The 71,680-nt window shown below is 47.5% G+C and overlaps 2 protein-coding genes and 1 pseudogene across 3 annotated transcripts; 1 reads left to right on the top strand and 2 right to left on the bottom strand.

Moving 5' to 3' along the window:
• Positions 1–25,206: 25,206 nt before the first annotated feature.
• On the bottom strand, positions 25,207–25,602 carry LOC149407946 (ABC transporter B family member 19 pseudogene; annotated as a pseudogene).
• A 3,571-nt stretch (positions 25,603–29,173) lies between these two features.
• On the top strand, positions 29,174–31,363 carry AFP3 (ABI five binding protein 3). Of its 2 annotated transcripts, none has more exons than XM_089616131.1 (2): positions 29,174–30,259; positions 30,882–31,363. In XM_089616131.1, the coding sequence occupies exons 1-2, from the start codon at positions 29,650–29,652 to the stop codon at positions 31,247–31,249; spliced, it is 978 nt and encodes a 325-aa protein (XP_089472257.1). In that variant the 5' UTR covers positions 29,174–29,649; the 3' UTR covers positions 31,250–31,363. The 2 variants fall into 2 exon arrangements, with proteins under 2 accessions (XP_089472257.1, XP_089472258.1); XM_089616132.1 differs by having other exon boundaries at positions 29,360–30,259; positions 30,885–31,363.
• A 1,488-nt stretch (positions 31,364–32,851) lies between these two features.
• Positions 32,852–36,796, bottom strand: RPK2 (receptor-like protein kinase 2). Its single transcript, XM_089616130.1, has one exon. The coding sequence runs from the start codon at positions 36,458–36,460 to the stop codon at positions 33,038–33,040; it is 3,423 nt and encodes a 1,140-aa protein (XP_089472256.1). The 5' UTR covers positions 36,461–36,796; the 3' UTR covers positions 32,852–33,037.
• Between the last annotated feature and the right edge of the window lie 34,884 nt (positions 36,797–71,680).

Raw genomic sequence — 71,680 nt, 5'->3', positions numbered from 1 at the left:
TCGGAAAAGGTTGCTCGGGGAAGGGCTTTGGTGAGAATGTCGGCGAGCTGATGACCTGACGAAATGTATTCCATATCGATTATTTTTTCTTCAATCTTTTCACTGATGAAGTATCGGTCGATCTCGATATGTTTTGTTCTGTCATGCTATGCTGAGAGCAACTTGATTATCACAAAAGAGCTTGATTGGACCTTCGGTGATGATCTTGAGGTCGTCGAGAACTCTCTTCAGCCAGATGCCTTCACATACTCCACTTGCTAAGGACCTGAGCTCGGCTTCAGCACTACTTCTTGAGACAACAGACTGCTTCTTGCTTCTCCAGGTAACAAGATTTCCCCAGACGTATGTGCACATGCCTGATGTTGATCGTCTGTCTGGAACATATCCAGCCCAGTCTGCATCTGTGAATACTTTGACACCTCGACTTCGTCTTTTCTTGAAGGAGAGACCAGTACCTGGGGCAGATTTGAGGTATTGGAGAATCCTCATGACTGCGTCCATGTGAGTTTCTGAGGGATTACTCATGAATCGACTTACCATACTCACTGCGAATCCAATATCTGGTCTCGTGTGAGTTAGGTAGATGAGTTTTCCTACGAGTTGCTGAAATCTTTCTTTGTCGGTGGCGGCCTCGTTGGTGCGAGCTAGAAGTTTCACATTCGCATCCATCGGAGTGTCAACTGGTTTGCAGCCAAGCATGCCAGTTTCTTTGAGGAGATCCAACGTGTACTTGCGCTGGGAAACAGAGATGCCCTTTTCTGATCGAGCTACCTCCATGCCGAGGAAGTATCGTAGGCTGCCGAGGTCCTTGACTTCGAACTCAGATGACAAAGTTTGCTTCAGCCTCCTGATCTCTTCCAGGTCGTCTCCGGTGATGACTATATCGTCCACATACACACTAAGAATGGTGTGCTTGCCTTGTGTGGAGATTTTTGAGAAGAGTGTTGGATCAGCTTGACTCTGCTCGTAGTCACAACGTTTGAGCACGTTGGTGAATTTTCCGAACCATGCTCGAGGGGACTGTTTTAGTCCATATAGTGACTTCTTGAGTTTGCAGACTTTGTTGGCTCCTTGATCTTTGTCAAATCCTGGTGGGAGTTGCATGTAGACTTCCTCTTCCAGTTCGCCGTTTAGAAAACATTCTTCACATCGAGCTGGATGAGAGGCCAATCTAAGTTGGCTGCTAGTGAAAGGAGGATTCTGATGGTATTGAACTTTGCAACTGGAGCGAATGTTTCTTGATAGTCAATGCCATACGCCTGCGTGTACCCTTTTGCGACAAGTCGGGCTTTATATCTCTCCACTGTCCCATCTGGATTGTGTTTGATGGTGAAGAGCCATCTACATCCAACAGTTCGCTTGCCTGGTGGTAGCTCGACGATATCCCACGTATCATTCTTTTCGAGGGCTTGGATCTCAGCATGACTTGCGTCTCACCACTCGGAACTTTGAAGGGCTTCCTCGATGGAGTTCGGCACTTTTCCTTCATCTAACTTCGCCACATAGGCTTGGTAGCTCGTAGATATAGTACACATAATCTGCCATACTGTATTGAGCACACGACCGAGGAGGTTTTCTCAATGCAATGGGTAAGTCTGGAGATTCGATGTTACCTTGTTCAATAGTGTCGTGGTTCAGGTTCGGAGAGACATCTTGGTCGCGAGCTTGTACCGGACTCTGGGTGATATTCAGTTCGCATGGAGAGGGTTCAGAGGCTTGCGAGCTGGGAATTTCTTGAACAGGTGAGCTAGGAATTTCTGGAACAGGTGAGGTCGTATTTTGAGGCGAGCTGGGCGAGCTGGGAATTTCTGAGACAGGTGAGGTCGGATTTTGAGGCGAGCTGAATTCTGGGTTTATGATGAGCCAATTTGGGAAGTCATTTTCGTCATTCTCCCCCTGACGAGCTGAATTGGCGAAGTAAGGACTGAACTCATGAAAAGATACATCCATTGAGACTATGAATTTTTGTGATCGGGGTTCATAGCATTTGTAGCCTTTCTGGGTTGCTGAATAGCCAAGGAAGATGCATTTGAGCGATTTTGGTTCAAGTTTACCTTGGCCATAAGAATGGCTGAAGACTGAACAGCCGAACACTTTCGCAGGTAGGGTTGAGATGAGTCGACAGTGAGGGTATGTCTCTAGAAGGACTTGAGATGGGATTTTATAGCCAAGGACACGAGATGGCATTCTGTTTATGAGGTAGGTGGCTGTGAGGACAGCTTCTCCCAAAAATGAGATGGGACGTTTGAGGAGAACATGATGGCTCGGGCGACCTCAAGAATGTGTCGATTTTTCCGCTCGGCTACCCCATTTTGTTGCGGGGTATGAACGCACGAGCTAGAGTGAATTATGCCATGTGTTTTGAAGAAATCGCCGAGCTCAGAATTAAAGTAATCTCGAGCGTTGTCACTGTGGATAATTTGAATGGATGTGTCGAACTGTGTTTGGATCATTTTGTGAAAGGTTTTGAATAGATTGGATGTTTCAGATTTTTGTTTCATCATGTATATCCAACTGAGTCTAGTGTGGTCGTCAACAAAGAGAAGGAACCATCGAACTCCAGTGATATTGGGAACTTTTGAGGGCCCCCATATATCACTGTGAATTGTGGCAAAAGGGCGAGATGATTTGTACGAGGTGGGGTGATACGAGCTTCGAGAATGTTTGGCGAACTCACACATGTCACACTGAATGGAATTGATATTTTTATTGATAAACAAGGAAGGAAACATTCGTTTGAGATACATGAAATTTGGATGCCCTAGTCTAAGGTGATTGAGCATGATCTCTTTGTACTGGGGTGAATGTTGGGCGAGCTGACACATGGCGGGCTGATCCGGCTTGATGACATAGAGCCCGGTGCTTAGCTCGGCATTACCAATCTGTCTCCCCGTGACCTGTTCCTGAAACACACATGAACTTCCATCAAAAATAGTTCGGCACTTAGAGTCTTGGTTGATCTTATGCACAGATAAGAGATTGCGTTGTAGTTGAGGCACAAAGAACACCGAGTCTAGCCTCATGGACTTCGTCAAGACAACGGTACCAATACCAGTGACTTGAGTTTTGGCTCCGTTGGCGATGGTGACTGATATGCTTTTATTGCAAGCGGAGTAAGTTGTGAATAGATTTCTATTACCAGTCATGTGATCAGTGGCACCGAAGTCGACAATCCATGCTGTGGGATTCTCTGAGCTTACATTGAGGGCTCTAGGAGAGTTACCTAGAGGGCCAATGCCCGAGTGTTCTCCACTGAGTTGGACTTGTTGAAGAAGCTTCTGGAGAATAGCGAGCTGGTCGTTGCTGAAGGGAGAGGAGTCTGAGGTCGAGGTCGAGGCAGCGGACGAGCTGGATACTAAGTTTCCGACTGAGTTAGGATCCTTAGTATCTTGGGTAGACTTCGAGCTCGGTGGTTTCCCATGCAGTTTCCAGCAGGTTTCTCGGAGGTGTCCAGGTCGTCTGCAATGATCGCAGTAGGGGCGAGGTTTGCGAGGTTTCTCTGTTGAGACGCGGGCTGCAAGAATTTCGTCTCCATGTGTGGTGAGGGCGGACGAGTCTGAGGATGAGCCCGGAAGTGAGCTCGATTTGATAACTCCCAGCATGAGTTTCCTCCTGCTTTCCTCGTGTCTGGCCGCGGAGAAGGCTTCACGGAGAGATGGTAGTGGTTTTGTACTAAGTATCCGACCTCTAACCTCATCAAGGTCTTGGTTGAGGCCGGATAGTAGTTTAAACACACGTTTGGTCTCCACTATCCTGCGGTAGATTTTTGAGTCTTCGGAGCTGGTCCACTGGTGCTGTTCGTAGAGGTTGATCTTTTGCCACAGATGTGTGAGCGAGCTGAAGAATTGAGTAACAGACATCTCTCCTTGACGTAGGTCGTGGAGAGTGTTCTCAGTTTCAAACAGCTCGGACATATCTTCTGAGTTGGAGAAGATTTCTCTAGCTGCTTGCCAGATTTCTGCTGCCGTTCGGTAAAGGAGGAAGGTTTCTCCGATTTCGGGGAGCATAGAGTTTATGAGCCAGGACATCACCATGCTGTTTTCGGCCTTCCAACTCTTGAACGTCGGATCTTCGATCACAGGAGATGTGGCCACGCCTGTGAGGTAGTCATCTTTACCTCGTCCCGATATGAACATGAGCACAGATTGGGACTACTGTAGGAAGTTGTGGCCATTGAGTTTGTGGCTCGTGATATGTTGGGAGAAGGATTCAGATTGCGACTGAGTGGGCGTGGTCTGAGTGGTGTTCATGATGGTTGATTTTCCCTGCTCTGATACCATGTTGAAGTTTAGAGAGAGAAGATAAAGAAAGAGAGAATCGGAGAAGAGAGAGAGTGTTCCGAGATTTTGAATATTTCTTGTGTTTAATATTAATTTGTATCACCTATTTATACATAAGGTGGGTACAAGAGAGAGTGTAATAAATACATGTGTAAAAACTACTTCTAGGAAAAAGAGAATAATAAATATACACAGAGAGCAAGACATCGGAAATTACATGAGAAATAAATGCGACGATTTCCCATGAGGAATGAATTCCAAGGAGAGGACTTCCGAGGCAAGCTCGACGCGGAAGGGCGAGCTGACGAGCTCGACGCGGAAGGGCGAGCTGATGAGTTCGACGCGGAAGGGCGAGCTGACGAGCTCGATTTCAACATAAGGTGTTGCGCTACTTTCCACTGAAAGATCGACTTAAGCGATTGTACGCGAGTCGGCACACAGCTCTAGAGATGCAGTGGCACGAGAATGAACGCATTAAGGAGGATGGTGTACTGCGACATCCTGCAGACGGAGCAACATGGAAGGAGATCGACCGAAAATATCTCATGTTTGCGGCAGAAGTGAGGAACGTCCGGCTTGGACTTGCCGTCGATGATTTCAACCAATTTGGTGACATGAGTTTATCATACAGTATGTGGTCGGTAGTCTTGACTGCGTACAATTTACCGCCGTGGTTGTGCATGAAAACATCGTACTTGATGTTAACATTACTTATACCAGGTCGTAGTGCACCGAGAACAGACATGGACGTTTTCTTACAACCGCTGATTGATGAGCTGAAGGAATTGTGGGAAACTGGTGTTGTGTTGAGAGATGGTTCGACCGGTGAGCTATTCAGGTTGTTTTCCGTACTTCTATGGACGGTGAATGATTTTCCAGCGAGAAGCAGTTTGTCGGGATGGAGTGGTCAAGGGTACCTTGCTTGTCCGACGTGTAACAACGACACACCATCTTTCAAGGCTCGAAACAAGATTGTTTACTGCGATCATCGTCGATTCTTGCCGTTGTTACACCCGATGAGGAAGAGCAAACTGTACAAGGTACGAAATGAGAAACGACCACCACCAGTGAGAAAATCAGCGAGCGACATACTTCGACAATTGTGATTAGTGGGAGATGCAACCCCGGGGAAGCACCCTGACTTCGGCGGGAAGAAACGAAAGCGCGATGCGAGTGAGCTGAATTGGACAATGAAAAGTATTTTCTTCGAGTTGCCGTATTGGTCGAGTCTTACACTGAAGCATAACCTCGATGTAATGCATATAGAAAAGAATGTATGCGACAATCTTCTGGGTACCTTGCTGAACATCGAGAAGAAGGCGAAAGACACAAATAAGGCGCGGTTGACTTTGGCAGACTGGACCATAAGGCACGAGCTTCATTTGTACCAAGACTTGCAGAGTTTCAGCGCCAGCAGAAGAGCGTTTCACGTCGAGGAGGGGGAAAATGAGCGGTGGGACGACAAAGCAAACGTCGCGACTAGTGTTTTATTAGATATTTTGTGTATAGTAGATTATTAGTTACATATTTCTCGATAACCGAAAACGTACGTAACCGGATTTTATATATTTGTTGATTTGGATAATATAATTTGATTTTTATTTGATTTTTCATTTTAGAATTTCATAAACAAAAAACCATAAAAAATTAATAATTAACGACGAAAAAAATTTAAAAAAAATAATAATAATTAGCGACGAAAAAGTCGTTGCTAATTATTAAAACACTGGAGGTATTAGCGACTACTTTTCCGTTGCTAATTCGCGCGGGAAAATTTCCCGCGCGAATTAGCGACGGAAAAGTCGTCGCTAATTATCTTTCACAAAATTAAAAAAACTTTTCGTTACAACATTTAGGGACGAAATTATCGTCGCTAATCTCGTCGGTAAATATTTAGCGACGAAGAAATCGTCGCTAAATATATTTAGGCACGGACATTTAGCGCTAAAATCGTCGCTAAATATATTTAGCGATGATTAATGGGTTATTACCGACGAAAAAAATCGTCGGTAATTGTTGTATTTGTTGTAGTGAATTAGTGTGTGGGTACTTTTAAACACTACGACTCAAGAACAAGTCTCAAAGTCGAAGCGCTAAACTCACTAGGTCAAATGAGGACCTAAGTGCCAAAACAAAAACGAAAAGAACTTAGAGAGAGAAGGAGAGAGGGGCGGCCAAGCTAGAGAGAGAAGCTCTCAATCTCTAAAACTTGGGATGAATGAAATGTGAAGAATAATGCCCCTATTTATAGGTGAGGCTTTACCTTCAATAAGGTAGTTTCCTCTTTTATAGAATATCACATATTCACGAGCAAATATTGCCTTATTCCTTCATGAGTCACACGGCCAAGGGAGCCTTCTAGAAGGCTTGGGTTTGTTTCCTCTTTTGTTCCCTTGCCTTGCCTTGACTCTACATGGCCGATTCCCTTATTTCCCTTAGAGGAGATTTATTTCCTCTTTTTCTTTTGGCAAGTATCTTCATACATTTATGCACACAATATTTTCTCTTTTCCTTTGGGTAGTGGGCGCCCAACACCTTCTAGAAAGGGCTTCTAGAAGCTTTTCCATTTGTTCATGACAACATGAAAAATGCCCATTAAGAATTTTCAATAAAATTCTTATGAAATGAAATTATTCCACAAGGCCCAGTGATCATGTCATGGCCGAGTATTATTGAGCCATCAAATGACCTTGTAAAAAAATTATTGACATTCATTTCATCCTATGTCCAAAAAGACAAAATTACCCTTTTGGCAATTTTCATAAAATTCGTCTCGTTCTTGTTTTGACTTAGTTTCTAGTTTAACTATTCCTACTCGATGTGATTTGTGACAGTGACCTCATGGATCCAAATGAACAAAGCTTGAGCTAAACAATTGGACTCAAAAGTTCACAAACCTTTTCCAAGTTTAGCTTAATGTCAACTGACTCCACTAAAGAGTTGACACTGAAAATCTCTAGGTTCAAATGAATTTATTTTCTACTCAAGAATTCAACCAAATTATGATGAGCGGATCCACAGAATATTATCAGTGTTTACCCTCCATGAATATCATCAGTTAGTCAGGATTTACGAAATTACCATTTTACCCTTCTAGTTGTTATTTCCTCAACTCCTTTGTCGCTTGTGAATAAGTTAGAAACAATGTATTGACGAGGAGCTAACAAGTCACATTGTTTCATCCAAAAGAGTCAGGACTCAATTTGGACACTGGCCAGTTCATTTATTAACACTCGAAGGAACAAAGCATGAGGTGATATACATTGCATTTCAGCAATCTTGTACATGAATTTCATATCTATGAGAACTTCACAAAGTTACTCATGACATTCTCACAACTTAGTACTTCACCAATAGGCCCTGTTCGGAATCACATAGTGAGTCCGAACTCTGGCTTTCCCAAATGAGATTACGTAAGTTGTGAAATGGCATGTCTCATTTCAGGATTAAGGTAAGCACGATGCAATTCATACGTAGTGACTTCGAGACATAAGAGGTTAAATGGTTTGTTCTTATTTTGTCTCTAGAAGTGCACTGGTCAATTCAGTACCTTCGGAAGATACCTAGAAGAACTATAGAGTCTCCAACTCTCAATGCCCTATAACCAGACATCATAGATTCTTCTAACAATCGTACTGAGGTCAATAGTCCTTTGACCCTTAGATTGCGAATATATCGTTTTATGCAAACTACGAAGAGTTTGTTCATGCAAATCTATATTTGTCTCTTCGTAAGTTGTTAAGTTTGTTTATGGACTAAAGACTAATGTTTTATCATAAAGCTTCAAACAGACGAGGAAGAATGAATGAACATTTCAACTTTTTATTAATGAATAAGCAATTACAAGTAAGAGTCTTCATGAGACTTTATTACATCAAATGTACAAAATAAAGACTACAACTCTTCTTGTGGGCACCATTGACAACAAACTCCCACTTGACTCAAAGAAGATGTGTGTAGTCCTTCATGCCTAATCCATCTCGATGTTGGTCGAAGACCTTGTTCGCTAGAGCCTTGGTGAATGGATCTGCTAGGGTGTCCACCGTTGAGATCTTCTTCACTTCCACGTCTTTCTTGTTGTCAATGGTGCCCACAAGAAGAGTTGTAATCTTTATTTTGAACATTTGATGTAATAAAGTCTCATGAAGACTCTTGCTTGTAATTGCCTATTCATTCATTAATAAAGTTGAAACGTTCATTCAATCTTCCTTGTCTGAAGCTTTATGATAAAACCATAGTCTTTTAGTCCATAAACAAACTAAACAACTTACGAAGAGACAAATGTAGATTTGCATGAACAAACTCTTCGTAGTTTGCTTAAAACGATATATTCGCAATCTAAGGGTCAAAGGACTATTGACCTCAATATGATTGTTAGAAGAATCTATGATGTCTGGTTATGAGGCATTGAGAGTTTGGGACTCTATAGTTCTTCTGGGTATCTTCCGAAGATACTGAATTGACCAGTGCACTTCTAGAGACAATATAAGAACAAACCATTTAACCTCTTATGTCTCGAAGTCACTATGTATGAATTGCATCATGCTTACCTTAATCCTGAAATGAGACATGTCATTTCACACCTTAGTATTCTCATTTGAGAAAGTCAAATTTCGGACTCACTATGTGATTCCGAACAAGGCCTATTGGTGAGGTACTAAGTTGTGAGTCTGTCATGAGTAACTTTGTGAAGTTCTCATAGATATGGAATTCATGTACAAGATTGCTGAAATGCAATGTATGTCACCTCATGCTTTGTTCCTTGGAGTGTGAATAAATGAACTGGCCAGTGTCCAAATTGAGTCCTGACTCTTTTGGATGAAACAATGTGACTTGTTAGCTCCTCGTCAATACATTGTTTCTAACTTATTCACAAGCGACAAAGGAGTTGAGGAAATAACAGCTAGAAGGGTAAAATGGTAATTTAGTAAATCCCGACTAGCTGATGACATTCATGAAGGGTAGCATAGATAATATTCAGTGGATCCGCTCATTATAATTAGGTCGAATTCGTGAGTAGAAAACAAATTCATTTGAACCGAGAGATTTTCAGTGTCAGCTCTTTAGTGGAGTCAGCTGGCATTAAGCTAAACTTGGAAAATGTTTGTGAACTTTTGAGTCCAAGTGTTTAGCTAAAGCTTTGTTCATTTGGGTCCATGAGGTCACTGTCACGAATCACATCGATAGGAATAGTTAAACTGGAAGCTAAGTCAAAACAAGAACGAAAATAGTCAAAAGGGTATTTTTGTCTTTTGAGACAAAGGATGAAATGAATGTCAATGAATTTTTTGACAAGTTCATTTGATGACTTAATGTCACTCGGCCATAATATGATTAATTGGGCCTTGTGAATTAATTTCATTTCATAAGAATTTTATTGAAAATTCTTAATGGGCCTTTTTCATGTTGTCATGAACAAAATGGAAAAGCTTCTAGAAGCCCTTTCTAGATGGTGTAGGCGCCCATATTACCCAAGAGGAAAGAGAGTTTATTTTGTGCATAAATGTATTAAGATACTTGCCAAAAGAAAAAGAGGAAACAAATTTCCCCTAAGGGGAAAGCATGGTAGGCGCCCAAAAGGATCAAGAGAGAAGCAAATAAAAGAGGAAACAAATCCAAGGACTTACTTGCTTAGTCTTGGCCGTGTGACTCTTTGAAGGAAAAGGGAAATTGGCTCATGAATATGTGATATTCTATAGAAGAGGAAACTACCTTATTGAAGGTGAGACCTCCCCTATAAATAGGAGCCTCATTCCACACTTTTCATTCATCCAAAGTTTTAGAGATTGAGAGCTTCTCTCTCTAGACTTGGCCGCCCCTTCCTCTCTCTCTCTAGTTTATATTTTCGATTTTTCTTGTCTTGGCACCTAGGTCCTCACTCGACCTAGTGTTTAGCTCTGCGACTTCGAGACTCGTTCTTAAGTCGTAGTGTTTAAAAGTGCCCACTCACTAATTCCTTCTTTTCGAGTGATTTAGTGATAGAAACTTTCGTGGTTGCTCGAGGTGCCGAGGAAAGAAAGAGAGACGTGCTGCGAGGGGAGACGAGCGTTGCAACTTTCCAAAAGCTTCTACAAGGTTCAAGCTTCAAGAAAGGTTAGTAACTTTAATAGCTCATATTAGTTTTTATTTACATGCACATGCTCTTGTCTAGGTTAGTAAAAACTAGTTTTACTTAAAAAGAAAATTTTTAAAATTCCGCCGCTTAACGAAGCGTTAAACTTTTTCTTAAACCCTAGATCGATTCCAACATTTCTAAGCCATACAGCCTCTTTGAATGCTTCACAAGCAGCCACATATTCTGCTTCCATTGTGGAGTCAGCAATGCAAGATTGCTTAATACTCCTCCACACAACAGCTCCACCATTAAGGATGAACACAGATCCCGAAGTGGATTTCCTGGAATCCTTATCCGCTTGAAAATCGGAGTCGGTATATCCCGTCATAGTCAGGTCAGTACCTGAGTATGTAAGCATCAAGTTCCTAGTTCTTCGAAGATACTTAAGAACATGCTTAACAGCAATCCAGTGCTCGGGTCCAGGGTTAGATTGGAAACGACTAACTATGCCAACGGCGAAACAGATGTCAGGTCTAGTGCAAAGCATAGCATACATGAGGCTTCCTACGGCAGATGTCAGGTCTGGTCCTTAGAGAGTGAGACTCCATGCCTAAAGGGTGTATGGCCTTTCTTGGAGTCTTGCATCGAGAAGCGATCCATCACCTTATCAATATAAGATGCTTGAGAGAGCGACAGGGTCCGGTTTTTCCTATCTCGAAAGATTTGGATCCCCAGAATGTACGCGGCTTCCCCTAGATCCTTCATGTCGAATTGCTTTGCTAGCCAGACCTTCACCTCGGATAACTTACCCACGTCATTACCTATGAGTAATATATCATCGACATACAGTACCAGAAACACAACTTTGCCTTCGTGTATTAACTTGTAAACACAAGGCTCATCTATTGACTGTTCAAAGCCGAAGCTTTTCAAAGTTTCATTGAATCTAATATTCCATGACCTAGATGCTTGCTTTAGTCCATAAATGGACTTAAGTAACTCACAAACCTTGGTCTCTTTACCTTTTTCCACGAAACCGTCTGGTTGAGCCATGTAAATGCGCTCGTCAAGATTGCCATTCAGGAAGGCTGTCTTGACATCCATTTGCCAGATCTCATAGTCGAGAGCTACAGCTATGGATAGGAGTATGCGGATGGACTTAAGCATCGTGACTGGCGAGAAGGTTTCTTCATAGTCAATCCCTTCTTGTTGGGTATAACCCTTAGCCACAAGTCGTGCTTTGAACGTCTCGACGTTCCGATCCGGACCCCTTTTCTTCTTGTATATCCACTTACACCCTACGGGTTTAATCCCTTCAGGAAGGTCTACAAGTTTCCAGAATTTGTTGATATACATCGAGTGCATTTTAACTTTCATGGCGTCAAGCCAAAGGTTTGATTCAGAACAAGCCATTGCTTGGCTATAGGAAACAGGATCATCCATGTCAGAGACGGCTACGAGAGAGTCTCTATAGGACATGTACGTCGAAGTACTACTTGAAGAGATTCTGATGATTTTGGTTGTATTTCAGTTGGGGTAAGAACAGTTCTTAGAGATGAGGTACAAGCTTCCTCACCCAACTTTTCTTCAAGCACAATTTTGCTTCTAGGTTTTGCATCCTTCATAAATTCCTCCTCAAGGAAACGAACATTCGTGCTAACGAAAGTCTTATCGTCCTCGGGACTATAGAATGTGAAACCTTTTGTTTCCTTTGGATATCCAACAAACAGACACAATTCTGACCTACTAGCCAACTTGCTAGTCTTTTGCCTCAGCACGTGTGCGGGACAACCTCAAATTTTGATGCGGCCAAGATTTACTTTACGGCCAGTCCATCGTTCATAAGGAGTACCAGGAACCGTTTTGGACGGAACTTGGTTCAGAATGTAAGCGGTTGTTTCGAGGGCATATCCCCAAAACGAAAGAGGGAGTGATGAGTAACTCATCATTGATCTAACCATCTCCATGAGTTCGGTTTCTTCTCTATGACACTCTGTTTTGTTGAGGTGTGCCAGGTGCGGTAAGCTGAGAAGCAATACCTTCTTCTTTAAGAAAGTCATCGAACTCTCCAGACATATACTCACCACCTCGATCAGATCAAAGGGTTTTGATCACTTTACCAGTTTGCTTTTCCACTAAAGCCCTAAAGACCTTAAATACGTTAAAGGTCTCGGATTTGTGTTTGAGCAAATAGACAAAACCATATCGCGAGTAATCATCGGTGAAGGTAACGAAGTATTCGTATCCTCCACGTGCCTGTTGGTTGAGCGGACCACATACATCAGAAAGTACTAGTTCCAGCAACTCAGTGGCTCTTTGACCCTTATCGGAGAAAGCTCGGTTAGTCATTTTTCCTTCTATGCATGATTCACAAGTAGGTAGTGAACCTATTGAAGAGGCTTGGAGTGGACCGTCCCTCACAAGTCTCTTAATCCTATCTAGGCTGACGTGACCAAGTCTTAAGTGCAATAGGTATGTTGATTTTGTTAGATCAGAGGATTCAGAAGGTTTGATCCTCTTTGGCTCCCTAACTAGATCATTATCTATTTCAGTGTCTAAAAGAGAAGGTTGAGTGGGATAAATGTAAAAAAGAGCATTCTTCATACATGCATCAGTGACAAAAGAATTATCAGGAAACGAAATACGAATTCCATTCTTAATGAACTTTAAACAATAATCTTGCTCAAGAAGACGAGCAACGGATATTAAGTTCTTCCCAAAGGTAGGAACAAAATAAACATTATTCAAGTTTAAAGTGCGGTCTTCAAAAGACAGCGTCATGGATCCCACAGCCTTCGCAGACACCAGGCTCCCATTACCCCATTTGAAACAGAACTTGCCTTCCTCTAAGCTTTTGGTTTTCTTGAAACCAGTCAAGGAACAACAAATATGGTTAGTAGCAGCGGAGTCAAGAATCCACGTACAATACTATGCTCCTTTGCTTTGAGATAGGCAGGACAGTTCCTTTTATCGGCCTTGTGAGGTCTCTTCTCAGTTCCAGAGGCGGAGGCCTTTTACTCAGTAGCATGTGCCTCTCCTTGAATCCTCTTTCTCTTAGTGAGACCTACAGCAGTGTGAAGTTCCTTCATAAGCTTGGTAACAGTGTACTCTAGCTTGATTATGGAGTAGTTCATCTTGGAGGTATCAAGAGATGTGGGGAGAGTTTCTAAGATCATATCTATGACATTATTCTCATCAATCTCAGATCCTAGGATTTCCATCTTATTCAGGTAACTAATGATCATCATCATACGGTCCCTGACAGGAGTCCTAGCCTTCATGCGACAGTTCATAAACTGTCGGACTGCTTGTTGCCTTGCTTGACGCCTTTGCCCTCCAAACATCTCAAGGAGATTGTAGAGCATGTCGGCGGCAGTCCTGATGTCACGATGTTGTTGTTGCAACATATTGTTCATAGATGCTAAGATATAGCACCTCACAATCTCATCGGATCGAAGCCAAGCCGCTAAGGCGTCTTTGTCCTCTTGAGTCGAATCATCATTCGTTTGAGGAGGACACGGGGTGGTGAGTACCCATTTGTGCTTGTTAATGGTAAGGATGATATTGAGGTTACGTTTCGAATCTACGTTCGTTTTCGGGTTTGTTCGAGGAAAGGATGATTGAGAGATGGTTGAGAGACATGTTGCTTAATTAAGTTGAAACAAGTTTATGATTAGTCTTTGATTTAGGATTTAAGTTTTATTTAAGACTTTATAAAATCCAAAGGTGTTATAAACCAAACGATAATTTACTCCCTCAAGAGAAGGCCGCAAAAAATCTCCATTTATAAGTTAATGACACATCATTAATGCTTAGCCAAGATGTCAATACACCAATTTTGACTAGCCACCTTTTAAATTGGTTTGATCACTCACATCCTTTCGCAGAGCCTCAAGGGAGAATTACTAGGGATTGAGCCTAAGTGTGCAACCAACCACTTAGTCCAAAAGGTCAACTTTGAAAAATAATTCCCCAAGGGGAGGCCTTGTCATCATCGTCTCACTCTCGAACGTAGCTCATTGAGCAATGATCGAAGCAAAAACGCCTTGGAGTACTCCCATTTAAGAGAGGGTTGCAAGAGCGGCTCTTAGTCCCACGTTAATTGCTTCTTTCATTATTGTTGGGGATCGTGGGTTACAAACAATGAATATAACCCTCCCACTTAGTTTCTGGAGTTGGTACATCGACTCTTATAAGTTCGGAAACAGATTTTCTAGTTAAATAGCGATAGAGCGGACAACTAGAAAAGAATCCTAGATATTCATGTTCAGAGCAGTGTTAGTGCATAAAGGCACAAGGTACATACTCGATCTTTTCCTATTATCTATTCGGAAAAGTGCCTGAGGAAAGTGTGAACTTCAACTCACTCGAACACTTGAAAGATTGAGATTACACATCTTTTTATTTTTCGGCTTTGTCTACGAAGAGACCTCCCACTCAAATTTTCAAGAGCATATAGATTTTGAACATATGTGATATAGATATAGTTTTGAAAACATTTTGAAAACTAATTTGATTTGGATGACAAAATATTTTCAAGTTTGAAAATGAAAACGGTTTTTCAAAATTCAAACTAGTTTTGTAAAAAATTCAATTTCAATTAAACTTTCAAAAATCAAAACATTTTAATCTTACACATCATGTTTATAATCTTATGAAAAACATTTTTTCTTAAGAAATTTTTCTCATTAGAGTTCTATAACTCATGGTAGTGGGGCTGAAAATCCGGAAGTGGGGCTGAAAATCCGGAATTCTAAAAAACTGGACTTTCGAAACAGCCACGCACCTCGGAGTAAAATCGCAATAACTGGCGGCTCCGATGTCCTTTTGACCCAAAACTGGTGGCATCGGAAAGAGGACAGACAGACCTTTAATTTGATTGAAGAATAATTTAATTTCGAATTCGGAACAGAGAGTTATGCCACTTTTGTTTTACTCCAGCTCGAAGAAAAAGAAATAATTAAAGTTCGGTCTTTTAAAGTGCGAAAAAAGAATCAAGTGTAACGGAACGTTTTAGGAAATTGTTAAAGCTTTTATTTCTGTTTTATTAGCAAGGTAATAACATGGTATAAAAGAAATAACAACAAACATAAAATGATTCAAGTAAATAAAAGAAACTAGTAAGACAAGAAAACTAGTCACAAAATTACTCGATATTTTCTCAAACTTAAAAACACGTTTTTAATATAAAAAAATTAAAAACTTTTAGAACTGATTCTAATGTGTTTTAATATCATCCCATACTCATAGAAAATCAACATGATTTTTAATTTAAAGGCAAGAGCAATAAATTAAAAAAAAATCTAAGAAAACAATTCTAACTTGTCACAAAATTAGTAAACTTTCGAAAACGATTTTCCAGCTCATAATTTTAAAAACATGTACATGCATATCTTTGACCATAGCTCTGATACCATATGTTGGAATTGATCTAGGGTTTAAGAAAAAGTTTAACGCTTCGGCAAGAGGCGGAATTTTAAAAAATTTCTTTTGACAAGTAAAACGATTTTACTAACCTAGACAAAGAGCAAGCACATGTAAATAAAAACTAATATGAGCATAAAAGATTACTAACCTTTTAGAAGCTTGAACGTTGAGAAGCTTTTGGAAAAGGTTGCAACGTTTGTCTCCCCTCGCAGCACGTCTCTCTTCCTTCCTCGGCAACTCGAGCAACCACGAAAGTTTCTATCACTAAATCACTCGAGAGAAAAAGGAATTAGTGTGTGTGCACTTTTAAACACTACGACTTAAGAGCGAGTCTTGAAGTCGAAGAGCTAAACACTAGTTCAAATGAGGACCTAGGTGCCAAAACAATAAAACGAAATTGAATAGAGAGAGAGAGAAGAGGGGCGGCCAAGTCTAGAGAGAGAAGCTCTCAATCTCTGAAACTTTGGATGATTCAAATGTGAATTAAGGCTCCTATTTATAGGAGAGGTCTCACCTTCAATAAGGTAGTTTCCTCTTCTATAGAATATCACATATTCATGAGCAAATATTGCCTTATTCTCTCACAAGTCACACGGCCAAGGGAGCGTTCTAGAAGGCTTGGATTTGTTTCCTTTTTTGTTCCCTTGCCTTGGTTGACTTGTCTTGGCCAATTCCCTTCATGCATGTGTGGGAAATTTGTTTCCTCTTTTTATTTTGGCAAGTATCATGATACATATATGCACAAAATATTCTCTCTTTCTTTGGGTATGTTGGGCGCCCAAGGTCATCTAGAAAAGGCTTCTAGAGGCTTTTCCATTTGTTCATGACAACATGAAAAAGGCCAATTAAGAATTTTCAATAAAATTCTTATGAAATGAAATTAATCCACAAGGCCCAATAAATCTAATTTTGGCCGAGTGACATTAAGTCATCAAATGACCTTGTCAAAAAATTTATTGACATTCATTTCGTGCTATGTCTCAAAAGACAAAAATACCCCTTTTGACAATTTTCATAAAACTTGTCTCGTTCTTGTTTTGACTTAGCTTCTAGTTTAACTATTCCTACTTGATGTGATTCGTGACAGTGACCTCATGGATCCAAATGAACAAAGGTTGAGCTAAACACTTGGACTCAAAAGTTCACAAACATTTTTCCAAGTTTAGCTTAATGTCAACTGAATCCACTAAAGAGTTGACACTGAAAATCTCTCGGTTCAAATGAATTTATTTTCTACTCAAGAATTCAACCTAATTCTAATGAGCGGATCCACAGAATATTATCAGTGTTTACCCTTCATGAATATCATCAGCTAGTCGGGAATTACAAAATTACCATTTTACCCTTCTAGCTGTTATTTCCTCAACTCCTTTGTCGCTTGTGAATAAGTTAGAAACAATGTATTGACGAGGAGCTAACAAGTCACATTGTTTCGTCCAAAAGAGTCAGGACTCAATTTGGACACTGGCCAGTTCATTTATTCACACTCCAAGGAACAAAGCATGAGGTGATATACATTGCATTTCAGCAATCTTGTACATGAATTCCATATCTATGAGAACTTCACAAAGTTATTCATGACATTCTCACAAATTAGTACTTCACCAATAGGCCCTGTTCAGAATCACATAGTGAGTCCGAACTCTGACTTTCTCAAATGAGAATACGTAAGCTGTGAAATGGCATGTCTCATTTCAGGATTAAGGTAAGCACGATGCAATTCATACGTAGTGACTTCGAGACATAAGAGGTTAAATGGTTTGTTCTTATCTTGTCTCTAGAAGTGCACTGGTCAATTCAGTACCTTCGGAAGATACCTAGAAGAACTATAGAGTCTCCAACTCTCAATGCCTCATAACCAGACATCATAGATTCTTCTAACAATCGTACTGAGGTCAATAGTCCTTTGACCCTTAGATTGCGAATATATCGTTTTATGCAAACTACGAAGAGTTTGTTCATGCAAATCTACATTTGTCTCTTCGTAAGTTGTTAAGTTTGTTTATGGACTAAAGACTAATGTTTTATCATAAAGCTTCAAACAGACGAGGAAGAATGAATGAACGTTTCAACTTTTTATTAATGAATAAGCAATTACAAGAAAGAGTCTTCATGAGACTTTATTACATCAAATGTACAAAATAAAGACTACAACTCTTCTTGTCGGCACCATTGATAACAAGAAGAACTATAGAGTCTCCAACTCTCAATGCCCCATAACAAGACATCATAGATTCTCCTAACAATCGTACTGAGGTCAATAGTCCTTTGACCCTTAGATAGCGAATATATCGTTTTAAGAAAACTACGAAGAGTTTTTTTCATGCAAATATACATTTGTCTCTTCGTAAGTTGTTAAGTTTGTTTATGGACTAAAGACTAAGGTTTTATCATAAAGCTTCAAACAGACAAGGAAGAATGAATGAACACTTCAACTTTTATTAATGGATAAGAAATTACAAGCAAGAGTCTTCGTGAGACTTTATTACATCAAATGTACAAAATAAAGACTACAACTATTCTTGTGGGCACTATTGACAACAATAAACATATACTAACTCTTGGTCAACATCGTACTCGCATTTGTTAGCAGCTTTAATGGCATTGTGCCCGTACAATTCCATACATAGCTTCTTCTCGTATATGTCCATATGCGCATGCTTCAACTCGTTCAAAGGCAAGCCATGGGCCAGAAATTCAGTTGTTTTCATGGCAAACATGCCACAATCTCCACTAGCACAACGATTATAAGCTTTGTGAGGGGAATGGTTACATAAAATTTTTGTCGATATAAGGAAATAAATTACCCGTTCACTTCTTGTGACATGAACCCCTCATGGACTACTTTGAAAGGTTCGAAGTTGGGGTATTGTTTCGGGAGACCGTCATAAACTCTTTTGCACAAGATCAGGTGGATCAGCCCCGCCATTTTATGGATCATTGGATAAACGTACTCAACGTCGCACCGCAAATAGTCGTACACCATGAGGGTCTTTCCCATAATAGAAACCACGACAAGAAGCCAATGACTCCGATTTGTCATTGACCCATGGCAGTAAGGCTTCTTTGTTGGGTTTATTACCACTACTCCACATAGCTTGGTTCAGTCTTAAGTGCCCATGTCCTCAAGTGCATCCATTTTGTATGAACAACTTCGAATGTTTAGTGGTGAACCGATGCGCAAGACCCTCTGATGAAACTTTTATTATGGAGGTAATAGAAGGCTAAGTTTAAGTTCTGAAACAATATATATATATATATATACATATATATATATATACATATATATATGTATATATATATGTATATATATATATAGAGAGAGAACTGTCAAAATGGTTATAGAATAAGTTGTCCCTAAATCCCTGTAAATTAGTGACATGTTTGTCACTAGATCCCCAAAAATTAGCGACAAATCCCGAAAATTAGCGACAGATTTGTCACTAATTTTCATGAATTAGTGACATGTTTGAATGATTCGTGACATTTTTGTCACTAATTTCCATGATTTTTGATACTGCAAAGTAAATATGGACATGTTTGTTACTAATTGCAATGATTTAGTCCCAAACATGTCACTATTTACTTTGTTGTAGTGACCAACACGTAACTAATTCCTGGACTAACAAACATTCATTATTAAAAATTATCAAACGACATACATCTCAACCTAGCCAGTTCATTGGGGTTCACAGCTAGTACAACCATGTCTTTGAATGTGTGGTTACTACATGAAAATTTAATCTCCGATGTTGACTATCATTTTTCTTATCGTAAATGAATTCTTTTATCCTATTTTACACAGTAAAAATAATATAAAGTAATGCGAACTCAATAGAAGATAGCGTATCAAACATACAAAATCATACCTACTTCTTAATGCATTGCTTCATCCAAATCAATTGTTGAGAAAATAAGGTGGAAACAAATACACACAATCGCTCTAATATCAATTGTTGGGGATGTTGGAATTGATCTAGGATTAAGAAAATATTTAACGCTTCGAGCAAGCGGCGGAAAATAAAAATTTGGTGTTAAAAATTCCGACGTTTGGCGGCAAAGACATTTAGCGACGACAATATCGTCGCTAATTATTTTTTGTCGTCGCTAAGTTCGCGGGAAACTATTTAGCGACGATTTTACCGTCGCTATATTTTTATCATTTCATTTAGCAACGATATTATCGTCGCTAATGATTTTCGAATTTTGACAAATTTTGAAGAGGGAAAAATCCCTCCAATACTATTAAATCAAAAAGAATTAGCAACGATATTACCGTCGCTAAATATTTATGTAATCAATTAGCGACAAGAAATTCGTCGCTAATGATTTTCGAATTTTGACGAAAATTGAAGAGGGAAAAATCCCTCCAGGTATATTAAATCGAGAAGAATTAGCGACGATAATATCGTCGCTACCTATTTATGAAACCAATTAGCAACGAGAATAGCGTCACTAAATGCCTGGTAAAATTTAAGAGCCATTTATTTTGGCAACTCAGGCAAAACAAGTTTTCTACTTGGAAGATAATTTGAATTGTCCTGATTGGCGAATCGTCGAAGAGTGTAATCATCGAAATGTGTGGGATCTTCCTGATATTGACCTCATTCTTGGTCAATCTTCGTCATCAGTTCAGTTGTCGGTGGAACCGTCAAATTTGGATTCACTGTCGACGCGTCATCAGTCTGCGATACCAGAGCCCGTGAGCAATGAAGGACTGAACTTGGAAAATATTGAAGAAGAAGAGTCCAACGATGATGAAGAAGCTGACGACGATGATTTGATGGAAGAAGATGATTTGTCAGACGATGATGATTGATAGTATATAACGTTTTTCATGTAACTACTAAATTAACATATTTAAATTATTACGAATGCATAACTAAATAAAGTTTGTTTTGAATTTCAGATGGCTACGGCTACAGGAGTTGGAGGTAGCGGAGGCAGGGATGACTACTTAGCGCGTCTCCCGAATTATTGCGAGTCGGCGCCCGTACGCGATGGCGGCGAAGAAGAAGACGGGGAGATCGAACTGGCCGTCTGTGGGCCGACGCTCAGGATTTGATCTGAGCGTGCACGGCGCCCCGGGGTGAAGGAAGTCGTTATTTATAACAAGGAGTTTTAGTCTTTCTTGCAGCCAGAGCGAGAGATGGATCCGGATCTCGCGACGTTCACGAACACGCTCGGGTTGGTCGTCCGAGACAAGATCTCGCCTACGGTCCCAAGGTGGATGCATGCGAACGTGGGGCCAACGAAGGAGGCCGAGATCCGAGAAACGATTCGAGACAAGTACGACATTCGAGTCGATGGTGACACAACCGGGAAAAGAAGGCAATTGTCGATGCGGCAATCATTCGAGACGCGAAGACCCGTCATCGCGATTGGAGGCATACCTTGCGGTCATGGTTCGACATTGACTGCAAGAGCAGCGTACAGGTGGCGCGGTCGATGAAACCGAGGACCGTTAAGCTCGACACCGAATGGGAGACGCTTATACAACGATATACGAGCGATGACTTTAAGGTAATCAAATCATTTACGTTAAATATGTGTTTACTCTTTTCTGTTATTCGTCGATTTCGAGAGGACCACGACCGAGCCGTCTGGCAAGAGACGAAACTATCTAAAGCGCACCCACTATTGAGGATCGCGACTACGCAACGACGTGTCACTGCCGCTCGGCGACACAGCCGGCCGGACGCCCACGCGCTGGACCGACCGGACATGGCCGAGCAGGGGACCGTCCGAACACAATCAGACGGCATGTCAAGGGACCGACTGGACAGAGCCGGACATCGTGTCAAGGGACCGATCAGACACGGCTGGTCGGCCATAGCCGTCTGGCCACACAAAGGACTAGCCGTACGCCTTCGCGCTGGACCAGTCGGACACGACCGGACGGCTTGACAAGAGACAGTTCGGACACGGCCGGATGGCTGAACAAAGGACCGGCAAGACACGACCGGTCGGCCTAGAATAGGACCGGCCGGTCATGTCCAGACGGTCAAACTAGTGACCCAACCGGCCAGCTTCCTCGCTCCACATACATGACACTTCGTCTATAAATAGAGACCCAGCTTTAATTCCAAGGTAGTCCAAATTTGAGCTCTAAAACACTGTCGAATCTCTGAGTCACTCGTTTCACTCATCTTTGACCTCTAAACCCCTAAACACCTTTCTTCCACCTTAATCCCCCTAATGTTGAGCGTCGCATAGGTAAATAGAGCAACACCTCTGTTCCCCCCTTTGTAGTTCACATGTCCTTCTCTTTTCAGGATATTCGGAGGATGTGGAAGGCCATCTACAACTAAGGACGACCTTGGGACACTGAGTTCAGGATGCTCAAGCCCGAACGCGAATACTTGGTCCGGCCTTGGGTCGAACCATTCGGAGCTTCTAAATCATTGTTCGGAGGGGACTTCCCGACTTGACAGGTTGTTCCCTCTACCCCACTTTCTTTCTGCTTCTTTAGCATAACTCTCGATAGATGAGTAACTTGCCCACTATCTCCCGGCCGGCCGAGCGACTAGCTTGAGGTACGGCTTGAGAAGCTTGGCACACCGGGTAGGGTATCAATCGACCTTGTGACAATGAGATTAAGCCCCTCGATCCGGCCAATGACGCCAACAACGCCATTAGAGAAGACACGGCCTGGAGACTCGCCGAGCTCCTTGATCGGCCGGGGGTGGACGACACGCTCATCGCCGACCTCCTTGGTTTCAATCTTGAGGATGACTTCAACCACAACGAGACGGACCTCGACTACGTGGAAGAGTCAAAGATCAGTGAGGTCGACCTCAGCCAGTCATGCACCCGGTCCGAAAGGTCGAGAGACAGCGTGGGCGTTCCGACTCAAAATCAACAGAGAGCAACCCCGTCGGCACGTCAAAACTCACGACATTCTCGAGGGCGGGCCCCTCGATTTTGAGGGAAAGTCAGACACGACGTGCCACTAGAGATAGAGGCGACAACGATGATGCCGGAGTCGATAGTCGAGAAACCCGCCGAATGGCCCGGTCGAGGGAGGCGCCTCCCCGCCAAGCGCACAACGGAGACCTGAGAGAGCACCTAACTGCTCAAAGGAACTCCCGAGGCGAGGACCTACGACAGAGGCTGAACTCGCAGAGAGGAGCACTAGGTCACTTAGTATGTGACATGTAACTGAAGCTTCAAGAGCTTGGAGTTTTAGTGACACATTTGTGACTAAAACTTGCAAATCTTTGAAGTCTGTTACAGAATTTAAGAGCCAAGAAATAACTATTTATGTAACTTCTAAATTTGTATTTCACTAGAATTTTCAATAACCACGAACAAATCTTTTACCTAAAAAACCATTATGAATATGGGTTTGAGATGGAAAAGTAACAGATTTGTAACAAAAAATCTTACCGTTGTGGGGTTTCTTTGGTGAGGCTCCATCATATGCGCCATAACATCACCATCAGAGCTTGATTCTTCACTCTGGGGTTTAGGACGTTTTTCAGGTGGTGGCTTTGAGGATGTACCCTTGTGCTTGGACCTAGCCTTTGTTTGAACCTTCTTTGTCGCATGGGGTGGCTTGTTCGGTGAAGATCTTGTAACCGGCGTGCTGAAGATTCTACCAATTGTGATTTCTTCTGGTTTTTAGGTTTTGCATGTTTTGGGGGAGGGCGAGTCTTCATCATTTCTGAGAAATGGAGACTCATACGGTGAAAATAAAGATCTCCGCATGCGAGATTGATGGCGTGGTGGACGGTTTAATGAGTTTAACAGAAATGAAAATGGAAATTGTTGGGCGTTTGGTATATTCTGAGAAATCGGGAAAATGAAATGAATTTTTGTTTGGGTTGTTCACTAGTGGTTTGTGGTGCTTTCATGATAGAAGGAATGCTAAAATCCGTCTGCGGGAATGTAGAGAAGAAGAGAAGAGAGAGAAATGGAGAAATGGGGAAGAGAAAATTGAAGTGAATGAAGGAAGTGATACTTGAGTGGGAGGGAAGGGGTGAGAATAGATTTCAATGAGGAAAATTTAAATGAAAAGAAAAAAAAGAAAAGATTAGGAAGTTAGGGGCATTTAGGTAATTGTACAGAAGAGGGAATGAGATGGTCTTAATTTGGTAAATATTTGAAAATAGTAAGAAAATAGAAATGTTGCTCAAAACACTCTTAGTTTGGACAATTTCTCAATATTTAACTACCCGAGATCTCCAATAGCGTCCAGAACTTCAAAAATCGTTTCATAATCGATATATATTATCGATCCAAGCACGTGGATTTGCGAAAGGAGATTAATATTAAACATCATAAGACTAAAAAAAAATATTTATCTCAAATTTTAAGTCAAGTGCATACTAAAAACCTCAAGGTCACCTATGAAGTTTGGTATATGATTGAAGAGCCTTACTCAGTTCTTTGGTAAGCATGGCACCACACATGCTATTCACCTTCTCTTTTTGTTCCGAAGCCTATATAATAGTAATATCAAGGTAAGAAAGGGCATGACAAATATTTTTTCCAAAAACCGAATCTCTAAATATATTATGATTACTTAATAGTTTGGGTAGGGAAACAACCTCTGACATAGGAAAAACTCTTCATATTATTGATCGGAGCTATATCAAATTTAGTCTATATATGCCTGATAATTTATCGTCAAAATGCTTACGAGTTACGACGATAACGGCATACCGATATTATAAATTTAAAAGCCTGAATACTTTTTGAAGAAGTACTCAAAATTCAACATAAAATAAAAGAAATATTGTACAAAATAGTCAAACTTATTGATTAACAAAATAGTTAAAGTTTCAACTTTTTTTTAGCGAAGTAGTCAAATTTACGTTTTCAAAAAAATTTTGACAGCCAAAATTAAACTTTTTGACGATTATTATAAGCAGTTTATCAATTTCAAAAAAATTCAATCTCGGATTTAATTTTTTTTTTTAACCAACTTACTGCATGTGAAATTTGTTGTAACTAGCCAAGTTTGTCATTCTTATTGGGGGAATAGCCCAAGTTTCATTTTATTAAGCAAATAACCCATATTTTATGCTCATACCATAATGTCCTAGGCAAATTCGCGAATTGGTTAATTTAATTAACCTACTGGAGTGAGTTAGGTTAATTAATTAACTTATTGGTTGAATATTAGTTTAGGTTAATTAAATTAACCGATTCGCGAATTTACAAAGTGCATCTCCTCAATCCCCTCCATCGCCGCCGATTTCCTCTCCGCCGCCGATTCCTCTGAATTCGGAATTAGGTTAATTAATTGAATGCTTTGAATATCAATTGACTTAAGTTATGATTTTTGTAATTTTTTGTGAATTTCAAATCATTCACGAATCAGTTAATTAATTAACCTAACTCACTCCAGTAGGTTAATTAAATTAACCGATTCGCGAATTTACAAAGTGCCTCTCCTCAATCCCCTCCATCGCCGCCGATTTCCTCTCCGCCGCCGATTCATCTCCCCCCACCGATTTTCGAGTCAATCTGAGCCTCTTGAAGAACGCACTCGGACTCGGCGTGTAGCGCGCTCGTCGCCTCGTCCAACAGCAATATCGCTGGGTCCTTCAGAACCGCCCGCGCAATCGCGATCCTCTGCTTCTGCCCGCCGGAGAATTGGACCCCCCGCTCCCCCACCGGAGTCCGGTACCCCTCCGACAACCCGCTCACGAACCCGTGCACATTCGCCGACCTCGCCGCCGCCTCGACCTGGGCCTCGGAGGCGTTCTCTTTCCCGTACGCGATGTTCTCGAAGATGCTCGCGGCGAACAGCGCCGGCTCTTGCTGGACCAGCCCGATCCTCCGCCGCAGGGTGCAGAGGTTCAGGCGCCGGATGTCTTTTCCGTCGATCATCGCCTTCTCTGCGCCGCCAAGCAGCAGATCGCCTTCGTCTTGTTCCTCGGTGCCCGCCAAGGCCCGCGGCGGGACCTGCACGCTGGCGGACTCCGACCCGGCCCACGCCGTGGTCCACCGCGCCCGGTTCCTCCGGCGTACTTGAAGCGGTACAGGACTCCGCAGGCGAGGAAGCAGCTGATCGGCGGAGATTGGTCTCGTGGTGGCGTGAAATGGATGAGGACAAGGACCAGACAAGTGCGAGGGTAATTTGGGTAGTCAATTATTAATTTGGCTATTCCCTTAATTTATTCAAACTTGGGCTATTCTACTAATATTAGTGGGTTGATTGGGCTAATATGCTCATTCTCCCTTTGACTATTTCACTAAATTAAGACAAACATTAACTATTTTGCAAATTCATAACTTTAAATTGGCTATTTAACTACATCACCAAAACTAAAAAAAAAAAAAGGTAAAGTAAGTATTGGAATAAACTAGGATTCATTTTTGGGAAAATAACTATAATATCCATTCTGTTTTATCGAAATGCGTGATTTATATCATTACTTTTAAGAAATATCATATATATTTCTTCATTTTTATATAAAACACGTGTATCTCCTCTAAAAATATGATATATGTCAAATACCACCATTTTTGTTTTTTTTTATACAAAAAACAATTTTGAACTATCCAAAATACTCTTAATGAAATAACGTTTTATTTTTTTTTTATTTTATATATAAAAAAAACTTAAATTAAAAACTTTCTTTATAAAAAGTTAAGGATTTTTTTTAATAAGAGAAGCTTTGATTTTCTTATAAAATAGTAAATAGATATTTATTCTATTAAGTTATTTTGGGAATTCAAATTATTATTTTTTTTTTGTTAAAAAAACGAAAATGGTGGTATTTGCAATATAATGTATTTTTAGGAGAGATATATATCTTTAATATTAAACTGAAGAGATATGTATGATATTTACGAAGACGGTGTAAATCTAGCATTTCAATTAAATAAAGGAGAAATTGTTGATATTTTTTCAACATTTTTTTTTTATAATTATACTCTTCAAAAATTATTTTACATTTTCCTTTTATTCCCTCATTAATTAAAAATGAGAATTCATATTAAAAAAAAAAAAGAAACAAAAAACAGAATCCGAAGAATGAATTTTATATTTAAGCACAAGTTTAAAAAAATGAATGTGTGAATGAAAGTACTAAGATAAAAAAAAAATATACAAAATAACAATAAGCGTTTTTCCAGTATAAAATAATTAATTAAAAAAGAGATATAAAACAAAACAAACTGAAATATTAAAACAATAAGTTAAATCCCATCTAAAATATTTGACGGAGTTGTAAATTTTAGATAAAAAAAAGGCCAGTTAGGTATCTAATCTAAATTGACCACCTCTTTTAAAATTATAGCCCAACTATTACTTAAATTAGGTAACTAGTCCAATCCACTACCAAACAATATTATATTCATATCTTACCCCTCATCAAATACACACCAAATTTTTCAGATCCGACTCTAACTCCTTCAATCGTCCGATATTGCCTCTGAACTCTCCGTCAATTTCGAATCCCTCAATCCTTCGATATTGCGTCCGACCTCCTTTTCCGCCACCAATTTTCTGATTTTGCCACTTCCGAAACCGACGAAGCGTCTCCGTTCTCATACTTGGAAAAAATGGTAAGTAAATATTATTTCCAATTCGATTAACCCATAGAACACCATAATCGAAACCCTTCCCCGCATCTCCGATCAATTCTCTGTTAGATTAACTATGAAATATGCTTTTTCGAATGGTAAATAATATTTACTATCGGATGGTCCGATAGTATTTACTATCGGACCATCCGATAGTAAATATTATTTACCATTCGAAAAAGCAAAATACTTGTCTCCGATTCGACGAACGATTCCATGATTCAAATCTGATGATGAATAATTGGAAAAAAAAATTGGAATTAACAACCAAATAAGAACGAAGTTTTAAGAAACCAAAGAACCTAAACACCTACACTAGACAAACATAAACTAAGAAAGATTAAATGACTAACCTAAACGAACAGATAATATAAGAACAATATAAGAACATCTACGAAATCGATGATCCTACTATTCCAAATGAGTTGTCGAATATCCTGGTTGCAAATCGTAGGATAATTTTAATGGTAAATAATATTTACAGTCGGGCCATCCGATAGTAAATATTATTTACAGTTATGCCGTCATTTTCACAAGATAAAAATGATACCCCGAGAACAAAAATGACAAGAATTGACGAAGTTCAAGACCTAACTATCGACGTGTTAAAATCATTGTCATGCAAACCATCGACAAAGTTCAAGATCAAACTATCGGCGAAGACAAGAATCTTTAAACCATCGGCGAACTTCATGATTGAGACTATCGGCACAAAACCATCGGCGTTAGACCATCGGCGAGCTTCATGGCCGAGACTATCGGCATAAAACTATCGACGAGCTTCATGGCCTAGACTATCGGCGAGCTTTATGGCCGAGACTATCGGCGTGAAACTATTGGCATGAGACTATCGGCGTGGAACTATCGGCGAGCCTCTAAATCCAAGGCACAAAAAAATAACTATCGGCCATCCTTTGTCTCTGCCAAACCATCGGCCAAACCAAGTCTCAAGGTAAAAATTGCCTCCAAGGCCCATGTGCCTCAAGCTCAAAAGCTATAAATACCACCCCTCTACTCACTCACAAGGGAAGTTTTCTCAAACTTAAAAAACCTCTACTTCACTCCCGATCCACTATATTTTCCTCTCTCGACACTCGAGACGAGATAAGCCCCCCACCTCGACTAATGTTGAGCGTCGGAGCGCGCGCCAGGGGAAACCCCTTCGCGTCCCTCTAGTTCACGTTTCTTGTCTTTTCAGGCTAAGAACACGAAGAACACGAAGATTGCGAAGAACACGACGAACTCGAATGACTCGAAGAACACGAAGAACGTGAAGAACTCGGCGAATCTAAAAATCGCGAAGAACCCGAAGAACACGAGGAACTCGACGGACTCGTTGAACCCGAAGAACGCGAAGGTGAACTAATCACGGAGTGACAGAAAACCGAAAACCTCTTTCCGGCGAGGCAAAGACTACGAGACGAGAAGATTTAACCACACCCAACCTACGTGAGGTCATAGGGTCTGGCCCTAGACCGAACCACGGACGGTTCTAAGTGTTGACCCAAAAACGGCGTTAACATTTACCATTCGAAAAAACAAAATACATGTCTCCGATTTTGCGAACGATCTCATGATTCAAATCTGATGATGAATAACTGGAAAAAATCTAGAATTAACAAACAAATAAGAACGAAGTTTTATGAAACCAAAGGCAATTTTGGAAGTATGAGAAATATGAGCTATTTCCCTAAATAAATAGATAGTTTGACTATAATTTAAAAGTCCCCTCTATATAGGCTAGTTGTTTATAAATCTAAAAAAAAACCGTCTAGAAAACACCCATATTTTAAACCCTATCAAAGGAAATTTTGTTTTCCTACACACAAATTAGCATTTACTATATGATTATTAGTATGTGTACGTAAAAGAATAAAATTTATCACAAGGGCTATATTGTAGAACTCCTCAAGGTCAAGGCTTAGAGAAAAAAGTATAATTTTGTAAGAGGTCCCGTGGGCGTACGGACTCTTCATGCCCTCCACGTGTCATACCTAAACTTGTTGACGAAGGACGTTTCAGTCATTTACATCCCGCGATGACAACAGATACAGAGCTAACGGAAGATTTTTTTTTTTTTTTTTTTCTTTTTTCCTGCAATTGTTTTTTAGAAATCCAATTCTTGATATATTCTCTTCTTTTCGGTGGCCGATCTCTTTTTTTTTTTCCTTCAATTTGTTTCGTTTCCTTTTTCTCTCTTCATAAGTTTAAATGTATAATTTCGTAGTTCTGGATTATCTCTTTTTTCTTTTTAGGAACCAACTCATTTCCATTAATTCTCTGATTATCTCTCTGTTTCTTTCTCACTCTCGCCCCTGAAAATTCACAAATCTCTTGAAACCTACAATGGCACAATCAAAGCCAAACAGAACATTCTCAACAGATCTATTGGCTTCGTTTTCCTCGGCGAAACGCCACGTCATTGAACCGATGAACGACGGCGAAGAGATCGAGCTCAGCCTCGGGCTCTCGCTCAACGGTAGGTTCGGAACCGATCCTAGAGCCACCATCACCACAAACGACAAAAACAGCCTCTTTTGCAATCAGTCTTCTCTTAAACGGTCGTCTTCAATCTCCGACTTCAAGTCGACCAAGAGGGGCCACGTGGCCGAAGAGCCTCCAGAGAGCCGACTTGGCCGGACTTGTTCTCTTCCGGCCGAGGCGGAGGACGAGTGGCGGCGGAGGAAGGAGATTCAGAGCCTTCGCCGATTGGAGGCCAAAAGGAAACGATCGGAGAAGCAAAGGAATAATAATAATAATAATAATAATAATAATAAAGTTGCTAGGTTGATGGTTGAAGTTGAACTACCGGTCGTTTGCTCTGTTTCAAACGGAGGCGGCGATCGTAGAGATGTCGTTTTGCGTTCACAGATGTCGTTTCAGGGCTCGGTTGGTTCACACGGCAGTGGGTGTGGGTCGTCTGGGTTATCTGAATCGGATAGTCTCGTCGCTCAAGGTAATTATTTTATTTATAATTATTGCCGTTATTACTATTTAGTATTTGTACGAAGTTTTAGGTTGTGCCGCGTCGGATTAAATCAAACGTTTAACATGAAATTAGTTTTTAGATGACGCGGAACAATTGACCCAAATATATAATCAAGTCAATATGTATGGGTCTTGATTCATGAGTCTTGATCTTAGATTCGTTTCTCAAATTGTGTTTGGCCTTTCAACTTTTTCAGCGAATGGGAAGTGATTACATTGATAAAATATATTATATGTGAGGGAAAGCTTAATTCAAAGAATGGGGCTTTTCTTGATCATGCTTCATGAATGTCCACTGTATTTATTAAATAATAATTAAAACGTGCACTGTTTATTTAGGTACTAGATGTTCATTCATATTTTAAATATAAAAATAATTTATTATTACGAAATTTATAACATCACTATATTTCTTTTTCTTTTGCATCACAAGTTAGTCAACTATTTCAAATTAAGTCTATAATTTGTAATATTTATTTTCCAAATTATTAGTTAGCTTAAGATTGTTGATGATTTGTGAGGAATAATATATTGTAAGAATTGAATGCTAAGCTTTAGATGTTAGATTAAGATTTGTAAATTTGTAAAAGCAGGGGAGCGAAAATGTGCAGCGGAAATGAGAAGCCCGACGAGCGTCCACTCGCCCCCGGACGTTGCCTCTGGGGAGGCTCGTGGCAACCCCAAAAGGGCGGTGGCACTGACCAAGACGGGGTCGAGGGAAATAATGGCTCAGACAGTGCTTGAGGTGATGCCATGTGTCTCAACCACGGGGCCCGGCCCCGAGGGAAAGAGGATCGAGGGCTTTCTGTACGGATACAGGAAGGGCGAGGAGGTCAAGATCGTCTGTGTCTGCCACGGAAGCTTTCTTTCTCCGGCAGAGTTTGTCAAACACGCCGGCGGTGCTGATGTGGACTACCCTCTTAAGCACATCGTCGTTAATCCAACTCCGTTTTTGTAATACTTGAAAACTAATAATTTTTTTTACTACTATTAATTATTATTTAAATATTTTAATATCTACAGGCTTGGACAAGACATGAAGGGATTTTTTTTCAATGAGTTCCTTTTTCTTTGTTTTGTCGTCAGATTCATGTGCTTTTCTCGCTAAATTGAGGAAGGATTTGGGCACTTTGTATCTCCTGTAATATTTGGGTGCATTGAAGCCTATTTGTTGTTGGAAGGTTTGTATTTGATGATTATAGTAAAAATGCAAGCAAAGTCAAGTCATTAACCTTTTAGCTTTAGTTTGGTCACCTATTTCTAGCTTTTACCATGCACTGATTGAGGAACTAAATCAAAGATTTACTTGATTCTTAACGGAGTTTCAAGTTTCAACCAACTTAGGTTTGTGAATGTTGCGAGGAAGTTAATTTTTAAATGTATAATGCACTCATATTGGAAATAAGTGTGGAAAAGTGTCAAAGAGCAGGCTACAGTCTTAATTAATTATGGGAAAATCGATCGCATTAAGAAAATATTTATTTATACTTGCACCCTTTACAAGTAATTTAAAGAGTGAAGATGTACTGTAATTTAATTCGAATGAACTGGATTTTGATGTATGACCCCTTCTTTTCGTAAATATGCATGACCCCTTCTTTTTATTTTTTATTTTTTATTTTTTATTTTTGTTTTAAAACTAGCCGGAAAAATAAAGGGAAAATAATACATTTATACCCTGTGTTTTAGTGAAAAGTCGAGTTTAACCCTCGGTTTTCAAAAATGTCGAGTTCATACCCTCTGTTTAATTAAAATGACGAAATTATACTTTCTGTTTAACTAAAATGACAAAATTATACCCTGAAATAGACAACAGTGTCACGAATATTCTTTTTATTGACTTTCATTGACGTTGACTATAATATTTATATATAAACATCAATTATCTTTATTCATTCGCGTCATATATGTAATTTATTTAAAAACTAAAAAATAAACAACAGTCTCTTAATCGTGAAGAACACAGAAAGAGGCAAAGGGGTAAACATCGATAGTTGATAGTCATCAAAATCGCATATTCTAATAGAGAATCCAGGATTTATAGTTACAATTCGAACACGGAATGAAGTCATTTCTTAGGAGGTATGAGTTTTATTGTTTAATTTCAATTTAAGGTTATTTTTATTTCAAAATTGAGAATTTGAAAGTTACGACACTGATTTAGATTTGATTTGGTTTTTTCTTATATTTAATATCAATGAAAGAGATATTTGTGAAGCGTCAAATTCATTTCAGGGTATAATTTCGTTATTTTAGTTAAACAGAGAGTATGAACTCGACATTTTTGAAAATCGAGGGTTAAACTCGACATTTCACTAAAACACAAGGTATAAATATGTTATTATAAAGGGGTTACCACTCTAAACCATACAACAAACAAACACAAAGACAACAGTAAACTACGCAACTCTTTTTAAGGTTTTTGTTTATTTTGCAACAAGCTAAAACTGATGATATACACGTATAAATATCTGCAGACTCGTCAGCAGACTGAGAACCCAAATCGCCTAAAACAACTTCCAAGAGCCAAAAAAAAAAAAAAAAAAAAAAAAAAAAAAAATTTAGGGGCCATAGAGTCACTATATTACAAATTGTACAACAAACAAGTGGTAATTCAGATCTCAAGCAAAGCTCAGTTATATATGAAAGCAGACCGCGTCATGATAATAACCGTTAAGTAACTAACTAACTGACTAACTAGTTTGATGTTAAAAAAATAAAATAAAATAAAAAAAAGATTTGTGGCTTAGCAAGAAGGCGGTTGAAGCTGCTTGAGCTGCCTTACAACCTGTCTCATGGTGGGCCTGGTAGAGAGGGAGTCGACGGTGCAGACGACAGCGAGGTGGAGCAGGGCGACGAGGTCGTCGTGCGGGCCCGCGTCCCAGAGGCCGGCCGTGAAAAACTCGCGGGCCCGGCCCTGCTTGAGCAGCATGCATGCCCATTGCACGATGTTGAAGCCGTTCCCGTAGGGAGAGAACGAGGGATCGAGCGCCTTCTTGTCAGAGACGAGTTCGAGCAGGACGACCCCATAGCTGTAGACGTCGGCCTTGTCGGAGACGCGGCACGTCATGGCATACTCGGGGGCCACATACCCGAACGTCCCCGCGACTCCCGTCGTCGCGTGGGTCTCCGACGTCCCCAGCAGCCGTGCCAGCCCGAAGTCGGAGAGATGCGCGTTGAAGTCGTCGTCGAGGAGGATGTTGCTGGGCTTGACGTCGCGGTGGAGGACTCGGGGCACGCACTGGTCGTGGAGGTACGCGAGTGCCCGCGCGATGTCCAGCGCGATCTTGTGTAGGACCCGCCAGTCGCGCGTGGAGCGATCCTGTATGAAGCGCTCCAGGTTCCCCCCCGGGAGGTAGTTGTAGATCAGGAACATCTCGGTCTCGCTCGCGTGGTACCCGATCAAGGTCACCAGGTTTGGATGGTGGAGCCGCCCCAGAGTCTTGATCTCCGCGTGGAATTGCTGGACTCCTTGGAAACGGCCGACAGAAAGCCGTTTTATCGCGACCGTCGTTCCGGGAGAGACCTCGGCTTTGTAGGTCGCCCCGAAGCCTCCGTTCCCGATGCAGTTGCTCGCGTTGAAGCTCCCCGTGGCTCTGACCACCGACTCGAATGTCAGGGACACTCCGATGTCCGTGAACACCGTGACCTCCTTCTTCCCCGACCCCACCACCTTCGACTTTGAGTTCCATTTCCGCGTGTAGAAGAAGAGCACTACCAGGAGGAGGAGGACCGACACGATCGCCGATGCTGACGTCACCGACGCGATCTCTATTGAGTTCAGTCTTCCGGTTGAGGCTCTGGCCGCCGGTGCTCCAGTGGGGGACGCGGAGTACGGCCGGGGCTCGCCGGAGTTGGAGGGAGACTCCGTGAGGGTGAACATCCGGCAGGACTGTATGAGAGGGTTTCCAATCGCGGAGTTGCATTTGATTACGTCGTCGTTGAGTGGGAGAGGCCCAGATAGGTTGTTGAAGGAGACGTTAAAGGTGGAGAGAGCTTCGACTCCGGCGAGTCCCGAGGGAATTTGGCCGGAGAGTTTGTTGTTGTGGAGGAGGAGGACGGTGAGGTTGCCGAGCTGGACGAGGGATTTCGGGATCGGGCCGGTGAGGGAGTTCGAAGAGAGATCGAGCGATCGGAGAGACCGGAGTTCGCCCAGGCTCGTTGGGATTGAGCCGGTGAGGTTGTTCCCGGATAGAGAGAGGTACTTCATCTCTTCTATGTGGCCGAGGCTCATCGGAATCTGGCCCTGCAACGAGTTCCGACTCAGGTTGAGGGAGACGAGAGAGGCGAGATCGTCGCCGCCAATGGTCGGAGGAATAAGGCCCGAGATTTGGTTCCCGGAGATGTCCAGAACCCGAAGAGAACCGCACATTTTTCCAACTCTGTCGGGGATCGGACCAGATATCCAGTTGTAGCTGATATTTACGATCAGACCACCCAAAACTCTGCACGTGTCGAACAGATGACCAGGGAATTCGTCAGAGAGCTTGTTTTCTCCAGCGAGGAACGCGTACACCAATCCCTCCCCAACCACCGTCTTCATAGCCGGCAAGTTTCCGGTGAAGTTGTTCTTCCCGAAGTTGTGAATCACTAGAAGTTCCCCATCTTTTACACCGAGCTGCAACGAGTTTTCATCTCGAGCTTTATGCGTGAAAAATTCTCGGTACTGCGACAGGAAATCATTGGAGACCGCCGCGGAAAAGAGATCGCACGTAGAATTATAAAACTCGACAATGGGGCCAGAAAAGGCGTTTCCACTGACATCGAACACGTTCATACAGTGGACCGGAAGACCCCGAACAAGCCCACCCGAGAGCCTGTTCGACCCAATATCGAGGAACCACAGCTTCTTGCAAGCAGCGAGCGAGCTGGGAATTTCTCCGGCGAAGTAGTTCTGACCCAAATTGAGCATCTCCAGATTCGCGCAGGAGCCCCAACTCCGGGGAAGCTTTCCCTCCAATGTCGCCCTCGGGGCCCACAGTATCTTCAGCTGGGGGAGCGCCACAACTTCTTCTGGCAACGCTCCCTGGAAGAAATTGAAATCATCGTAACCGGAACTCAGTTGATCAGACAAAGGGCTATCTCCGGTGAGATTCATGATTGGGAGTGGATTATGAAGGTTTGAGAGAACGAGGACCAACAATCTAGAGCAGTTTCCGAGCTGGGTCGGGACTGGACCGCTGAGCATGTTCCTCGACACGTCGAGGATCTCGAGCTTCTTGAGCCTCCCGATTTCCTCGGGGAGGCTCTCTTCCAACATATTCGAGTACAGAATCAGGGTTCTAAGCTCGCCGCAGTTACCAAGGCTGCTCGGAATTCCCCGGACCAAGAAATTTCCCGACAAGTCCAAGTGCTCGAGAGAATGACAATCCTTGCCAATTTCAAACGGAATCTCGCCTGCGAGCCAGTTGTATGACAGGTGGACGGCTCTGAGCCGTCCGATGAACGCCGGGACCGTCCCGTTCACTCGATTCGCCGCCAAGTTCAGGATCTCCAGAACCTTACAGTCGGAGAACGAACTAGGTATTTCTCCCTCAATCTTGTTGAACCCGAGATTGAGGACTCTCAAGCTCTTACCGAACCGCCCACGCGCCGGAAGCTTTCCAGTCACGGAGTTTCCCTCTAGATCGACGACTTCTAGTTTATCCGACCCCCAAATTTCGCGGGGGATTTCTCCGGTGAAGCCATTGAAAGGCAAAGACAATACCCTAAGTTCGGTGAGCTTCGCAATGGAAGGCGAAAGATTTCCCACCAATTTCCCATTCACACCCAAACAAGTCCTCCTGCTGATTCCGAGCCCGTAAAGCGGGAACTCGTCGGAGTTGAAACACAAAGATGGTTTGTTCGGATTGAAGTTACCTCGGTTATTCCCATTTCCGGTGACGTTGATGGCAACGACGCGTGACTTCGAGTCGCAAAAGATTCCAAACCACGAGCAGTGATTTCCGACCGAGTTCCAACTAGAGAGAAGACCAGCTGAGTCAGAGACCGAGTCCCTGAACTGAAGAAGCGCCGATTTCTCCGACTCGGCAGAGACGGAGACGGAGACAAAGAGCAAGATGAACAGAAAGAGGTTTAGTTTCAGGACGAGCGACGAAGAAGCCGAGTAGCGGAAGAATCCGTACCATTTGATCACCGAAGAGTGCGAAGAAGAAGAAGAAGAACCCATGCCCCGAAACTCTGAAAAAGGGCTTTCAAGCCCTAGAGCAAAATTGATCTACAAACCCCTCTCCCCTCCCGGTATTTCTAGCCGTTGAAGAGAGCCAATTATAGGTCTTCGGTCAAAACCCTAACCCTAATTTCGTAGTGCAGGTAAAGAGCAAGAGAGACTCAGACTCCACTGTGCTCTACCAAAAAGACGCTATTCTCTCTCTCTCTCTCTCTCTGTTTTTTTTCACTTTATTTCCTTCTTAGATTTTCCACACACTTGCTTCACTCTTGTTCTTCTTCGTCTTTCTGCTAAATTACTCACTAAATTTGCTCCTATTTTTTTAAATGATTAAAAAATGTTATAATTTCGCGGGTGGGGTTTTGTTGTTTTGTGATGTAAAAGGTAGAATGTGGGGTCCACTGAACATCTGAGCCCACTTTGTCGGTCGTTAAAACAAATGCATCAAATCAAAACGCCCCGGCGAATAAAATTTAACGGCTGTTGTGTTGTTGTTAGGCCACTGTTTTTTTTCCCTCTCTTTTGGCATGGATGACTAAAAAAGATTCCTAAAATGTGTTATTTTGTTCAACGTCGGAATTTTGTTTCCTTCTAACTTTTTCATGTGTGTGTAAACGTGCTCACACATAAAGAATCCACGTGGGCTGTATTTTTCTATTATTTGAGCCTAAGCACACACTTCCATCGACAAAAAAAAAAAACCCTAAAAAAGCTCTCGAGCGCCAAATTCGCCATTTGATTTTCGTCGTTGCTCCAGCGCGGAAACTGTCACGCCCCGAAAACGAGACGTGAACTAGACGAAGATAAGCGATATTAAACATACTTTATTAAACACTAAACGAGTAACTAAACATCCCACAGTGCATACTCAGTCATTCACTTTACAGATCCAAAGATAAACAAAACAAAATGCGTAAAATAAAACTAACATTCATAAGCAAAAGCTTATATACAGATCTGCTAGATAACGAAACTGAAACTTCAAAAAAACTTGACGACGTAAAACTCCGAGGTCGTTCTAACACTTCTTCTCGTTTCCTGATTATAAGAAAAATTTGAGGAAATAGGGGTGAGCCTGAGGCTCAGTAGGTGCTATAGTAATGGTTTGAGTAAAAAGATTTTTGAAAATAATACTTAGCTTTATAATAATACTACTTGTTGTCGGTCGTTTTCGGAAAATCCGAGACACCGAGGAGGCACGTCGTTCAAAGGGCCGATGGTCAGGCCGGAGGTCCTCAAAAGCGGCAAGCCTTCAGATCCTCGCCCCAAACTCTTGACTCCTCGAGTCGAGCGGAGTCCCTTGAGTCGAGACTTGAGTCGGCTCCTCGAGTCGAGCCTCGCTCCTCGAGTTGAGCCTCGAATCAGTTTCCTCGAGTCGAGCCTCGCTCCTTGAGTTGAGCCTCGAGTTGGTCTCCTCGAGTCGAGCTTCGCTCCTCGAGTCGAGCCTCGAATCGGTCTCCTCGAGTCGAGCATCGATTCGAGTCTTATCCGTCGAACGAACATTTGTCATAGACCCAAAATACCAAGCCCACAATACCAAAATATCAAGCCCACCATAGATCAACGGGCCCGGAAGCGAGACGATCGCGAAGAGCCCCCGAAGAAGAAGTCCAGCGCGCGACGCGCATTGGGCAGCGCTGCCCGCGCGCCGCGCCCGGCCGAGGCCGCGCCGCGCGTTGAGCGGCGCAGACCGTGCGCCGCCGATTGAGCGCCGCGCGCCGCGCCCTGTGCGCCGCCACTTCCTGTGCGCCCCCTCTTGACAAGGAGCGCGTTCCTAGTCCCACATAGACGCCGAAGGACCTCCTTGGGGTCCTCAAACACCTATATAAACCCCCTCCCATTGAGGGGAAAGTCATCTCTTCATCTCCTATCGACACGCTCGATTTCTTACTCTTCTCTGCTTCTCTTGATGCCATTTTTGGCCTGAAGCAGTCTCTCTACTCTCTCTCTCGTTCTCAGAGGTTCCGAAGCACTCACGGGAACTTCCCGGACGTCGCTCCCTCTGACCGAACGTTCTCCGGTGCTCAAGCACGCCCCTAGGGTTCTCGACTAGAGTTCCCCTCGCGCGTCTAACACGCTAGACGCGTACGCGATCTCCGAGGTTCTGAGACGCTGCCGAGGACCCCTCGCGCCCCGTCTCCTTCGTCGAGCACGCTTCTCCACCGAGGTTCCACGCCTCATACTGCGTCACATACACCTGAACTACGTTCTGACCTGATCCCACGAACGGGTACGTAGGCAGCCGACACCCAAGGCACGGTCATTCCTCCTCCTCACCCCCTACCTCTCCCGAGAGGCGGGTTGATCGGAGAAAACCTAGTTCAAGACTATCGAGTTCACACTCTTGGCCCGGGTGCTATCACTTGGTCCGGCCTTGGATCGAACCGCCCGAGGTTTTAAATAGTTGTTCATTTTCGTGCGACAACATTTTGGCGCTAGAAGGAGGGGACTTCCCGACCTATTCAGCCCGAAATCCCTTCTGTTCATCTTCTTCTTTTCTTCTGCAAACTCAACTTTCTCGAACTTGAGAAACGATGAGTAGCCAACCACCCGTACGTTCTGAGGGCGTGAACAACCCCAAAAACGTCACTGGGACCAAGAAATACTTCTTGCGCTCCCGAGCGCATGGTGACGAAGAGTCGCTCCACGAAGAGAGCTCGACCCGCTCACCATATCCATCTCCTGATAGCAGGGACAACCGCATCATGGAGTTAGAGGAGAGTATCCGCCGACTGAAGGCGAGGAACGCAAGGTACCACAGCCGACTGGCTGCGAAGCAACCTGTGCGTGACACGGTAATCCCCAACGGGGATCCTGAGAACCTCAACGAGGAAAGCCGCGACCGCGACCCTGATTACGAGGGTACTGGTGAGTCGGAGGATATCGAGACTTCTCTCACGAAGGACGGGGGACTCCCCGCCGTGTTTGAAGCCGGTCCGTCGAATCCCTTACCCCGAACAGGCGATGCGCCGGCAGCTTCTCAAGAGGGGAATTCTCGACGTTCAGCTCTCGACCGACTAGGTCCGAGGGAGAATGTTGCGGAAAGTCAGGGCACGCGGAGAGCGCGCCGTCGCAGACGAAGCCTGCGCCTCCGTACGACCAGCCCTGACCTCAGGGACCGCCTCACTGCTCAACGCATTGGGCGTGGCAATGATCTGAGAGAGCGACTAAGCTCTAGACCCAATATCCCGCTGGCAGCCCCAACTAACGGGAACCGCCGCGCAGGGCAAGGGTCTAACGAGAGGCTGCAAGTGACTCCTCCCGAACAAGGGGTTACTCCAACGACCGGTCTCGATGTGGTCACTATGATCCACAACCTTCGAAATGAGGTACGAGATCTCCGAGAATACGGAATAGGTGGAAGCGCCTATGGGGTCGTTGAGGAGAATTCATCACCTTTCACGGCTCAGATACTGGCTGAGGTTTGTACGGGGAATTTCAAGCTCCCGAACGTCACTCCCTATGATGGGAAAGCAGATCCTGCTTACCACATCCAGCACTATGAAACCTGGATGACGATGCAGGGTGTTTCTCCTGGCGCCATGTGCCAAGCTTTTAGTTTGACTCTCGCCGGACCCGGTTTTGAATGGTTCAAGAACTTAAGGCCATGAAGCATCCACTCGTTCAAAGACCTGAAGGACATGTTCCTAGCACGGTTCGCTACATCTATGGTCCAAAAGAAGACCAAGATGTACCTATGGTCAATCAGGCAAGAGAGTGGCGAGTCTCTTAGACGATACCTCGCCCGATTCACTGAAGAGTCAAACAAGGTCGACCGTTTTGACGACGGTGACGCAATTGCCGCTATCATAGAAGGCTTGCGCACAAGTGACTTCCTCAAGTCTGTCGTCGGCCGTGTCCCTTCTACCATGGCCGAGTTAATGACTCGAGCTAAGACCTTCATGGGAGTCGAAGATTACCTCGACGGCCGCAAGAGCACTAATCAAAGCTCTCGTCGTCGAGAAGAACCTAGCCACGAGCAGAACGAACCTCGTAAAAGGCGAAACAAGGGGAACCAGGTTTCTAGTAACCAACCCCCTGTACCCCAGAAGCCGCGACTTGCGGAAAACTTCAAAGGGTACTCGTCGTTCACGCCGCTGAACACGGCACCGGAATGGATTCTGGCTCTGGCACGTGACAAGTTCACGCCCCCGGCTCCAATGAAAAAGGATCCTGCAACTCGCGATCGATCCAGATATTGTGAGTTCCATCGGGAATACGGTCATTTGACCTCGGAATGCTACAATCTTAAAAGACAAATCGAGGCTTTGATCCAACGGGGTGAGCTGGAGGAGTTCGTGTTACGCATGATTAGCGCTGCGGGCCCCACCACGAACAGACAACAGTCTGGTCAGGGAGGAGGAACAGCCGCTGCTGCCGACCGAACCACGGCTGCTGCCAACGCCAATCCACAACTCCACGTGGTAACCACCATATTGGGAGGTCCACAAGATGGAGATTCAGCCCGACAACGGAAGAAATTCCTTAGGGCCGTGACTCAGGAAGACGCTGCTATGCACGTCAACTTCACATATGAAGAACCTCCATCCGTGCCTCACGAGACGATGTATTTCACCAATGAGGAGGCCAAGCGAGTTGTGCATCCGCACAACGACGCGATCGTGCTCAAAGTCCAAGTGGCTAATAACCTGGTGAAAAGGGTTCTCATCGATAACGGCAGCGCTGCCGACATAATTTTCAAGTCCACCCTAGAGCGCATGAAGCTCGGGGGGCTGCGCCCGACTCTGACCCAAACACCTTTGTTTGGGTTCACAGGGGAAAAGGTTATGACCGAGGGCATCATTGACCTGCCGGTCACCTTTGGGACCCCGGGAGGAATTGAGGCCGTTCACATGGTCCCATTTCTAGTGGTTGACCAGGAGTCGCCCTATAACTTAATCATTGGGCGACCCACGTTGAACCGGCTAAGGGCAATCACTTCCACGTATCACCTACTGGTGAAATTCCCCACTGAAGAGGGAATTGGCATTATGGCTGGAGACCAATCCCAAGCCAGAATATGCTACGTGCAAGGAGTTGATGGCAAATCCGCGGGAAAAGCGGTCAACACAATCTTCCAACTGGAAGACGATTACCCATGCAACCCAAGGGATGCAAGGAAGTTCGGAGAACTTGACCCCCGGGATGAAATCGAAAGACTCAAGGTGGAAACCTCCGATGATCTTGTGCCAATCGTACTGGACGAATCTAAGCCTGATCAGGTTGTAAAGGTCGGCACCCGACTTCCACTCGCCATCAAAACTCAGTGTTATCGGCCCGGCTCCGATCGCGGCCGATCAAAGGCGAATCAACGGAAAACGCGCTTCGGCAGCTCGCCCCGGCCATTGGCCGGCCCTAGAGCCAGCCTCGGCCAATGGCCGGCCCAAATGGCCTCGGCCATTGGCCGGCCCTAGAGCCAGCCTCGGCCAATGGCCGGCCTAAATAGCCTCGGCCAATGGCCGGCCCAAATAGCCTCGGCCATTGGCCGGCCCTAGAGCCAGCCTCGGCCAATGGCCGGCCCAAATAGCCTCGGCCATTGGCCGGCTCTAGAGCCAGCCTCGGCCAATGGCCGGCCCAAATAGCCTCGGCCATTGGCCGGCCCTAGAGCCAGCCTCAGCCAATGGCCGGCCCAAATAGCCTCGGCCATTGGCCGGCCCTAATGCCAACCTCGGCCAACGACCGGCTCAATTAGCCTCGGCCATTGGCCGGCCTTAATGCCAGCCTCGGCCAATGACCGGCTCAAATAGCCTCGGCCATTGGCCGGCCCTAGTGCCAGCTTTTGTCGCACGAAAATGAACAACTATTGAAAACCTCGGGCGGTTCGATCCAAGGCCGGACCAAGTGATTGCACCCGGGCCAAGAGTGTGAACTTGCTAGTCTCGAGCTAGGGTTTTCTACGATCAACCCGCCTCTCGGGAGAGGTAGGGGGTGAGGAGGAGGAGTGACCGTGCCTTGGTTGTCGGCTGCCTACGTACCCGTGCGTGGGATCAGGTCAGAACGTAGTTCAAGTGTCAAAGACGCAGTATGAGGCGCGGGGCCTTGATGGAGAAGCGTGCTCGACGAAGGAGATGGGGCGCGAGGAGTCCTCGGCAGCGTCTCAGAACTTTGGAGATCGCGTACGCGTCTAGCGTGTTAGACGCGCGAGGGAAACTCTAGTCGAGAACCCTAGGGGCGTGCTCGAGCACCGGAGAACGTTCGGTCAAAGGGAGCGACGTCCGGGAAGTCCCCGTGAGTGCTTCGGAACCTTTGAGAACGGGGGAGAGAGAAGAGAGTCTGCTTCAGGCCAAATATGGCATCCAGAGAAGCAGAGAAGAGTAAGAAATCGAGCGTGTCGATAGGAGATGGAGAGAATTTATTGAATTGAATAGGATTCAATGGGATGACTTTCCCCTCAATGGGAGGGGGTTTATGTAGGTGTTTGGGGGCCTTAGAAGGTCCCTTTTTTCATCCATGTGGGACTAGGATCGCGCGTGCCATCAAGTGGAGGCGCACGGCGCGCGCGGTGCACAAAGCGCGGCGCACAACGCGCGGCGCAGGGGGACGCGGCGCGCGGGTCACCAGGCGCGGCGCAGGATGCACGGCGCATGGAACGCGCGGCGCGGGCACGTCCTGGTGCGGCGCGCGCCTGCCCGGCGCGGCGCCCTGCCTGCTGCACGGTTGGCCGGCGTAGCGTGCTGTGCACGCGGTGAACGGCTCGTCTTGCCGGGCTCTTGCGGGTCTTCGAATACCATTCTTCCCACGTGAAATATGAAGGTTTCCACTTGACGAGAGTGACTCGACTCGAGGAGCGAAGCTCGACTCGAGGAGACTGACTCAAGGCTCGACTCGAGGAGCGAAGCTCGACTCGAGGAGACTGACTCAAGGCTCGACTCGAGGAGCGAAGCTCGACTCGAGGAGACTGACTCAAGGCTCGACTCGAGGAGCGAAGCTCGACTCGAGGAGACCGACTCAAGGCTCGACTCGAGGAGACCGACTCGAGGCTCGACTCGAGGAGTGAAGCTCGACTCAAGGAGTCAAGAGTTTGGGCGAGGGCTTGAAGACTTGCCGCTCTCCAGGACCTCCGCCCTGACCATCGGCCCTTTGAGCGACGTGCCTTCTTGGCGTCTCGGATTTTCCGAAAACGACCGACAACATTAGCCCCCCAAGTTCGTCGCTCGGGAGGTGTCCCGGCAATGAACTTTTTGTTCTTCTAGTTGGGTGTTTGAGGAAAATATTTCCCGTGTCTTGTGACCCCGAGGAAAAATCTTTTCCTCTTCTTCTTTTTTTTTTAGGGGGCCGCGCGGCGCGCGCCCTGGACGGCGCGGCGCGCGGTCTGTGCAGCGCGACCAGCGCGGCGCGCGGCATTCTCGCGCGGCGCGCCCCGTGCGCGGGGCTGGTTCGCCTTGCGCGGGAGAACTCCGACTTTTTGGAGTTTTTTCTCCGATTTTGCTCCTTGTGGGAGTAGGATTTCGACTCCTACCCCCCTAGAAGTCTATAAATAGGCCTCCCCCCTTCTCTTTATTCCTCACTTTATTTTTTTTTCTCTCTTTTCCACGCCTGTTTTCTCTTTTACGCTTGCATTATGGGTGTCCCTCCCCTTTTCTCAGCTGAGAGTCCCGAGATTGATTTCTCTCTCTTGTTTCAGGGTTCTGAACACGCAGAGGATGATCTCTTCGCGGGATTAAGGGAAGTTCCTCTGCACGTGGAAGAAAATCCAAGCGGAGTAGAGCAGTGGCTGGAGGAAGGCGAGCTGGGTGCGACCGTGCCCGCTGCTCAGCCTCATGAAGAGTGCGCGCCAACTGGGCGCGATACAGGTGGGGAGTTTGATCATCCCGCGTCCGAGGAACCTGCCCCTCGCCTCGTGATCAACTTAGTCGGCGAGGGGGTTCGTGACAAAGCCCACCTCGACGTGCCGCAGTCCGACTTGGACTCTCAAGGCGTGCCGGGAGATGTTACGGACGTAGATGCGGTGACTCTGCTAGAGTCGGTTCTCGACGAGATAGACTGCGTGGATGACTTTGGTCCCGTGTCCGAAGATCCCGGAGGTGAGTCAGAGACATGTCCGGGGGCCGAAGGCCTCGCATCGGAGCGTCCCGAGGCACCGTCGGCGGCTGCCGCGGTTGTGTCGGAGGGCAGGGGTCCTTCCGTGGAGCCAGGGGGTTCTCATCCCGAGACCCCTGACGCAGAGGCGTTAGTATCGGCGAGGTCGCTTGCTAGGACGGAGTGGTATCCCGAGGAGGGCCTTGCTGCTCCCGAGGACTTCGATTGTTCGGGGGTCGATGCTTCGAGCTCGCTCACCTACCGGACATTTGTCGGTCTCCGGGAGGCATTCGCCATTCCGTCGTCCGTGGCGCTTCTCCGTCCCTTACAGGGCGACCGCCCTTTCCGGCCTCGTCGTGGATTTGCCGCAGTTTCAATTGCAAGTCTCAACTGCGGGTTGCGGCTGCCATTTCAACCCATCGTTCAGTAGCTTCTCACCCGTTTGGGGGTGCACGCATGTCAGATGAGTCCGGCATTCTACCGCATAGTGGCGATGTGCCACATGGAGTGGCATTGCCAGACTGAGCGGGTAATGACCGTGAGAGATTTTCGCAATCTCATCGCGGTCTTCCCTGCGCCCGGGCAACCCAGTTTCTTTGTCGCCCGCGATCGCCGGAACACTAAGCTGATCATCGATTCAGAGAAGTATAATCGACGACCATGGGTGTGGGTCTCGGCGGAGGCTTTTGGCGATGCGCCGCTTCGGTTCGGCCCCTTGGCCGAGTTTTCTGCTAACTCGGGGGCCGATGACCTCGACTTTGTGAAGGAGATCCGGGGAATGTCGGAGGCTCGGAAAGCCGTCGAACGATTTCGTTCCCCTGAGCTGATGGCTTCCACCGGGTGGTTCCCGCCATTTCCACCTAGCCAGCGGACCGCGAGTGCCCCTAGCGCCGCATCATCTCTCTCGAGTGGCGATCTGCAAGGTATGTCGATGTTTCACACTTCTTGCTCTTGTTTTTAGCTTAGGTTTTTGACTTTTGTTGCTTTTGTAGTCTCTTCAGCTAGGGCGAGGGCTCGAGCACGCCTAGCGAAGGCTTCTCGGGACCCGAAGTCGTTGGCGGCGGTCCGTTGTCGGATTGCTCCTCGGAACGGTCGGGAGAAACCCGATACCGATCATCGGACGAGGAGCGGTCCTCGCGCTTCTTTGAAGCGACCCTCCTCCTCGGCTTTACCAGACACGTCTTCGGACTCCAAGCGCGTAAACTCGATGGTCGACGTGGAGGCTGCGGAGGTTAGGGGGGAATGTTCCCTGGGCCTTGCTCAATCTTCGATGAAGATGTGGAAGAGCGTCGTGGCCAGCAGCGACGTGGAGTTCTTTTGTCACGGCGTTTCCGATGCACAGAGAGTAAGTTTCCCTTGCCTCGTTTGTGATGAACCTATCTTTTGCTAAATTATCTTTTTGCCTTCTCAGGTGCTTGCTCGAGCGACCCGGGGCGAGAAGATCCTTCACGACCTCATCAGGCGGATGAGCCGTGCCCAGGAAGAGCTTGCTCAAGCGAAGTCTCAGCTGGCCCACGCCGAGCAAGGTTCTCACTCAAAGGCGGAGTTTGCGAGTCTCCGCGAGCAGCTTCAGGAGGCTCGCGTGGAATTGGGAGTTACCCGCGGCAAGTGCGACCGTGCTCAGGCGGCGGTGGCGAAGATGGCTGAGGAGCTAACGACGGAACGTCAAGCCCTCGAAGTGGCGACTCGATCGACGGAGGTCTTCCGGAGCGAAGCGCGGGAACTTCGACGTCACTTGGAATCGCGCACGGAAGAAGTTGGCATTCTTCAGGGCCAGCTTACATCGAGCGAGGCTGCCCGCGTTCGTGCGGAGCGTAAGCGCGACTCCTTGGCGGAGGAGGTGGCTCGGGTCACCGAGGAGAAAGCCGCGGCGGAACAGCTTGCGTCCGACCTTCAAGACGACTTTGATGTCGGAGTCGAGGAGGCAAGACATGCGGCGGCGGTGGAGTGTCGGGACGCCACAGCTACCGAGAATGTTTCTCGGGGGGTCACCTTCCACTTCTTTGACTCGCTGTTCCCATCGCTCGACGGGGCCGATCCTGTAGGCGACGATCCTGCCGAGTGACCTTTTCCTTTCTTTATTTTTCTCGCGCAAGTGTTTAGCGCATGCTTTTTAGGTTTTTCCCTTCAGCGCACCTGTTTTAGCGCTTGCTTACTAGGATTTTTCCTTTTAGCGCACTTGTTTTAGCGCATGCTTTCTAGGATTTGAGGCGGTTGCCCCTTTCTTTTATGAGACATTATTCATTTATTCTTATGAATGTTTTCGCACATCCATCTTTTATGGCATGCTTAGATGGTCAATTGTTTGTGTCAATGGTTTTGCCCATCCTTTTACCTCAACAGGATACCTTTTCAAACGTGCCAGTCACTTGGATGGTTTGCGTTCTTAAGTATTTTCAACTGCGAGTCAGCCATGCTACGTAGGCGCCTTACGTGTGCCGGATTGTGCCAAGTGGACGTATCAGGCCGTGCCAGGTAGGCGTTTTAAGCGCGCCATGCAGGCGTCTTAGGTTGCGCCATGTAGGCGTCTTAAGTTGCGCCATGTAGGCGTCTTAAGTTGCGCCGTGTAGGCATCTTGCGTGCGCCATGTAGGCATCTTAGGTTGCGCCATGTAGGCGTCTTACGGGTTGCGCCTTTACGCGTCTTACGTACGCCATGTACGCGTCTTAAGTTGCGCCATGTAGGCGTCTTACCGGTTGCGCCTTTACGTGTCTTACGTGCGCCATGTAGGCGTGTTAAGTGCGCCATGTAGGCGTCTTAGGTTGCGCCATGTAGGCGTCTTACGGGTTGCGCCTTTACGCGTCTTACGTGCGCCATGTAGGCGTCTTAGGTGCGCCATGTAGGCGTCTTAGGTTGCGCCATGTAGGCGTCTTACGGGTTGCGCCTTTACGCGTCTTACGTGCGCCATGTAGGCATCTTAAGTGCGCCATGTAGGCGTCTTAGGTTGCGCCATGTAGGCGTCTTACGGGTTGCGCCTTTACGCGTCTTACGTGCGCCATGTAGGCATCTTAAGTGCGCCATGTAGGCGTCTTAGGTTGCGCCATGTAGGCGTCTTACGGGTTGCGCCTTTACGCGTCTTACGTGTGCCATGTAGGCGTCTTAAGTGCGCCATGTAGGCGTCTTAAGTTGCGCCCTGTAGGCGTCTTACGGGTTGCGCCTTTACGCGTCTTACGTGCGCCATGTAGGCGTCTTAGGTTGCGCCATGTAGGCGTCTTAAGTTGCGCCATGTAGGCGTCTTGTGTGCGCAATGTAGGCGTCTTAACTGCGCCATGTAGGCGTCTTAGGTTGCGCCATGTAGGCGTCTTACGGTTTGCGCCTTTACGCGTCTTACGTGCGCCATGTAGGCGTCTTAGGTGCGCCATGTAGGCGTCTTAGGTTGCGCCATGTAGGCATCTTACGGGTTGCGCCTTTACGCGTCTTACGTGTGCCATGTAGGCGTCTTAAGTGCGCCATGTAGGCATCTTAGGTTGCGCCATGTAGGCGTCTTACGGGTTGCGCCTTTACGCGTCTTACGTGCGCCATGTAGGCGTCTTAAGTGCGCCATGTAGGCGTCTTATGTTGCGCCCTGTAGGCGTCTTACGGGTTGCGCCTTTACGCGTCTTACGTGCGCCATGTAGGCGTCTTAGGTTGCGCCATGTAGGCGTCTTAAGTTGCGCCATGTAGGCGTCTTGCGTGCGCCATGTAGGCGTCTTAAGTGCGCCATGTAGGCGTCTTAGGTTGCGCCATGTAGGCGTCTTAGGTTGCGCCATGTAGGCGTCTTACGGGTTGCGCCTTTACGCGTCTTACGTGCGCCATGTAGGCGTCTTAAGTGCGCCATGTAGGCGTCTTACGTGCGCCATGTAGGCGTCTTAAGTGCGCCATGTAGGCGTCTTAGGTTGCGCCATGTAGGCGTCTTACGGGTTGCGCCTTTACGCGTCTTACGGGTTGCGCCTTTACGCGTCTTACGTGCGCCATGTACGCGTCTTAAGTGCGCCATGTAGGCGTCTTAGGTTGCGCCATGTAGGCGTCTTACGGGTTGCGCCTTTACGCGTCTTTCGTGCGCCATGTAGGCGTCTTAGGTTGCGCCATGTAGGCGTCTTACGTTGCGCCATGTAGGCATCTTAAGTGCGCCATGTAGGCGTCTTAGGTTGCGCCATGTAGGCGTCTTACGGGTTGCGCCATGTAGGCGTCTTATAGGTTTTTTGGTGGAGCGTGTTTTTTTAAGAGTTTCCTTACCATAGCTAGCCCCCCCAAGTTTTTGGGTTATAAGTTAATTGTCGATAACCAGAAAACTTGCAAAAAAAAAAAAACGGAATTTGGAACGGAAAAACTCGAGTTTGATTACTTTTGCGAAAATTTGCGAGAAAATTGAAATCCTAAAACATTGGCTCGTAGGCCTTATTGAAAATGGGAAATAAAAGCGATAAAAATGCAGGGGACGCTAGCTACTGGTAGTACTGCCTCAAGTGCTCCGCGTTCCACGGGTGGCGAATCGGAGTTCCGTCTGTGTGCTCGATGTAGTATGTCCCGTCGTGAATGACTTTGCGGACTCTGTAAGGGCCTTCCCAGTTCGGGCCTAGGACGCCGGCGCCTTGGACTTGTGTGTTCTGGAACACTCGTCTGAGGACGAGGCTTCCGACGGCAAAGGTTCGCCTTTTGATGTTGGAGTTGTAGTATCTTTCGACCTTGCGCTTCTGTGCGGCGAGGCGTCTGAATGCTTCCGCTCTCTTTTCATCGATCAGGTCCAACTCAAGGCGCATGGCCTCGCCGTTGTCCGCTTCGTCGAATGTATCGATTCGGAACGTGGGTATCTCGGTTTCAATTGGAACCACGGCCTCGACCCCATATGCAAGGGAGAATGGCGTCTCACCGGTGGCGTTTCGCGCGGTTGTCCTATATGCCCATAGGACGAATGGCAATTCCTCGGCCCAGGCGCCTTTCTTGTCTTCGAGCTTCTTTTTCAGGTTGCTTTTGATAGTCTTGTTGACTGCCTCGACTTGGCCGTTGGCCTGAGGAAGACGCGGCGAGGAGAAGGTCTTGCTGATCTTCAATTGATCGCAGATATCTCTTACTCGCGCGTTGTCAAATTGTGCCCCGTTGTCGGTCACAATCGAGGCAGGGATACCGTGCCTGCATATGATGCTTTTCCAGATGAAGTTTGTCGTGTTTGCTTCAATTATTCTGGCAAGCGGCTCGGCCTCTACCCACTTAGTGAAGTAGTCGATGGCGATAATGGCGTACTCGTATTGCCTTGGCGCTCTAGGGAGCTTACCAATGATGTCCACGCCCCACTTAGCAAAGGGACGTGGGACAACGATGCTGCTTAATGGGGTCGGGGGCTGTCGCGGAATTTCCGCGAAGTGTTGGCATTTATCGCAATGCCTTGCCCATTCGCAAGCATCTCGCTTCATGGTAGGCCAGAAATAGCCTTGCTTAAGCGCTTTGAGCGCAAGGGAAGTTCCAGCGGCGTGGTTCCCGCAGAAGCCCTCATGGATTTCGCGGAGGACCTTGGTCGACTCAACGCTATCGAGGCACCGGAGCAGCGGCGTCGAGTAACCGCGCTTATAGAGTATGCCCTCACGGAGCGTGTATTTGGATGCTAAGGCCCTCAGTTTATCGGCTTCCTTGCGGTCTTCGGGGAGTTCCCCTCTTCGCAAAAACTCGACAATTGAGTCCATCCAAGTGGGCTGAGATGCCACCTCTACGATCCCGACTTCGTCTCGGGAGACGGATGGCCGTGGTAGAAATTCAATGGGTACGGTCCCCAATCCGTCTTCGTCGATGCCAGATCCGAGGCGAGCAAGCGCGTCAGCCTCCGAATTTTGTTCTCTCGGGATTTGGTGAATCTCGAACCAAGAGAAGGCATCGAGTTTGGAGTTTGTCTTAGCCAGGTACACGATCATGTTAGGTTCCTTGGCGGTGTAATCTCCTTTAACCTGGTTTACGATCAACTGCGAGTCGCAGTGTATTCGCAGGTTATGGGAGCTGAGTTTCTGTGCCAGCTCTATCCCTACAATGAGCGCTTCGTATTCAGCTTCATTGTTGGAGGCTTGGAAGCCGTAGTGAAGGGCGTATCGCAGCTTTTCCCCGTCGGGATTAATCAAGATTATTCCGGCGCCAGCCCCCCGAGCATTAGATGCTCCGTCTACGTATAACTCCCAGATGGGACCCGTTGGGTCTACCTTCCTTTTCCGAGTTAGCGCATCGTCGCTTAGGTCGGCTTCCGCTCTTCCCATATCGGGAGCATAGGAGAATTCTGCCACGAAGTCGGCTAAGGCCTGCCCCTTTATAGCCGTTCTTGGGTGGAACTCAATCCCGTACTCGCTCAATTCTTGGGACCAAATCGCCATGCGAGTCGATGTTCCCTTTTGAAGAGCTTTACCGATTGGATGCTCAGTTCGCACCGCAATCGGGTGAGCTTGGAAGTACGGTCGTAGCTTCTTTGCTGCCGTTACGAGAGACAGAGAAAGTTTCTCGATCTCGGTGTAGCGCGTTTCCGCGTCGAGTAAGGCTTTGCTCACGTAGTAGATCGGCCATTGGACCTTCGTTTTCTTCACGGACAAGGACGGCACTTACAGCTCTTTCAGAGACGGCGAGATACACGTATAGCGTCTCGCCCTCTCTCAGTTTAGAGAGGAATGGTGGGGACCCAAAGTAAGCCTTCATTTCTTGGAAGGCACTTTCGCATTCGTCCGTCCACTCAAAGCCGTCCGTCTTCTTCAGAGCTTTGAAGAACGGTTGACACTTGTCGGTGGCTTTAGACACGAAGCGTGTCAGAGCGGCAATCCGACCGGTTAGGCTTTGTACCCCTTTGACTCGTCTTGGCGACTTCATTTCAAGGAGTGCCTTGATTTTTTCCGGGTTCGCCTCTATGCCTCGTCGGCTGACGATGTAACCGAGGAACTTCCCGGATTCAACCCCGAATACGCACTTGTTGGGGTTGAGCTTCATTTTATATCGGCGGAGGATTGTGAACATCTCCCTTAGGTCGCGTACGTGATTGGTTGCCAGTAGGCTTTTAACGAGCATGTCGTCCACGTACACTTCCATCGTCTTGCCGATTTGATCGGCGAAGATCCGATTTACCAAGCGTTGGTACGTTGCTCCCGCGTTCTTAAGGCCGAAAGGCATGACCTTGTAACAGTAGAGACCTCGATCGGTGACAAAGGTCGTCTTAATTTGATCGGGCTCGTGCATTCGAATTTGGTTGTAGCCTGAATAGGCGTCCATGAAGCTTAGAAGTTCATGGCCGGCCGTGGCGTCCACCAGTTGTTCGATGCGCGGGAGTGGAAAGCAGTACTTAGGGCAGGCTTTGTTAAGATCTTTGTAGTCTATACAAATTCGCCACTTCCCGTTGGGCTTTTTTACCATTACCACGTTGGCGACCCACTTGGGGTACTTAGCCTCTCGAATGAAGTTCGCGGTGAGGAGTTTCTCGACCTCTTCATTTATGGCCAGGTATCGTTCTGCGTTGAACGTCCGTCGAGCCTGCACTTTTTCGGCGACCTTTGGGTCATCGTTCAATCGGTGCACTATTACCTCGAGATCGATTCCGGGCATGTCCGCATGAGTCCATGCAAAAACATCCTTGAACTCCCTAAGGAAGGCAGTAAGCTGAGTTTTGATGGCAAGTGGAAGTCGGGTGCCGACTTTTACAACCTGATCAGGCTTAGATTCGTCCAGGACGATTGGCACAAGATCATCGGAGGTTTCCACCTTGAGTCTTTCGATTTCATCACGGGGGTCAAGTTCTCCGAACTTCCTTGCATCCCTTGGGTGGCATGGGTAATCGTCTTCCAGTTGGAAGATTGTGTTGACCGCTTTTCCCGCGGATTTGCCATCAACTCCTTGCACGTAGCATATTCTGGCTTGGGATTGGTCTCCAGCCATAATGCCAATTCCCCCTTCAGTGGGGAACTTCACCAGTAGGTGATACGTGGAAGTGATTGCCCTTAGCCGGTTCAACGTGGGTCGCCCGATGATTAAGTTATAAGGCGACTCCTGATCGACCACTAGGAATAGGACCATGTGAACGGCCTCGATTCCTCCAGGGGTCCCAAAGGTGACCGGCAGGTCGATAATGCCCTCGGTCATAACCTTTTCCCCAGTGAACCCAAACAATGGCGTTTGGGTCGGAGTCGGGCGCAGCCCCCCGAGCTTCATGCGCTCTAGGGTGGACTTGAAAATTATGTCGGCAGCGCTGCCGTTATCGATGAGAACCCTTTTCACCAAGTTATTGGCCACTTGGGCCTTGAGCACGATCGCGTCATTGTGCGGATGCACAACTCGCTTGGCCTCTTCATTGGTGAAATACATCGTCTCGTGAGGCACGGACGGAGGTTCTTCATATGTGAAGTTGACGTGCATAGCAGCGTCTTCCTGAGACACGGCCCTAAGGAATTTCTTCCGTTGTCGGGCTGAATCTCCATCTTGTGGACCTCCCAGTATGGTGGTTACCACGTGGAGTTGTGGGTTGGCGCTGGCAGTAGCCGTGGTTCGATCGGCAGCAGCGGCTGTTCCTCCTACCTGACCAGACTGTTGTCTGTTCGTGGTGGGGCCCGCAGCGCTAATCATGCGTAACACAAACTCTTTCAGCTCACCCCGTTGAATCAAAGCCTCGATTTGCCTTTTGAGGTTGTAGCATTCCGAGGTCAAATGACCGTATTCCCGATGGAACTCACAATACCTGGATCGATCACGAGTTGCGGGATCCTTCTTCATTGGAGCCAGGGGCGTGAACTTGTCACGTGCCAGAGCCAAGATCCTTTCTGGCGCTGTGTTCAGCGGCGTGAATGACGAGTACCCTTTTGCGAGGTTCGTTCTGCTCGCAGCTAGGTTCTTCTCGACGGCGGGAGCTTTGAATAGTGCTCTTGCGGCCGTCGAGGTAATCTTCGACTCCCATGAAGGTCTTAGCTCGAGTCATTAACTCGGCCATGGTAGAAGGGACACGGCCGATGACAGACTTGAGGAAGTCACTTGTGCGCAAGCCTTCTATGATAGCTGCAATTGCGTCACCGTCGTCAAAGCGGTCGACCTTGTTTGACTCTTCAGTGAATCGGGCGAGGTATCGTCTAAGAGACTCGCCACTCTCTTGCCTGATTGACCACAGGTACATCTTGGTCTTCTTTTGGACCATAGATGTAGCGAACCGTGCTAGGAACATGTCCTTCAGGTCTTTGAACGAGTGGATGCTTCCTGGCTTTAAGTTCTTGAACCACTCAAAGCCGGGTCCGGCGAGGGTCAAACTAAACGCTTGGCACATGGCACCGGGAGAAACACCCTGCATCGTCATCCAGGTTTCATAGTGCTGGATGTGGTAAGCAGGATCTGCTTTCCCATCATAGGGAGCGAGGTTCGGGAGCTTGAAATTCCCCGTACAAACCTCAGCCAGTATCTGAGTAGTGAAAGGCGATGAATTCTCCTCAACGACCCCATAGGCACTTCCCCCTATTCCGTATTCTCGGAGATCTCGTACCTCATTTCGAAGGTTGTGGATCATAGTGACCACATCGAGACCGGTCGTTGGAGTAACCCCTTGATCGGGAGGAGTCACCTGCAGCCTCTCGTTAGACCCCTGTCCTGCGCGGCCATTCCCGTTAGTTGGGGTTGCCAGTGGGATATTGGGTCTAGAGCTTAGTCGCTCTCTCAGATCATTGCCACGCCCAATGCGTTGAGCAGTGAGGCGGTCCCTAAGGTCAGGGCTGGCCGTACGGAGGCGCCGGCTTTGCTTGCGGCGGTGCGCTCTCCGCGCGCCCTGACTTTCCGCAACATTCTCCCTCGGACCTAGTCGGTCGAGAGCTGAACGTCGGGAATTCCCCTCTTGAGAAGCTGCCGGCGCATCGCCTGTTCGGGGTAAGGGATTCGACGGACCGGCTTCAAACACGGCGGGGAGTCCCCCGTCCTTCGTGAGAGAAGTCTCGATATCCTCCGACTCACCAGTACCCTCGTAATCAGGGTCGCGGTCGCGGCTTTCCTCGTTGAGGTTCTCAGGATACCCGTTGGGGATCGTCGTGTCACGCATAGGTTGCTTCGCAGCCAGTCGGCTGTGGTAGCTTGCGTTCCTCGCCTTCAGTCGGCGGATACTCTCCTCTAACTCCACGATGCGGTCGTCCCTGCTATCAGGAGATGGAGATGGTGAGCGGGTCGAGCTCTCTTCGTGGAGCGACTCTTCGTCACCATGCGCTCGGGAGCGCAAGAAGTATTTCTTGGTCCCAGTGACGTTTTCGGGGTTGTTCACGCCCTCAGAACGTACGGGTGGTTGGCTACTCATCGTTTCTCAAGTTCGAGAAGGTTGAGTTCGTAGAAGAAAAGAAGAAGATGAACAGAAGGGATTTCGGGCTGAATAGGTCGGGAAGTCCCCTCCTTCTAGTGCCAAAATGTTGTCGCACGAAAATGAACAACTATTGAAAACCTCGGGCGGTTCGATCCAAGGCCGGACCAAGTGATCGCACCTGGGCCAAGAGTGTGAACTCGATAGTCTCGAGCTAGGGTTTTCTCCGATCAACCCGCCTCTCGGGAGAGGTAGGGGGTGAGGAGGAGGAGTGACCGTGCCTTGGTTGTCGGCTGCCTACGTACCCGTGCGTGGGATCAGGTCAGAACGTAGTTCAAGCGTGAAAGACGCAGTATGAGGCGCGGGGCCTTGATGGAGAAGCGTGCTCGACGAAGGAGACGGGGCGCGAGGAGTCCTCGGCAGCGTCTCAGAACTTCGGAGATCGCGTACGCGTCTAGCGTGTTAGACGCGCGAGGGGAACTCTAGTCGAGAACCCTAGGGGCGTTCTCGAGCACCGGAGAACGTTCGGTCAAAGGGAGCAATGTCCGGGAAGTCCCCGTGAGTGCTTCGAAACCTTTGAGAACGGGGGAGAGAGAAGAGAGTCTGCTTCAGGCCAAATATGGCATCCAGAGAAGCAGAGAAGAGTAAGAAATCGAGCGTGTCGATAGGAGATGAAGAGAATTTATTGAATTGAATAGGATTCAATGGGATGACTTTCCCCTCAATGGGAGGGGGTTTATATAGGTGTTTGGGGGCCTTAGAAGGTCCCTTTTTCGTCCATGTGGGACTAGGATCGCGCGTGCCATCAAGTGGAGGCGCACGGCGCGCGCGGCGTACAAAGCGCGGCGCGCGGCGCCCGGCGCAGGGGGCGCGGCGCGCGGGTCACCAGGCGCGGCGCAAGATGCGCGGCGCATGGAACGCGCGGCGCGGGCACGTCCTGGCGCGGCGCACTGTCTGCTGCACGGTTGGCCAGCGTAGCGTGCTGTGCGCGCGGTGAACGGCTCGTCTTGCCGGGCTCTTGCGGGCCTTCGAATACCATTCTTCCCACGTGAAATATGAAGGTTTCCACTTGACGAGAGTGACTCGACTCGAGGAGACTGACTCAAGGCTCGACTCGAGGAGCGAAGCTCGACTCGAGGAGACTGACTCAAGGCTCGACTCGAGGAGCGAAGCTCGACTCGAGGAGACTGACTCAAGGCTCGACTCGAGGAGCGAAGCTCGACTCAAGGAGTCAAGAGTTTGGGCGAGGGCTTGAAGACTTGCCGCTCTTCAGGACCTCCGGCCTGACCATCGGCCCTTTGAGCGACGTGCCTTCTTGGCGTCTCGGATTTTCTGAAAACGACCGACAACACCAGCCTCGGCCAATGACCGGCTCAAATAGCCTCGGCCATCGGCCGGCTCTAGGGCCAGCCTCGGCCAATGGCCGAGCCAAGGTTGTCCTCGACCAAGGGGCTGCCCAAAATGCCCCTTGGTCGCCTATAAGTACGGGGATCCCTCCCCTGGTCCAGGTAATCCACTCTTGAGTATTGAAACGCTGCCAAACTCGTACCTCGCTCGTTTCTCTTAAGTCTCGACCCCTAAACACTAAACCCTCTACAAACCACCTCAATCCTACTAATGTTTAGCGTCGGAGAGGTAAACAGAGGCAACCCCTCTGTTTCCCCTTTGTAGTTCACACATTTTTGCTTACTTTTTAGGTGCTTGGACAAGAGAGATACCATAGACAGCTAAGGGACGACTTGGGATACCAAGTCCGGCACGCTCGAGTCAAGACGAGACCACTTGGTCCGGCCTTGGGTCTGACCGTCTGTGACTCCGAAATCGTTGTACGAAAACCTGCGACAACATTTTGGCGCTAGAAGGAGGGGATCTCTCGACCTTGATGACGCATTCCCTCTACCAGTTTTCTCTCCTTGTTCTCACGACTCCCGAAAGATGAGTCACATTCCCACCAACTCCGCGGGTACCCGAGCGACGAGCTCGAGGTACGGCCTGTTGTCAATGGTGCCCACAAGAAGAGTTGTAATCTTTATTTTGTACATTTGATGTATTAAAGTCTCATGAAGACTCTTGCTTGTAATTGCCTATTCATTCATTAATAAAGTTGAAACGTTCATTCATTCTTTCTTTGTTTGAAGCTTTATGATAAAACCTTACTCTTTTAGTCTGTAAACAAACTTAACAACTTACGAAAAGACAAATGTAGATTTGCATGAACAAACTCTTCATAGTTTGCTTAAAACGATATATTCGCAATCTTAGGGTCAAAGGACTATTGACCTCAGTATGATTGTTAGAAGAATCTATGATGTCTGGTTATGAGGCATTGAGAGTTGGAGACTCTATAGTTCTTCTAGGTATCTTCCGAAGGTACTGAATTGACCAGTGCACTTCTAGAGACAAGATAAGAACAAACCATTTAACCTCTTATGTCTCGAAGTCACTATGTATGAATTGCATCATGCTTACCTTAATCCTGAAATGAGACATGTCATTTCACACCTTAGTATTCTCATTTGAGAAAGTCAGAGTTCGGACTCACTATGTGATTCCGAACAGGGCCTATTGGTGAAGTACTAAGTTGTGAGTATGTCATGAGTAACTTTGTAAAGTTCTCATAGATATGGAATTCATGTACAAGATTGCTGAAATGCAATGCATGTCACCTCATGCTTTGTTCCTTGGAGTGTGAATAAATGAACTGGCCAGTGTCCAAATTGAGTCCTGACTCTTTTGGATGAAACAATGTGACTTGTTAGCTCCTCGTCAATACATTGTTTCTAACTTATTCACAAGCGACAAATAAGTTGAGGAAATAACAGCTAGAAGGGTAAAATGGTAATTTAGTAAATCCCGACTAGCTGATGACATTCATGAAGGGTAAACATAGATAATATTCAGTGGATCCGCTCATCATAATTAGGTCGAATTCTTGAGTAGAAAATAAATTCATTTGGACCGAGAGATTTTCAGTGTCAACTCTTTAGTGGAGTCAGTTGGCATTAAGCTAAACTTGGAAAAGGTTTGTGAACTTTTGAGTCCAAGTGTTTAGCTCAAGCTTTGTTCATTTGGGTCCATGAGGTCACTGTCACGAATCACATCGATAGGAATAGTTAAACTGGAAGCTAAGTCAAAACGAGAACGAAAATAGTCAAAAGGGTATTTTTTGTCTTTTGAGACATAGGATGAAATGAATGTCAATAATTTCTTTTTGACATGGTCATTTGATGACAAGTTTCACTCGGCCAAAATAAGATTTATTGGGCCTTGTGGATTAATTTCATTTCATAAGAATTTTATTGAAAATTCTTAATGGGCCTTTTTCATGTTGTCATGAACAAGTGGAAAAGCTTCTAGAAGGCCTTTCTAGCATTAGAATAGGCGCCCACCACCCAAGAGGAAAGAGAGATTATTTTGTGCATAAATGTATCAAGATACTTACCAAAAGAAAAAGAGGAAACAAATTTGCATATGAGATGCATAGGGGAATCGGCCAAGTGAGAAAAAGGCAAGCCAAGGAACAAAAAAGGAAACAAATCCAAGCCTCAAGGAGGCTGCCTTGGGCGCCCAACATGGAATGGGAAATAAGGGATTTTTGCTCATGAATATGTGATATTCTATAGAAGAGGAAACTACCTTATTGAAGGTAAAACCTCTCCTATAAATAGGAGCCCCATTCCTCACTTTTCATTCATCCAAGTTTAAGAGATTTGAGAGACTCTCTCTCTAGAACTTTGGCCGAAACTCCTCTCTCTCTCTCTCTAGTTTATTTTCGATTTTTCTTGTTTTGGCACCTAGGTCCTCACTCGACCTAGTGTTTAGCTCTGCGACTTCAAGACTCGTTCTTAAGTCGTAGTGTTTAAAAGTGCCCACTCACTAATTCCTTTATTTCGAGTGATTTAGTGATAGAAACTTTCGTGGTTGCTCGAGGTGCCGAGGAAAGAAAGAGAGACGTGCTGCGAGGGGAGACGAGCGTTGCAAACTTTCCAAAAGCTTCTTCAAAGTTCAAGCTTCAAGAAAGGTTAGTAAACTTCTTAGCTCATAATAGTTTTTAATTACACGTACTTGCTCATTGTCTAGGTTAGTAAAAACTGTTTTTACTTGTAAAGAAATTTTTTAAAATTCCGCCGCTTCCCGAAGCGTTTAATCTTTTTCTTAAACCCTAGATCAATTCCAACAAATGGTATCAGAGCTATGGTCAAAGAGATGCATGTACATGTTTTTAAAATTATGAGCTTGAAAATCGTTTTCGAAAGTTTTCTAATTTTGTGACAAGTTAGAATTGTAATCTTAGATTTTTTTTTAATTTAATGCTCTTGTCTTTAAATTAAAAAGCATGTTGATTTTCTATGAGTTTGGGATGTTTTTAAAACACATTAGAATCAGTTCTAAAAGTTTTTAATTTTTTATATTGAAAAACGTGTTTTAAAGGTTTGAGAAATTTCGAGTAAAATTTTGTGACTAGTTTTGATATCTTGCTAGTTTCTTATTTTTACTTGAATCGTTTTATGCATGTTGTTATTTCTTTTATTCTATGTTATTACCCTGCTAATAAAACACAAATAAAAGCTTTAAACAACATCTTAAAACGTTCCGTTACACTCGATTCTTTTTCGCACCTAAAAAGGACCAAGCTTTAATTTATTTCTTTTTCTTCGAGCTGGAGTAAACCCGCATTAAAAGTGGCATAACTCTCTACTCAGAAATCTAAATTTAATGATTCTTGAATCAAATTAAAGCTCTGTCTGTCCTCTGTGCAATGCCACCGGTTTCGGCTCAAAAGAACATCGGAGCCGCCAGATATGACGATTTTACTCCGAGGTGCGCGGCTGTCTGAAACTCCAGTTTTTTAGAAATCCGGATTTTCAAACCCCACTACCATGAGTTATAGAACTCTAATGAGAAAATTTTCTTGAGCAAAAATGTTTTTCATATGATTATAAACATGATGTGTAAGATTAAAATGTTTTGATTTTTGAAAGTTTAATTGAAATTGAATTTTTACAAAACTAGTTTGAATTTTGAAAAAGCGTTTTCACTTTCAAACTTGAAAATATTTTGTCATCCAAATCAAATAAGTTTTCAAAATGTTTTCAAAACTATATTTATATCACATATGTTCAAAATCTATATGCTCTTGAAAATTTGAGTGGGAGGTCTCTTTGTAGACAAGCCGAAAAATAAAAAGATGTGTAATCTCAAACTTTCAAGTGTTCGAGTGAGTTGAAGTTCACACTTCCCTCATGCACTTTCCCGAAATAGAAAATAGGAAAAGATCGAGTATGTACCTTGTGCCTTTATGCACTAATACTACTCTGAACATGTCGATCTAGGATTCTCTTCTAGTTGTCCGCTCTGTCGCTCTCTAACTAGGAAATCTGTTTCCGAACTTATAAGAGTCGATGAACCAACTCCAAAAACTAAGTGGGAGGGTTATACTTGTTGTTTGTAACCCACGATCTCCAAAACTAATGAAAAGTGCAAGTGTCGCCAGACTAAGAGTCACCCTCGTGGCCCTCTCTTAAATGAGAGTACTCAAGGGCGCTTTGCACTGATCATTGCTCAATGAGCTAAATCCGAAAGTGAGACAATGAGACAAGACCTCCCCTCGGCGGATTGTTGTTCAAAGTCAATCTTTTGGACTAAGTGGTTAGTTACACACTTAGACTCAATCCCTAGTAATCCTCCCTCGAGGCCCTGCGAAAGGATGTGAGTGATCAAACCATTTTAAAAGGTGGCTAGTCAAAATTGGTGTATTGACATCTTGGCTTAGCATTAATGATGTGTCATTTACTTATAAATGGAGATTTTTTGCGGCCTTCCCTCGAAGGAGTAAATTATCGTTTGGTTTATAACACCTTTGGATTTTATAAAGTCTTAAACAAACTTAAATCCTAAACCAAAGACTAATCATAAACTTGTTTCAACTTTTATAGGCAATATGTCTCCCAACTCTCTCTCTTTCATTCTTTCCTCGAACAAACTCGAAAACGAAAACTACATAGACTCGAAACTTAACCTCGACATAATCCTTACCAAGCACAAATGGGTACTCACCACCCCGTGTCCTCCTTTGACGAATGATGATTCGACTCAAGAGGACAATGACGCCTTAGCGGCCTGGCTTCGATCCGATGAGATTGTGAGGTGCTATATCTTGGCATCTATGAACAATATGCTGAAAGAGCAACATCGCGACATCGAGACTGCCGCCGAAATGCTCTACAATCTCCTTGAGATATTTGGAGGGCAAAGGCGTCAAGCAAGGCAAAAAGCAGTCCGACAGTTTATGAACTGTCATATGAAGGCTAGGACTCCTGTTAGAGACTTTATGATACTGATCATTAGTTTTCTAAATAAAATGGAAATCCTAGGATCTGAGACTGATGGGAAGAATGTCATAGATATGATCTTAGAAACTCTCTCCGCATCTCTTGATACCTCCAAGATGAACTACTCAATTAACAAGCTAGAGTACACTGTTACCAAGCTTATGGAGGAACTTCACACTGCTGTAGGTCTCACTAAGAGAAAGAGGAATCAAGGAGAGGCACATGCTGCTGAGCAAAAAGCCTCCGCCTCTGGAACTAAGAAGAGACCTTACAGGGCCGATAAAAAGAACTGTCCCGCCTATCTCAAAGCAAAGGAACATAGTATTGTACTAGTTACCGAAGCATGGTTAGTAGCTGATAATGTATCAACGTGGATTCTTGACTCCGCTGCTACTAACCATATTTGTTGTTCCTTGAATGGTTTCAAGAAAACCAAAAGCTTAGAGGAAGGCGAGTTCTGTTTCAAATGGGGTGATGGGAGCCTGGTGTCTGCGAAGGCTGTGGGATCCGTGACGCTGTCTTTTGAAGACCGCACTTTAAACTTGAATAATGTTTATTTTGTTCCTACCTTTGGGAAGAACTTAATATCCGTTGCTCGTCTTCGTGAGCAAGATTATTGTTTAAAGTTTATTAAGAATGGAATTCGTATTTCGTTTCCTGATAATTCTTTTGTCACTGATGCATGTATGAAGAATGCTCTTTTCTACATCTCTCCCACTCAACCTTCTCTTTTAGACACCGAAATAGATAATGATCTAATTAGGGAGCCAAAGAGAATCAAACTTTCTGAATCCTCCGATCTAACAAAATCAACACACCTATGGCACTTAAGACTTGGTCATATCAGTCTAGAAAGGATTAAGAGACTTGTGAGGGATGGTCCACTCCAAGCCTCTGCAATAGGTTCACTACCTACTTGTGAATCCTGCATAGAAGTAAAAATGACTAAGCGACCTTTCTCCGATAAGGGTCGAAGAGCCACTGAGTTGCTGGAACTGATACATTCTGATGTATGTGGTCCGCTCAGCCAACATGCACGTGGAGGATACGAATACTTCGTTACCTTCACCGATGATTACTCACGATATGGGTTTGTCTATTTGCTCAAACACAAATCCGAGACCTTTAACGTATTTAAGGTCTTTAGGGCTTGTTACCGGTCCGTCCCGGCCCGGGACGGCAACGACATCATATGACGGCTTCCCCGAGCCTCTCCCGGCGCACGGCCACCTCAAGGCCGGCCATGGCCGAGTCAGAGCCGGCCATGGCCTCCACGGCCGAGTCAGAGCCGGCCATGGCCGGGTCAGAGCCGGCCATGGCCTCCACGGCCGAGTCAGAGCCGGCCATGGCCGGGTCAGAGCCGGCCATGGCCTCCACGGCCGAGTCAGAGCCGGCCATGGCCGGGTCAGAGCCGGCCATGGCGTCCACGGCCGAGTCAGAGCCGGCCATGGCCGGGTCAGAGCCGGCCATGGCCTCCACGGCCGAGTCAGAGCCGGCCATGGCCGGGTCAGAGCCGGCCATGGCCTCCACGGCCGAGTCAGAGCCGGCCATGGCCGGGTCAGAGCCGGCCATGGCCTCCACGGCCGAGTCAGAGCCGGCCATGGCCGGGTCAGAGCCGTCCATGGCCGGGTCAGAGGCGTCTCTCGGCCAAGGGGCTGTCCACGACGCTCCTTGGTCGCCTATAAATACCAAGGTACCTCCCTTGGTCCAGGTAATCCGAATTTGAGTACTGAAACGCTGTCGAACTCGTACCTCGCTCGTTTCTCTCAAGTCTCGACCTCTAAACACTAAACCCTCTACAAACCACCTCAATCCTACTAATGTTGAGCGTCGGAGAGGTAAACAGAGGCAACCCCTCTGTTTCCCCTTTGTAGTTCACACCTTTCTGTTCACGTTTCAGGTGCTTGGACGAGATAGAGGTCATCTACAGCTAAGGGACGGCTTGGGATACCAAGCCCGACACGCTCGAGTCGAGACGAGACCACTTGGTCCGGCCTTGGGTCTAACCGTCTGCGACTCCTAAATCGTTGTCAGAAAAACTGCGACTCCTAAATCGTTCCTCGTGGTGGATCAGCCCTCGGCTTACAACATCATCGTCGGCCGCCCGACTCTCAATCAGTTGAAGGCCATAACGTCCACGTACCACCTGATGATGAAGTTCCCGACCGAGAAAGGGATCGCCGTGATGTTGGGAGACCAATCCATGGCGAGGATGTGCTACATCCAGGGCGTGGACGGAAAAGGGAAAGGGAAGGTGGTGAGCACCGTCTTCCAACTCGGAGACAAATTCCCGTGCAAGTTAGAGGAAGGAGGCACCTTCGGAGAGCTAGACCAAAGGGACGAAGTCGAGCGTCGAAAGGTGGAGACACCGGACGACCTCGTTCCCGTCGTGTTGGACGACGCCAAACCTGACCAAGTAGTCAAGGTAGGCGCCCAACTCCCGTCTGAGACCCGAATCGAGCTCGCCGCTTTCCTCCGAGAGCACAAAGATGTCTTTGCGTGGACACACGCCGACATGCCGGGGATCGACCCCGAGATCATGGTTCATCGTCTCAACGACGACAGGAGGGTGGCCGAGCGCGTTCAACCGCGACGGGCGTTCAGTGGGGAGAGGTACCAAGCCATTGGTGAAGAAGTTGACAAACTTCTCGCCGCCGACTTCATCAGGGAGGCGGAGCACCCCAAGTGGGTGTCCAACGTGGTAATGGTCAAGAAGCCAAACGGGAAGTGGCGGATCTGTATCGATTACAAAGATCTCAACAAAGCCTGCCCGAAAGACAGCTTCCCTCTCCCGAGGATCGAGCAGCTCGTGGACGCCACGGCGGGCCACGAGTTGCTGAGCTTCATGGACGCCTATTCAGGCTACAACCAGATCCGCATGCACGAGCCGGATCAGATCAAGACCACCTTTGTTACGAACCGCGGACTCTACTGTTACAAGGTCATGCCCTTTGGCCTCAAAAACGCGGGAGCAACGTATCAAAGGTTGGTGAACCGCATGTTCGCCAATCAAATTGGCAAGACTATGGAGGTCTACGTGGATGACATGCTTGTCAAAAGCCTCAAAGCCCACGACCACGTTCGAGACCTTAGGGAAATGTTCACGATTCTGCGGCGCTACAAGATGAAGCTTAACCCCAACAAGTGCGCTTTCGGGGTCGAGTCTGGAAAGTTTCTGGGCTACATGGTGAGTCGCCGTGGGATCGAGGCCAATCCTGAGAAGATTAAGGCGATCTTAGAGATGAGGTCGCCACAAAAGGTCAAAGAAGTTCAAAGCTTGACGGGAAGGATCGCCGCCCTGACGCGATTCGTTTCCAAAGCCACTGATAGGTGCCAACCGTTCTTCAAGGCACTGAAAAAGACCGACGGGTTCGTATGGACGGAGGAGTGCGAGGAAGCATTCCGAGATATGAAAGCCTATTTCACCTCCCCCCCGTTCCTCGCGAAGCCAAAGAATGGCGAAACCCTGTACCTCTACCTCGCGGTTTCCGATAGGGCCGTGAGCGCGGTCCTCATACGCGAAGAGGACAAAGTACAATGGCCAGTCTACTACGTTAGCAAGGCGCTCCTCGACGCCGAAACCCGATACCCCGAGATCGAGAGACTGTCCCTCGCCCTCGTCATGAGCGCGAGAAAGCTCCGGCCCTACTTCCAGGTGCACCCCATCGTGGTCCGCTCGGGGCATCCCATCGAGAAGGCCCTTCAAAAAGGGACCTCCTCTCGAATGGCGATATGGTCCCAAGAGCTGGGCGAATACGGGGTCGAGTTCCAATCGAGAACCGCCATTAAGGGTCAGGCCCTCGCCGACTTCATCGCCGAGTTCACAAGCGCGCCCCCAACCAACGAGGGCGACGAAAGAAGTAAGACCACGGAAGACAAGGAGGACGACCATAGCGAGTCGTCAAGGAAGAGAACCAATGACCCGATAGGGCCGGTCTGGGACTTGCACGTGGATGGCGCGTCAAACGCCCGGGGGGCTGGCGCCGGCGTTGTGCTCACAAATCCCGATAGGGAAAAGCTGAGGTACGCCCTGCGGTTCGAGTTCAAGGCTTCCAACAACGAGGCAGAGTACGAGGCTCTGATTGTTGGCTTGGAGCTAGCGAACAAGTTGGGCGCCCAAAACCTGCGCATCCATTGCGACTCGCAATTGATCGTGAATCAGGTTAAGGGCGACTACGCCGCAAAGGAGCCACACATGATCGCCTACTTGTCCAAGGCCCAAAAGAACTTGGAGGCCCTGTCGTGGTTCGAGATCGTCCAGGTTCCTCGAGAGGCGAACGTTGACGCCGACGCCCTAGCTCGCCTCGCGTCTGGGATAGACGAGGAGGGCGAGGGCAGCGTCCCAATCGAAGTGTTGACCCGACCCTACGTCTCGAGAGGCGACGTAGGGGTCATTGACGAGACCCCGCCTCCCTCATGGATGACCCCGCTCGTGGAATTCCTTAAACGAGGAGTCGTCCCCGAGGATAAAGAAGAAGCTAGAAAGCTGAGAAGCCTAGCCCCAAAGTACACGATGAGGGAGGATAGTTTGTTCAAGAGAGGCTACTCCATGCCCCTTCTCTGTTGCCTGACCGAGGTGGAGGCGAGGAAAGCACTCCACGAGGTGCACGAGGGGGTGTGCGGTAACCACGCCGCCGGGCAATCTTTGGCATTGAAGTTGCTAAGACTTGGATATTTCTGGCCGACCTTGAAAACGGACTCCCACGAGTGGGCCAAGAAGTGTGACAAGTGCCAAAGGTTCGCCCACATTCCGCGCCAAGCACCGGCCCCTTTGTGTCCGATTATCGTGCCGCGACCCTTCGCGAAGTGGGGAATCGACCTCATCGGTGAGCTACCTACGGCCCCGAGACAATACAAGCACGCGATCGTGGCTATCGATTACTTCACGAAGTGGGTAGAGGCTGAGCCGCTAGCAAAGATCACCGAGGCGAACACGACAAGCTTCATTTGGAAAAGCATCATCTGCCGCTTCGGGATCCCTGCGTCAATTGTAACCGACAACGGAAAACAATTCGACAATGCGCGCCTCCGAGAAATGTGCGAACAACTTGGCATTAGCAAGACTTTCTCCTCTCCCCGCCATCCTCAAGCCAACGGTCAGGTCGAGGCGGTGAACAAGACGATCAAGGAGAACCTGAAGAAGAAGCTGGAGGCGAGAAAGGGGGCTTGGGCCGACGAGCTCCCCATGGTCTTATGGGCATATCGCACCACCGCTCGAAACGCGACCGGCGAAACCCCTTTCGCTCTCGCGTTCGGCGTCGAGGCTGTGGTACCCGTCGAGACCAAGCTGCCAACCTTGCGCATCGAGGAGTACGACGAAGCCGCCAACGACGACGCAATCAGGCTCGAGCTAGACCTCATAGACGAAAGGAGGGCTGACGCACTCACCCGGCTTGCTGCGCAAAAGAGGAAGGTCGAGAAGTACTACAACTCAAAGGTCAAGCTGCGGAAGTTTGCCGACGGGAGCCTCGTTCTTCGAAGGGTGTTCCAAAACACCAAAGTGCAAGGTGCGGGAGTTCTAGGCCCCACCTGGGAAGGCCCGTACCGTGTGCGCCGAGCCATCCACAATGGCACATACGAGCTCGAGAACATGGAAGGACTCGTGTTCACACACCCGTGGAATGCAGAGCACCTCCGGCAATATTATCAATAGATGTTCACTCGTCCATTTTTACGCTTTGTTGTTCTCATGTAACTTTCGATTTTAGCAAAGTCAATTTTAAATTTCAAGTTTGGCCAAAGGCCTGGGATGTAATTTTTGAACCATTTCGATAATTTAATGAATTACATTTCACTTCAAAACATTGTATCTTAATTTCTAGCTTCCTCTACGAGCACCCAAGAAACTCGGGGGGCTAAGGGGGATAGGGCGAGAGTAACGAGCTCGCTTACTCCACTTTCCACGCGCCAAGCGGTAACAAAACACCCATAAATCGGATCCACGCACCGGACCTCCGACTTCGTACCCTCCTCGTGCGACGCTCTCGCACGGGTCGAGGCCATATGCCGAGAGATAGCGAAACGTCGATGAGTTGGATCCGCGCACCGGACCTCCGGCCTCGCACATCTTTTGCCGCGACCCTCTCGTGCACCGATGCACCTTGCGCACCGATAGGCGGCAAGGCATCGATGGATCACGTCCGCGCACCGGATTGTCGATCTCGGCAGTCAAAACCCAAAACGTGACACGCGTACCAACGAGTACCACGCTCACGGGGAGCTGCAAACCCGTCCCGATACGCACGCCGATAGGTAGCGTACTCGCCGGAGGATGAGCGCGACGGCCACCCAACTCGCGCACGCCGATAGGCAGCGAGTCACAAATGGATGGCCGGAAATCGCACCCGCCGGATGAAACTAGTCTAGCCAGCGTCCGCGGGGAACTTTGCCGCCAAATGCGGCAGTAAGCCGTGCCAACCGGTTACGTTAAGCATAGTAAGCCGGGCTCGTAAGACACGCACTATTCAAATTGCGCAAATCGATTACACTAGGCGTAGCAAGTCGAGAAAATAAGACGCACGATGAAAAGAAAGCTTCAATCAAAGCAAAACGATGTTGCGTAAACAACCCAATAAGGAAAGTACGAAAGTACGACGCAAACATAACAATAATCGAAAGAAAGCATAAAGCGAGCGCTAAACAAGTGCGCGATAAACCAAGGAAAACTCAACTAGTCCGAACCAAAGTCGACTTGCTCTTCATCTCCTTCGGGGTCAGGGGCGCCAAACCCGCCAACGGCTTCTCCGTCAGGCTGGTGGGTCGTCGACTGAGCAGCCTCGGCGGGGATCTGTGGATGCAAGTCGTCCTCCGGCGGCTCGTCATCATAAGGAGGGAACATGGCGTTAAAGAAGGAAAATGTAGTCCCGCGGGATGCATTCTCCTTCGCGGTCGCGTCTCGGACTCGCCTCGCCGCTTCGTATCGGGCCGCCTCCAACGTCAAGTCCCAGTCGTCCTCCAAGTCCGTCTTGGATCGCACGGCATCTTCCTTCTCCTCGACGAGCGTTTGCATCTCCGCCCGCAAGGTGTCCCTCTCCCTCTCCACCTTGACTCGAGCAATCTCGCTCGCCGATAGCCGAGCATGGACGATGCTCAGCTCCGCATCCCGGCTCGAGAGTGCCGCCTGGAGTTTCTTCGTTTCCCCTAGAAAGGTGTCAGCTGCTTGCTCCGCCTTCTCACGAAGCACTTTCTCGGCGGCCGATTCTCCGCGAGCTCGCTCCAGCTCCTTCTCTAGCGTCGCAAACTCTTGGGCGGTGCGAACCTCCGCTAGGGCGGCGGCATGCGCGGCCGTCATGCTCGCCTTCTCCTTTTCCATGATCTGCATGCGTCGTAGCATGTCTCGGAGAATGCGATCGCTCCGCTCTTGGCGTGCGAGCATCTGTGGAAACGAAGGAAACGCGTATAATTACAATAAGCATGACAACGATACATAACACATGAAAACGAGTCATACCTTTCGGGCGTCGCCGATCCCGTTCTGGAAGTGCTCAAGATCGCTCGTTGTCAGTAGGCCCTTGAAATCCCGCAAGGAGGTCTCAAGGATCCCCCGGGAGCACTGGTCCCTCAACTCTGCCGCCTCCGCTAAGAGCATGGAGTCCAAACTGTCTGACACCGTCGACGTGTGAGCGCGTTTGTGACCGGACGGTGACCCGAGAGAAGCCGACGATGATGGTCGCTTGTTGGAAGAGATCGCTTCGTTCCTCGCTCGCGATGGTGACCCCCCGCGACGGGCCTCGGCGGGGGGGCGAGCCGCGATCGTAGCGTCGTCAGCGGGCATCGCTCTCGGCATTTGCGCGCGCGGTCGATGACGTCGAGCCATGGTACCTACAGAGGAGAGAAGAGCGTTTTTCAGTTAAAACATGACGACAAGCACAAATAATGGGAAACAACAATAACACGAAAGTATATGCGTGGTCAGTACCCCCCGCGTCGGGGGAGGGAGCTGACGACCCCCCCGCCTCGGACTCGGGATCCTCCGGGACCCCCGCGTCGAGGTCGGGGCACAAAGGAACATCGTCACTAGGCACGAACCACCCCGTCCTCGCCATTAGGTCTGGGGACTCGAAGAGCGTTCCTTGCCGCCTCGATTCTGGGACCGCTCTGATCACCGCGTCAAGCTCAGATCCTTCGATGTCACCCATGGGTGGAAAGTCGGCCACAGGACCGAAGACGAGGGGCGCGACCCCGAAAGACGATTCGGACACCCATACCCAGGGGTATCTATGCTTCGAGTTCACCTTGGTGAGAATGGCGAGGCGCTTGCGGTGCGACGCCAGGTAGAAGCCAGGCTTCCCGGGCACCCCTCGCACCATCATGAGGTTTTGAATATCGTCGGCAGTGATGGCCCTCTTCTTCGCCCGAAAAAACATCATGTGGCACGCCGCAACCACCCGATAGAAGGACGGGGACATCTGCGAGGCGTGCACCCTTAAGCGAACCAACAATTCTTGGATGACCGGCTGAAAGGGAAGTCTTAGTCCTCCGCGGAGACTCGCCTCGTGGACCGCTGCGTACCCCTTGCGCGGGCGAGTAGGAAGGTCATCGGGTAATGGCCTTAGGATCGACACGCACTCTGGGATACTATAACGCCTTCTTAGACTCATGAAGTTGATGATCGAGAGCGAACTCGGGACGTCGATGCCCGAGCAATCGAGCTCGCCCCATATGGCCGACTCTCCAACCGGGAAGGCCGAGGCTCGGGTTTCTTCCCGCACGGTCGAGGAAAGCGACGCGGCAGGTGCATCGCGGTGGTTGGGCGAATCACTCGAACGATCGGCGTCGTGGCCCGCGCTTGGACAAGGCGGGGCCTCGTCATGGCCGCCCTCACAAGCCGGCCGGCTCCCATCGGCCCCGGCGTGGTCGCTCGAGGGCGCGCCCGATCGCCGCTCGGTCGGTCCGCCGTCGTCCGGCCGACCGTGCTCCCTCCGACGTACGCGTGCAGCCCAAGGACCCAGCCCGTCTCTTGGCTGGGTGGCTCCTCCGTGCGCGGGCCCGGCACGAGCGGCCCGGCGCTCCCGGCGCATGCGTCTGGCCCGTCGGCCCGGCCCGATTCCCGGCTGGCCAAGCCTTCGGCCCGTGGGCTCTGCCCGGACGCCCCAGCACTCGCCCCGTGTGCGCCCGGCCCAGCAGACCGGCCCAGGCCCCGGCTGGTCGGGCTCCCCTCGCGCGCGCATGGCCCACCGGCCCGGTCCGGCCCCTGCCCGGCCGGGTCCTCTTCCCGCGCGCCTGACCTGCCGGCCCGGCCCAATTCCCAGCCGGCTGGGTCTTCACCACACAAGCCCGGCCCATTCGGGCCTAGGGTTTCCCCAGGGGCCAGGCGAGCCGCCACCTCCTGCCCGGCGCTGCCAGGCCGGGCCGCCTCCTGCCCAGCGCTGACGCCTCCACGGGCGGCGTCCCCCGGCGCCGGCGATTCCCCGGCAGCGCTCGTCCTTGCCAGCGCAGTTCGGCTCGAGGGGCTCTCCTCCTGGGCGCGGTCTCCAGGGCACCCGGTGACCTCCCCCACGTCGGGACCGGCACAGAAGGCGCCGACGCCGGCCGACGCGCCCCCCCCCCCCCCGGCGCTGGTTTCGCCGTGCGCGGCTCCCCCGGGGCCGGTCGCTGTGCCCGAGCGGCTCTCCCCGCCAACGCGACAGGCGGGCGTCCCGACGGCCTCGCCCGGCCGGGTGAGGGCTCCCTCGAGGTCGGGGTCGACCCAGGCCGTGCCTCCCGTGGCCGAGGCGCCATTCCCGCGGCCGACCTCCTCCGGCGCGCCCTTTCCAGCGTCGGTCGCTCCAGGCGCGGCTGCCTCCGGCGCGCGCGCGCCACCCAGACCGCCGGTGAGCGCCAAGGCGCTGTCCCTCGACCCGAGCGGGTCTTCCTCGACGCCTCCTGGGCCGCCGGTGCCGCCTTGAGCCCGGCCGCCTCCTCCGGCGCACGCATCGTCTCCGGCGTCCACCTGTCGGCGCCGGCCGTCTCCGGCCTGAGCGTCCCCTCCATCACCGGTCAACCACGCTTCGACCAAGGCAAGGTCTTCCCCGGCCATCGTGACGACGCTGCTCGTGCTCGATGAGTGAGGCGCGTTAGCAACACTCGGGAGAGATGAAAATTGAGTCTAAAAAGTTTCCAAGTCCACGTGTTGATCCCCGAACAAATGAAACAAATCGTCTTCAATGGTCCCACACCCCGATAGGCGGTCGATGGGGTCCATGGGCGCGAATAACGAGATGAGAATGACCGACAAAAAATAAAATAATAATATTAAAGGGCGCCGGGACGTACCTCTTGGCGATGGGCTATTCCGGTGGGCCAACGACGACGGGGGCTTCGAGTTTATCACACGAGTTACACTCGATAATAAACTCGGGGGGCTAATGTTACCGGTCCGTCCCGGCCCGGGACGGCAACGACATCATATGACGGCTTCCCCGAGCCTCTCCCGGCGCACGGCCACCTCAAGGCCGGCCATGGCCGGGTCAGAGCCGGCCATGGCCTCCACGGCCGAGTCAGAGCCGGCCATGGCCTCCACGGCCGAGTCAGAGCCGGCCATGGCCGGGTCAGAGCCGTCCATGGCCGGGTCAGAGGCGTCTCTCGGCCAAGGGGCTGTCCACGACGCTCCTTGGTCGCCTATAAATACCAAGGTACCTC

Source organism: Urtica dioica, chromosome 1 (genome assembly GCF_054948205.1).
Source record: "Urtica dioica subsp. dioica isolate 48M chromosome 1, U.dioica_male_clone48M_v1_H2, whole genome shotgun sequence".
In the NCBI taxonomy this organism is placed as follows: domain Eukaryota; kingdom Viridiplantae; phylum Streptophyta; class Magnoliopsida; order Rosales; family Urticaceae; genus Urtica; species Urtica dioica.
The sequence above is the reverse complement of the archived record's forward strand: the minus strand, read 5'-3'. Positions and strand labels throughout refer to the sequence as shown.

Coding starts and splice junctions, on each gene's coding strand:
- AFP3 (XM_089616131.1), top strand. CDS start 29,650: ATGGCACAATCAAAGCCAAACAGAACATTCTCAACAGATCTATTGGCT. Junction 30,260..30,881: donor GGATAGTCTCGTCGCTCAAG/GTAATTATTTTA, acceptor AATTTGTAAAAG/CAGGGGAGCGAAAATGTGCA.
- RPK2 (XM_089616130.1), bottom strand. CDS start 36,460: ATGGGTTCTTCTTCTTCTTCTTCGCACTCTTCGGTGATCAAATGGTAC.